Source organism: Corticium candelabrum, chromosome 1 (genome assembly GCF_963422355.1).
Source record: "Corticium candelabrum chromosome 1, ooCorCand1.1, whole genome shotgun sequence".
Taxonomy (NCBI): Eukaryota; Metazoa; Porifera; class Homoscleromorpha; order Homosclerophorida; family Plakinidae; genus Corticium; species Corticium candelabrum.
In genome coordinates, this window is record NC_085085.1 from 5,891,505 (window position 1) to 5,961,237 (window position 69,733).

The 69,733-nt window shown below is 41.8% G+C and overlaps 10 protein-coding genes across 12 annotated transcripts; 5 read left to right on the plus strand and 5 right to left on the minus strand.

Annotated features, from left to right (window-relative positions):
* Positions 1 to 4,989: 4,989 nt before the first annotated feature.
* LOC134187652 (uncharacterized) lies at positions 4,990 to 8,695 on the plus strand. Of its 2 annotated transcripts, XM_062655807.1 has the most exons (9): positions 4,990 to 5,058; positions 5,125 to 5,515; positions 5,600 to 5,757; positions 5,832 to 5,958; positions 6,211 to 6,284; positions 6,364 to 6,639; positions 6,691 to 6,839; positions 7,682 to 7,751; positions 8,116 to 8,695. In XM_062655807.1, exons 3-9 carry the CDS (start codon positions 5,608 to 5,610, stop codon positions 8,506 to 8,508), a joined length of 1,239 nt encoding a protein of 412 aa, XP_062511791.1. In that variant the 5' UTR covers positions 4,990 to 5,058; positions 5,125 to 5,515; positions 5,600 to 5,607; the 3' UTR covers positions 8,509 to 8,695. The 2 variants fall into 2 exon arrangements, with proteins under 2 accessions (XP_062511791.1, XP_062511798.1); XM_062655814.1 differs by lacking the exon at positions 4,990 to 5,058 and having other exon boundaries at positions 5,440 to 5,757; positions 6,364 to 6,649; positions 6,713 to 6,839.
* Positions 8,696 to 11,718: 3,023 nt separating this feature from the next.
* Positions 11,719 to 16,957, plus strand: LOC134190715 (uncharacterized). Of its 2 annotated transcripts, none has more exons than XM_062659211.1 (10): positions 11,719 to 11,875; positions 11,945 to 12,084; positions 12,150 to 13,444; positions 13,509 to 13,645; positions 15,250 to 15,382; positions 15,449 to 15,562; positions 15,632 to 15,784; positions 15,841 to 15,909; positions 15,978 to 16,106; positions 16,640 to 16,957. In XM_062659211.1, coding segments are annotated over exons 5-10 (690 nt in total). In that variant the 5' UTR covers positions 11,719 to 11,875; positions 11,945 to 12,084; positions 12,150 to 13,444; positions 13,509 to 13,645; positions 15,250 to 15,381; the 3' UTR covers positions 16,864 to 16,957. The 2 variants fall into 2 exon arrangements, with proteins under 2 accessions (XP_062515195.1, XP_062515187.1); XM_062659203.1 differs by having other exon boundaries at positions 11,723 to 11,875; positions 15,449 to 15,568.
* A 1,002-nt stretch (positions 16,958 to 17,959) lies between these two features.
* On the minus strand, positions 17,960 to 20,900 carry LOC134193464 (uncharacterized). Its single transcript, XM_062662295.1, has 5 exons — positions 20,826 to 20,900; positions 20,677 to 20,770; positions 19,130 to 19,192; positions 18,450 to 19,068; positions 17,960 to 18,382 (listed from the first exon to the last, which is right to left on the minus strand). The coding sequence occupies exons 1-4, from the start codon at positions 20,882 to 20,884 to the stop codon at positions 18,748 to 18,750; spliced, it is 537 nt and encodes a 178-aa protein (XP_062518279.1). The 5' UTR covers positions 20,885 to 20,900; the 3' UTR covers positions 17,960 to 18,382; positions 18,450 to 18,747.
* Positions 20,901 to 23,565: 2,665 nt separating this feature from the next.
* On the minus strand, positions 23,566 to 24,502 carry LOC134192676 (uncharacterized). The gene has a single exon (XM_062661430.1). The coding sequence runs from the start codon at positions 24,422 to 24,424 to the stop codon at positions 23,876 to 23,878; it is 549 nt and encodes a 182-aa protein (XP_062517414.1). The 5' UTR covers positions 24,425 to 24,502; the 3' UTR covers positions 23,566 to 23,875.
* On the minus strand, positions 24,459 to 26,111 carry LOC134185146 (zinc finger MYM-type protein 1-like). Its single transcript, XM_062652963.1, has 2 exons — positions 24,535 to 26,111; positions 24,459 to 24,478 (listed from the first exon to the last, which is right to left on the minus strand). Exons 1-2 carry the CDS (start codon positions 25,391 to 25,393, stop codon positions 24,459 to 24,461), a joined length of 879 nt encoding a protein of 292 aa, XP_062508947.1. The 5' UTR covers positions 25,394 to 26,111.
* Positions 26,112 to 37,304: 11,193 nt separating this feature from the next.
* On the plus strand, positions 37,305 to 47,047 carry LOC134179359 (beclin-1-like). Its single transcript, XM_062646231.1, has 17 exons — positions 37,305 to 37,432; positions 37,508 to 37,572; positions 37,638 to 37,678; positions 40,659 to 40,743; positions 40,808 to 40,870; positions 41,568 to 41,641; positions 41,720 to 41,914; positions 41,974 to 42,036; positions 44,137 to 44,220; positions 44,526 to 44,586; positions 44,643 to 44,731; positions 44,799 to 44,870; positions 44,931 to 44,969; positions 45,028 to 45,070; positions 46,532 to 46,581; positions 46,645 to 46,695; positions 46,765 to 47,047. The coding sequence occupies exons 1-17, from the start codon at positions 37,306 to 37,308 to the stop codon at positions 46,871 to 46,873; spliced, it is 1,311 nt and encodes a 436-aa protein (XP_062502215.1). The 5' UTR covers position 37,305; the 3' UTR covers positions 46,874 to 47,047.
* Positions 47,048 to 47,051: 4 nt separating this feature from the next.
* Positions 47,052 to 49,371, plus strand: LOC134179374 (elongation factor Ts, mitochondrial-like). The gene is made up of 4 exons (XM_062646255.1): positions 47,052 to 47,089; positions 47,146 to 47,244; positions 47,298 to 47,575; positions 48,781 to 49,371. The coding sequence occupies exons 2-4, from the start codon at positions 47,202 to 47,204 to the stop codon at positions 49,369 to 49,371; spliced, it is 912 nt and encodes a 303-aa protein (XP_062502239.1). The 5' UTR covers positions 47,052 to 47,089; positions 47,146 to 47,201.
* A 17-nt stretch (positions 49,372 to 49,388) lies between these two features.
* Positions 49,389 to 56,459, minus strand: LOC134179368 (zinc finger protein 330 homolog). Its single transcript, XM_062646243.1, has 9 exons — positions 56,315 to 56,459; positions 53,431 to 53,450; positions 53,298 to 53,368; positions 53,151 to 53,230; positions 52,965 to 53,091; positions 51,627 to 51,731; positions 51,520 to 51,566; positions 51,337 to 51,454; positions 49,389 to 49,667 (listed from the first exon to the last, which is right to left on the minus strand). Exons 1-9 carry the CDS (start codon positions 56,432 to 56,434, stop codon positions 49,429 to 49,431), a joined length of 927 nt encoding a protein of 308 aa, XP_062502227.1. The 5' UTR covers positions 56,435 to 56,459; the 3' UTR covers positions 49,389 to 49,428.
* Positions 56,460 to 59,745: 3,286 nt separating this feature from the next.
* On the minus strand, positions 59,746 to 60,531 carry LOC134185253 (uncharacterized protein K02A2.6-like). Its single transcript, XM_062653068.1, has one exon. It carries the CDS (start codon positions 60,529 to 60,531, stop codon positions 59,746 to 59,748), a length of 786 nt encoding a protein of 261 aa, XP_062509052.1.
* Positions 60,532 to 66,832: 6,301 nt separating this feature from the next.
* Positions 66,833 to 67,936, plus strand: LOC134185358 (uncharacterized protein K02A2.6-like). Its single transcript, XM_062653167.1, has one exon. The coding sequence runs from the start codon at positions 66,833 to 66,835 to the stop codon at positions 67,934 to 67,936; it is 1,104 nt and encodes a 367-aa protein (XP_062509151.1).
* Positions 67,937 to 69,733: the final 1,797 nt, after the last annotated feature.

Genomic DNA, 69,733 nt, shown 5'->3' on the forward strand with positions numbered 1-69,733 from the left:
AGCAGATGAGAAATACCAAAGCGACGGCTTTTTGGATGTGTCTGGGAGAAACTAAATGATCCAAATTAGGATCTGTACGTGTACCTATCACTGCCCACATTCTGCGCAAACAGCATGGAGCTAGAGCGCGGCCCCCTTCAACGGACACCATCATATTCCGGACGCGAGTTCTCAGTTATCCGTTTTTGAACGCAGTTCCTACTACATCTTAAATGTAGGTATCCAAGTTGTAATTGAGCACACCAAAAGAGAGCATTGTGCCTCTTCTCTATTTAGAGTGAGATCGAGAACTGTGCGGAGCCTTGCAACCCCGTTCAATGGACAAACGCATCGTTCACGGGAAAGTAGCGTCTAAACTGCACACACGCATCCTTCAGCCTAGTTACTTATACATGTATATCGTTAATCAACAACTCTTTACCTACAAATCATGTTGTTACCCTACATGTCAGCCAAGATCTGTATGAGTTACAGTCAGTCAAACGCCCGTGGTAACGGCCCCAATCGTCGGACACCCATTTTCTTGCCTTCCTACCTTCTCAGCAACATCTCGAGGTTTCAAATAACTGCAGTTGATTAAATTCAGCTATCTGAAACGCAGCAGAACGCAGAACACGTGCCTAGAGTGCTTGATGGCAATTCTGAGTCATTTCTCCTACAACCACGCCCCCACTAGGACGTGTAAAAGATGTCGCTTCAACGAACTAGCCGTTCAACAAAGAAGACGACAACCGAAGCCGATGAGAGGGCACGACTGAAGTGCTAAAACGCTCTTTTACCCTTTGCAAAGAAAGTCGATCGCTGGGTAGCGCGCTTTGACAAGAACTTGACGTTATCTAATTCAACTTTACCTAGGTGAAGCAGGGGTAAAGGTTCTCGCTGCTATGATAGTAAACAAAGTTTCTGCATTCGGTACAGCTGGTTGTACCAACGATGACGTGCTGCACTTCGTGACGGTGCACGGTCAGGCAAAGGTAGATATCAAACTGAGATAGAAACACCTGCACACGTCCTATTCAGAGCCAAGTAACAATTTAGGGGCCTTGAAAGGAAAGCACGGACTGTTCCTGTGGGAGTTGGGAGAATGTGCTCACCGCAAAGCTCGAACATGGATAACGTGAATCGTCTGCTACATCCGGTGCATCAAGCCTGTGCAGTTGTGCTCCAAGACACTCAGGAGTTCAAATTCTTACGCTGGGAATACTAGACAGCACCGGAGGGCTAGTAGATGCCAACAGAGTGAGCTTGTCAGCAGAGAATATTCAGCAGTTTCCGCTACTAGCCGTTGCTGAGTCAAATAAAGGTCAAACGAATTGGGGGCCGTACGATATTTCCTTCCAAAACTCTCCCTCCCTCCCTCCCTCCCTCCCTCCCTCCCTCCCTCCCTCCCTCCCTCCCTCCCTCCCTCCCTCCCTCACTCACTCACTCACTCACTCACTCACTCACTCACTCACTCACTCACTCACTCACTCACTCTCTCTCTCTCTCTCATGACATTATTACCTACAGATTGCTGCTGCAAAGAAAAAACCAGTGTTCGACGAAAGGGGCGTTACCTCGACACACAATGAGCGTGCGCTATCTCTCCTGGAGAGTAGCAAACGGAGACTGTGATAGTGTTGTTGTGTTAGCTAGTCACCTATAAACCTATCTCAGGTGCGAAGTTGCAGAATTGCCTTTGCATTTTCATGGGGAGGTCGTGTCCGGTGAATGATGGTGGTGTCCGATGAACGGAGTCGCAGAGAAGGATCACGTTTACCGTCCTAGCATAACCGTTTCAAGCCTTTGGAAGTCCCGCGTCTGGAATCACAGTCCCTACTAATCCTTCTTACTGTGGGCTTTAACAAAGCTCAGTCTTACTTCGTTTACTTCTTGCACGGCTGTCCAATAATTGATGGTGTCCGATAACAGGGGCGTCGCTCTAGTTCGTTTCTAGTGTTAGTCTAGGAGTGCATACCTAGGCAAGAAAAGGTTATGCACATGCGGTAAAACACAGCATGACCATTCTTGGCGACGGTAACTGTCATTTAGACTAGCTTGGCCATCAAATTTGTATGTGCGTAGGACATATTCTGTCTTCCCCCTCGTGGGGATCTGACTAGCTAGACGTATACCCTCAAGTCCTAGAAAATTTGTCGCAAGCAGCAATTGAAAAAGTAAAATATATCGACGTCGTGCAAACGGTCAATTCAACTCGAGGCTCATTAGAGCGTTTGAGTTTGGAATCAAGCCAAGTAGTCTAGACATGCATGTAAAAATACGAACGAGATATTAGTAGAGCGACGCCCTGTTATCGGACACCATCAATCATCGCATAGCCGTGCAAGAAGTAAACGAAGTAAAACTGAGCTTTGTTAAAGTCCACAGTAAGACGGATTAGTAAAGACTGTGATTCCAGACGCGGGACTTCCAAAGGATTGAAACGGTTATGCTAGGACGGTAAACGTAATCCTTCTCTGCGACCCCGGATATCGGACACCACCATCATTCACCGGACACGACCTCTCCCATTTAGACGCTACTGTCCGGTGAACGATGTGTTTGTCCGATGAACGGGGTATGCAAGGCTCCGCACAGTTTTCAATCTCACTCTAAGCAGAGAAGAGGTACAATGCTCTCTCTTGGTGTGCTCAATTACAACTTGGATACCTACATTTAAGATGTGGTAGGGACTGCGTTCAAAAACGGATAACTGAGAACTCGCGTCCGGAATATCATGGTGTCCGAGGAACGGCGCCGTGCTCTACAGTCTCACAGTTATTGCAAACATCAACTATACACGCATACCTCAAAAAGTGGTAAGATTAGACCAAACATCGATGTTAGACTCAAGTTGATAGAACTCATCTTTGTTTTTGACTCGCCCGATCCTCCAGAGAACTGTATAGCACAAATGTAACCAAACTCTCGTTGCAGAAAGCGTTTACAGCTTCGTTGCAGGCCAGTAAGAAACGCGTTCACTTACGAGTGAGACGTTGAGTTCGTCACGTGACTACGCCTAAACTGTCGTTCCCGGATACTCAGTCCCCAAGGCGGTGACCTACACTAGCCTCGTACCAAACCCTCTCGCGCTGTCGTGCCCGGTTCCCGTATCTCCGGCGTTGTCGTGTTATACGGGAACTGCGCACGACAGCGCGGGAGGGTCTGCTATGAGGCTAACCTACACCTAATTAGCCAGTCCGAATTGGCATATATATACTGATCTGTTTAACTGACACAGAAGTGCCTAATAGTTGGCTCTGCATTTGCAACGCCTTGACACGTACTGCTTACCAAACTTTAGCTAGTGCATGTGTACTACAACAGTGGCGGATCTAGGGTAGGGGTTGTGGGGGTTCCCCCTTTTGCTGGCCTCGGAGTTAAAGCACAAGGTCTTGAAAAGCCACATTGTGCTCATTTTCAGTATTTAATTAAAATAACTAAGCAGATTCTTGACGAAGTGAGACATCTGGCAGCGAAACTCCAGACTCGTGACCAGGATATCTTTATTGCGTAGGGAATGGTTCACTCAGTACGTTACTGAAAGAATGAAGGCAACAAGGCAGGATATATATATATATATATATATATATATATATATATATATATATATATATATATACAACCTCTATGACATTTGGTATCAAGACATTCTGCCACTCGCAGACAGCATTGGATCCCTTGAATCTGTTCCAAGAAAAACGAACTTACAGCGAAACCGAAGCAATACACCTACTAGTGGAGTCCGATTGAGCACTACAAACGATCCGTTGCGATACCTCTCCTAGACTTCATGCTTCTTCAGATGCTTGAACGATCTAAAGTGAGCAAGGCAATGTCCGAGCATTGTTGTGTCTAGTGTTTACCCTTCTGATTCGTTCCGACGTTGACCCAATGGAAAGCCGATCTTCCATTCCCGAAGTCTCTAGGAGGTAAAGTGAGAAGGTGGCAGTCAGCATGGCAAAGCAAATACCAGGAAATGCAAGAAGCAAGGGAAAGAGAGCAAGAGTGCAAGAAGGCCATACCCAACAATTAATTAACCTTCTCCTGGCCTTGGGAGCCATGCAGTGACTCTCGGTCGTACCCGAATGTTCACCGTCTACTATTGATAGCATGTACACTGCCTATCACAAGTGCAGAAGCAGAGAGGTCATTTTTCTACTGAGGAGACTGAGGACTTAATTAAGAAAGGTCTACCATGGCAGAGGAGCGTCTTGCACACCTATCAGTTATCGCCATGCATTACAAAGACCGGGTACCAGCAGACGAAGTTTGTACAAAATCATCCACGAAATTGTTCATAAACAGTCTTTGTTTGAAAGAGACATAGTTGCACAGTAGTTTACTTAACATATATTTAGCAGTAGTCTATGCATGATGCAGTTAGATTCTGTTAGACAGTTTTGATGATGTAGGGAGTTTTATAACATGACACATTGCTAGAGGTATGTTGCCATAGTTGTTGCCATTTACTTTAGCTAAGCTGTAGGAAGCCTGGGCCATTTGCACCTCTAACAATTAATAAAAATGCGTTGACTAAAGTAGGCGTGGTCTATCAAAATTTGCAACCCCTCTTTTCAAAAATCCTGAATCCGCGCCTGTACAACTGGCAAAGTCTAGAGAATGTATGACAGTCCCAGTCATGCACCAGACCTACTTTGCCTGTCCACTAGGATTCAATCTGACCTTGTGACCTAGACTTACAGTAGAAGTTACATTGCGCACGATAATCGCTAATGGGCGTGCCAAAACATTACCACTGTACAATCTTCGCGCTACTCTAGCGACGGCTTGGCGCTATAGCGCCATAGCGCCACCCCTGCATGTGGACTGTCTCGTCGTACATTTCATCTTCCTAGCTCACGTGGTTAATTAAGATTTCAGGGTCTCTCCCAAGATTCTGGCCTACCAAATGGTGCAAGAATTGTTTTTTGTTTCAGTTTTAATTACACGTGTCGCGTTACGCAATAGTATAGTGCGCTATTTTGTGGATGCATGCATGTGGCTGCTATAGCTCAGCATCTAGAGAACTCGCAAGTCGACACGAGTCTTGAGACAGCATGTCCATCGAGTGTACAGGTTGGCAAGCTATATTAGGGACTCGCTGATAGGAGAAACAGGACTAAATGAGCTGTTTTCTTGTAGCTTTGCTCGTACTTCTTCTTTATTGCTCGTTGCCTTGCCATGACAGCTCCATTTCATGTCAGATCCCTATCAATGTAGGCTCTCATGTCCTGTCAATTCAAGATGCTACACTTGAAGTGGACAACATCGATCTAAAGTCGCTAACAACGACTGCCAAATCGCCAAGGATCAGTGGGGAAATCGTTACCGATTTGCCTGGCTTACAAGCCTCGATTAAGGCTTCATTACCTGGAGGGCCAACAGAACTTGCCCTGTTTCAAAAAAAAGACGCTGGACGTTGCATTCCTTACAATTAGCAACGCCAGACTTGTTTTGACAAGAAATGGTGGAGTAAACCAATCTCATTGGAAGCTGTCTGCTGATTTGGTGATTACACCAAACGGAGGAGAGGGTGCTTATGAGTTTGATGTCTATCATTAAATCTTGATTACAAAGTACGATTATTTACCTTGCTGTATCTTTAATTAATTTTTAGGCAAGTGGATGGTTCATGGAAGTACAACAAAACAGACTTCCGGGCTCGTGTTGAATACAAGAATACAACGAGGTGCACGTAATCAGGAAGGGCTGCAATCAGCGCTGTTTGAAACACAAATTACTACATCAAAACTGTTGTTGCAAGGATATGCCAAGGTACGTGCTACTTATGGAAATAATTTAAATTGTTGTAAATCTTTCTAACACTGTTATTTATGGATTTTGTGCAGACAATAGTTCACCACAACACTTTGCATCTCACGAGTGTTGTCGATATAGGCCTAGCAGGTTCTACATTTAGTTTTCGTATGACAGGAATTTGGCCACAACCATTTGGCTTCAAAAATGTTGCAGTTTGTAAGTATGCAAATTTATAGTGTAAAAGTAAGAATATATATTAGTACATTAAGCTATGTGTTTGGTTTTGCCTTTTGTCTGTTAACATATAATTCAACTACTGGGGGCAATATATAAAACATTATGAATGTGAATTGTATAAATGCATTCTATGTAGATAATATAGGTTGTGCAGTCGGCTCTGCATGTGTTCTGTCTTGTCTTTTGCACACCAAATATATTTTTGTAATATTGTTGTCTAATGTTGTACAGCAAATGTTGCTTTGCAACTTGGCTTGACTCCAGCTGGCACACTATCTTCAATCGGTTTTGAAGGAACTCTCAAAGTGCTATAATCAATCTTTTAGTGTCGACCATTTGTCTGGTTTTAATTAACTGACTTTCTGTTGTTCTATTTTGCTGCAGGTAAAAGATCTAACCGGGTCAGCAGCTGTCTACTACAGTGTTGAAAATCCATCGAAATTTCTACTTAGCTCCAGCATGAATCGTCTAACTGTTGGAGATATCATTGGTCATTTCTTGGAGTTGCCCAAAGAGATAGCAGAAATTGGTTTTTCCTCTGGGTTCAGCGCCTATTTTTGTACAGGAGATTTAAAAATCGCAGGAAAACAGTATAGTCGAGGAATCTTCTTCAAAAGCACTTTTGAAGTTCCTTTCTTGGGAATTAGAGCTGAAACTGAAGTACAAGGCGGTCAGTAACAGTTCTTATTTACAATGATGTTTTTTGTATAGTTGTACAAGTTCGAAATGATAGATGTGTCAAGACAGTTATACGCACGGTTGTCGATGGAAAAAAATATTGACTGGGGATTTCTAAAAGTTCAAAGAAGTTTTAGTGATTCTGGAGCAACAACGGGACCCATTCTGTTGACAGACATAAGGTGCTGTATGTAACAGCTGTCTAGGCTGCATGTTTATGGTACTTTGTTTGCCATCCATTAATCACGGTAGTTGGTAAAACTATAGCTCAAAGAAGAACTGTTTGAAGCAATATCAAATAGAATTTTACTTAAATGATTGTACACACACGCACGCACGCACGCACGCACGCACGCACACACACACACACACACACACACACACACACACACACACACACACACACACACACACACACACACACACACACACACACAAGGCATTGTGAGACATTGAATGCAGCATAAATAACAATTTCTGCACTAACAAATCGAGTGCAATAGCATGCAATAAGAATGCAAAGTAACAGATCTGTATGCAATAATTTGATAATTATTCTTAACAAACAGTGAACAGAGTTAGAACCTACGCTGATATTAATATTCTTACAATATTGACAATGGACAAAGAATTAATTACAAATATGAACAAACTACACGCATGTACTGAGAGCATGAGAGTAGATATAAAGTTACATATGCTAATTAAGTTCTGTCCTATTTTTCTTTATTTAATTTATGCATCTAGTTGGATTGCTCATTGAGACACGTACAACCACATCATGTGCAATTGTGTAATAGAAGTAGTGCATGTATGCATTCACTCATGAAACATAATACTGCATTTGCTTAGCACAATCTGTTCTGTCACTGTACGTGTGTTGTTTTCACACAATCAATGGTCATCAAGTCCTTATGTTTAGTAATTTTTTAAAAACCCACATTTGGTCTTTTAAAAGCATGTGTCAAGGCTCCTAAAATGATGCTGTTGATACAAATTGTTTTAAAGATTGTGTTGTGTGTAGGCCATATGAGGGTAAGTTCCTGGTGGACACAGAAGCTGCTGTTGAGATATCGGGATTTCGAGTTTTTGAGGTTTCCCGTTCAATTGTTGTTTGTTGGTATTAACTAGTTGTTTTAATTACATTGTGGTTGAATAAATTCACCTGAATTTGGTGGTAGTGGCTATTTAGCGCTGTTTTTACGTAAATTATGAGCCATACTAAAATTTGCTTTACTACTAAAAGCAACGGATTTGAAAACAGAATTTGGAATCAGTTAAATGGCTATTTGACTGTGTGATGTGTGTGGTGGTGGTCGTGGTTGTGGTGTGTGTGTGTGTGTGTGTGTGTGTGTGTGTGTGTGTGTGTGTGTGTGTGTGTGTGTGTGTGTGTGTGTGTGTGTGTGTGTGTGTGTGTGTATACTTATATACATAGCAGGTACTTGACTAACTTTCTAGGGACATTTGAAAACTGAGGTAGATTGGTCTTCACACAAACCTATTTTTCGAGTGAGCATTTACTACGAGTTTGATCTCTTTGAAAAGATTCTCAAGATTGCAGCACATAGAGTCAAGAGAGCAATGGATGCCGTTAGAAAAATAGATGACGATAGTAAGTATAATCAAGACAGAATCGACTACTGGACGCAGTATTGTTCAGATGCTACATTGACGGGATACTCAAAGCTATGGAACTGTGCGGAAAGTGTGATACACATTGCTCGGCATGTGACTGAAATAGAAGCTATGAAAGTCGCAAAAGTGGTTGCTCTTGTGGGTCTCAACGCTGCCAGTGCAGTTTTGGAGGGATTGGAGTCTAGTTCCAAGGCCAGGATTGGTTGGCATTACTAGCACTACTGCTGTATTGATTTGCAATAGTGTTCAACAAACAGACAAACAAATATGTTATTCCACACCATTTTTTGTTTCTAATGTAGTTTGTCAAAAGTTTTTGTGTGCCTGCATTTTCTCTAATTTGAATAAATCTTGAATACCAAAGCGTGGTCTTTTCATGTAGAAATATAATAAAGAGTGTCAAAACAAGAGATTCAGAAATGATCGTACTCTTATACATGTAATACTAGTATGAACACTAAGAAATGGCTTCCGACACTTCTCTACGTAGGCAAAGTCTCTCACAAGATGCACGAAATGGTAAGTAGTGAACAAAGCGTAGTCAAAGGCAAGACGATCTACAGTTCAGAAACAGGCCCGGAAACGTGGACTTCGTGTACAGCGAGATCAGCGAAAGGTGCGCGTTACCTTCGAGATTGCGCATGCTCTGGAAGCTCCACCCCCAAATATCATTAAGAGTAATAAATCTAGTCATGCGCAAGCGCAATTTGTAGGCCGATTATACGGGACGTCAGTTTATGTGGGAATTTTCCAAATCCACAGCGGTGCTGAGTGACTGCCCACGATTGCAAACAGGTAAGTTTGCGATATCAACTGTAGTTTAGATATCTAAAGGAGAGATCACTATTCCCAGCCGCCCGCAGTCTAAACTGTACGTAAAACCGGCTGCCGATGCTACCGTCCCTACGAATTTGTCTCAACTTGTTTTGGCAACGCCAGCAAGGGTAGATGACCACTATGTCTACACTGCCGATTGGGTGCACCCGCCCGTTTTAATTAACCTCCTCGCCGTAGAGCGATTGGCACAGTATTATATATAGAAGTTGCTGGAGTAGTGCGAGAAGCCGTAGTAGCGTAGTCACAGGACGTCAAGTGCAGAACCAAGTTGGGGACCAGTGCCCAGTCCACTTCCGCGCTATTGCTACACCACGTGCGCTAGCTGTCACGTGTCTATCAGTTCATGTGGTTTCACACGTTTGGTTGTGCTTAACTGGTGGAGGAGTCTAGTTGTTATTACAGAAGGCACCATGACTGTACAATAGCTCAACATTTACATACACATTTCATGTTGTTAATTAATTTAATGTTTATCATATGGTGTTTATGGATTTAAGTTGATTGTACAAGCAAAGTCAAATCAATGACAGCTCATTGATTCATTGTTTTCTTTTTTGATGTTGAGATGGCCAAAGATCATTTTGATGTGCTGATCGTTTGTCGTCGGGAGTCAGAGCTGCAGGCTGCATGACACGTGTTTGAACACGAAACAAACAGCAAGTTTGAAGGAGCTTGCACTGATCTCCCTTACAATCTTTGTTTATGTCGTGGATGGAATGATTTGCATTTGCATGTTGCCATGGTATCTCAGGTGAGTTCGGGTCATATTGAGTCTGCGAAGCTTGTTCCTGATCTGGCAAAACATTTTACGGTTGGTTTGATAGCAATGACGGGCATTTGTTCTTGAGAAGAAGACAAATACGGAGGAATAGAATATGGGACAGTTGTGGTTGGCAACAGAACAACAACAGAATGTGGAGGGTTAGAAGAGGAAGATGGAACGGTTCAGTCTCATGCTTGTTGCAAGAAATTAGACAAACAGTTTTCTTCAGTACTGAAGGAGCTTGTCAAAATGAGAGAAAGTCACAAGTGGTCATCGTATGTTCCTGCTGTAGTATATCGTGCCAGTCCACGATATATGAAGGAGCTGCTGTGAGAGTGTGTGTAATTAGATCGATAATGAAGGTATCGGTAAGAGAAAACTTCATCAAATTGTGGAATCCAGGAGTTTGGGTTTGACCAAAGAGGACGTTGATAAGGTGCTAGAGAAGATGCAGAAGGAGCATAACCCATTGGTATATACTCCAAAAGACAAGCAATGGGAATGCAGAGCAGTGGAAGCATGAGAGTTACAGTAAATGCTAACGTCCAAGTGGAATTTCAACATGAAGACAAAAATTTACTGTTGCATTAATTTGCATCAATAGCGTCAGTTTTCATGGAAACTGAGAGACTTGACATGACAAAAGTGAGACAATGAATGACAGATCATGACATCAAAGCTGTTGATAAAGAAGCTCATTCGTTCATGGAACTAGCGACAGACAGTTTCAGTCTTGGATTATCTGTTGTGATGAAGGGAATATGTGACTACGGCACTGAGGGCAGCAAACTGATGTATTATGAAGCTTATGCTGATAACACTCCAACTCATTTTTTGAGACATTTTATCACCGAAAAGAAGTCTGTGATCAGTATGTGATGTTGAAAACGATAGGCAGCCGGTTATGTGGATATATTTTATTTGCTCTATGGTTTATAGGTTCTGCGTCATTGAACACTCAGCTGTTTGATTTGTCTGACATCGTGGGTGACAAATGGCGTGATTTGGCTGATTGGCTCAACATGATCAGATATGATGTTGAGATGATAGAACTGGAGAATCATACAAAGAAGGAACGACCACATATAATGCTATGCAAATGGAAGTCGATGCTAGGAGACAACACAACTATAGAGAAGATAAAAACTGAGCTAAAAGAGATTGAAGAGCAGAACAAGGTAGAAACCATTGCAAGTAAGACACTATACTGTTGTGGTGTTGCTGTTGTATATTTGTATTGTAAATGCATGTTTTCAGGCAGCTTAAAGCTAAGGCTAGAATAGTCTGATTTTGTTACATTTAGATGGATGGTTATATTGGTTGTAGTTGTGTTACATTATTGTATTTCAGTTTTATGTTTGCTGATTGCTATTGTTGAGCTCAGCGTGTGGTAATTCAGTACAGTAGAACCTCGCTAGTCCGTACAGCCCCGTGCCAAGCTCCGTTTGGATTAGTGAATTGTTTGGATTATCAAAAATGCCAAAACGCGTAAACTTGGAGGTCCAGACTTTGCCTCGGACACCCAGACCACTAGCGCATTTACGTATCTCTACACAAATGTCATGTTTGTGGTAAAGGACGCTGCTGCAATGACTGCATATACTTCTAAATAACGTGATAGTCAGGATTTAAAATAGTTAGATATGCGCATTTGCTGAAAACTAGATAACCGCATGCTTCCCAATAGGATCTGGGTACGCAAGGCAGGGCGCCCAAGGTAATTCGGATTAGCGAGGATTCGGATCAGCGAGGTCGGGATTAGCGAGGTTCTACTGTAGCAGTTGCTGAAGAAAATCGATATCATACAAAGACTTGCACCGCTAATGTTTGATCTCATACTTGTGTGTTAGGTATTGTGTTTCCCAATGAGCTGATGGATGAAAAACAATTTTGTGGACACAAGAAAGAGTTGGCAATTTGTCCAACACATTGTGGCGAGAAAAGGCTCCACAAGTGTCTACGCCATTGAATTTCTGCTGTGTGGTGTGTTTACATGTGACAGTGTAAATGAAACGTTTGGTATTAACTGATTGATTTGTGTATTGCATTTAGGTGATCAAAGGAATGGGCGGAGTGGGGAATCATCTTTGGCAGTCAAATGTGTATTTCAATGGAAACATTTGTGTAGTGATGGAGTGCTGTACTTCAATGCAGAATCATGGGCATCGCTGACAATCTCAGTCATACACAATGTAAACACACTGACTCACATTACTGGTAGCCTCGTGTTAACAATGAGCACATTTCATGTTTGCAGCTCACAGTTTTGTCTCTAAGTTCACCTTCTGTTTTACATACTCAAAGTCAATTTGATGACCCAAACAGCAATTATAATCCATTATGTGTGAACAATGCAGTGCTGCTTAACCACATTTCCAAGCTTTCTAAGATGTTGCTGGTCTATGATGGTGGAGATGATCTCTCTTTTCTGCCTAAAATTCTTCCTCCATCAACTGCTCGTGTCCATGTATTGATCACAACTCGATGTACTGATTGTTCTGTGTTGCAGAAAGCAACAAATCATGTCATCTCTCTTGGTTGTTTGGAAGCTGAAGATGCTGTGGCAGCTGTAGCCATGGTGTCTGGTCGTCAACCGTCAAACAGTCAAGAAACAGCAGCAGTCACCAAATTGTCAGTTGAACCTTCCATAGAAAAGCTACCAATTGCTCTTGTTCATGCAGGCACCATATGAAGGCACGTGTAAGCTATGAGGAATATTACAAACTGTTGAAAACAAATGAAGCTGAACTTGAGGCTTTGGCATTGGACCTTGACAAACTGTTGCATTACTTTAGAGCAAGTCGTCTACGCGAAGTGCTTATGGAAGCTGATATAACTCAGCTTGCTGATTTGAAACGGTTGAGTGACGTGAATATTGATGAGTTGAATTTAATTGAAAGTGACAAAAACGTCATTGGAAATGTGAGAAATTTTATGATGTCGTCTAGTCATGCTCATCTGACATGGCAGGTGGACATTGAGTTGGTTGCAAGAGACAATCCCAAAGCGTTCTCTCTTCTGGAATATGCATCATTTCTGTCTTCAAGGGACATTCCAGAGAAGCTAGTTCGTCCTCTTGTGTTTATTGAATGTGCCAAGTGTGAATACAATTTGTGTGTCTGAACTTTGTCTTCACATAATTTAGTCGAATGGCACGAGACAGCAGAAGGTTACACTTTGAATATTCATCCATTGGTGCAGTCAACAGTGATGGAATGTGTCAAGCAGCAGCCAGATGAGATGGAACATAAACTAACTGATGTTTGCAAAAATATGCTGTCTCATCCACAGGACAGTGAAATGGACTTGATTTGTCTTTCAACTGATGTACTAGTTCAACTTGCTTCTCACTTGTAGTCATTGGCTAAGCATGTTTTGCTAGCTGGTGTAGAAATACGAACTTGCTTGGATTTGGTTAGGTATACTTGTGCTGCTTCTTTAGAGTTTCAGCCTCATGATATGTTTTGCTATTTGTGTGAAAAATGGTACCACAAAGTAGTGCAGTTGCACACAGTTTGCCACATGAGGTCAAATGCAGTTGGGTCATAGAAGGTATAGCTGCAGCTTCACTTGTTGATTCAAATGTGTAGTGTGTTGTTTACTTTGTGTTATTTAGCAAGTAATCTTTCGAGGAGGGCATATGTCAGAAGTTGAAAATAAAGGAATCATTAGATTTGAATCTGAAAAGCAAGAAGATGATTGATGAGTTAAAACCAGATGAGAAGAATGAAATATATCAGCTTCATAAACATGGTAAGATACGACAGTTGATGATGTATTTAAAGACTAGGAGTGCATCTGTATTGTTCAGATGAATTTGTTTGATGATGACAATTTCAGTACAGTACTTTACAGTTGTTTAAAACAATTAATTTAACAAATTGGAAAGTTCATGCAACAGGATATGATGCTGTGTGAAATACGTGACTTAATACAGTGAATATAATAAACATAGTATATGTAGTTCTAAACTGACAGCATTTGATGAAGACTCGTGTTTTTTAAAAATTAATTAATTTAGAGGTAGGAGAAAGAGTAAGTTAAGCAGTTTTGTAAGTTGTTTGGCTTGATGACGTTATATCCATTGTTTTGTCATGGACTGTGTATATGGTTTTTGCAATGATTACCGGTACATGACAACATAAGCAAATATTTACTTAGTGATGGTAATCAGATAATCACTAATTGAATTATTATTTTGGTTTGATCAGCTTGAGGTAAGTAGTTTTGTTCAGACTGGAATTTCATTAGTAAACATTTTGACGCGTTTTTGCTTATTTGATTATGTTAGTCAGATTTATATTGTCGTTGTTACAAGTATTCAATTGTATTGCTAGTATAGGTTATATATTTTCTGAAATTATTACATTTTTATTCATATCTTGTTTTATTTTTTCAGTGTAATTAACCGTTTGTTGTATACCATTGGAGAATATTTGTTATTGCTATCGCATGCTAAAAAAATTTGAAGAAGAAAAGTTTTTAATATCTGAAAGAGGTGATGTTGCTGATGAAAACTTCTGGAGAACAACTTGGAGTTGAATTTGCTTTGGGTATTAAATTAAAGACAGATCTGCTTAGTCTATGTAGTGTTTGCTGCAATGGCAGTTTATTTCTTTGTTAGTTGGATGCAAAATGGTAGAGAACTACTTTGGGGGGATAAACGAGACAAGCAAATGAAATTATATCGACAAGTGATGGAAAAGCTCGATGATATGGAGGAATATGACCAGATAGAAGGCAAAGAATTTGAATCATGAATTTTCTTTATTGTTGAATTTAATGCTGTAGCAAGTCAAAAGTTTATTTAAATTGACCTCATACTGTGATTTGTGTCATCTAGTGATGTCGAGATTACCAAATTGTTTTTAATGCATTGGAGAATTTGAAAAAGCAGATGGCTTAATGGATAGGTTATGGAAATTGCTTTCCAGTGTTGATTATTATAAGTTTCTTAAAAGTGTCTTATGGGTGAGATATTTTGCAATATTTTTAATTTCTCATAAGTTAATTTTGGACTATTTGCTTGTAAGATGGGAGGCATCTAGTGCTTGCCAGTGACAGCAGCAATATTAGCTAAAGAGTGTCATTGTCAGGGTCAACTGCGGAATCTTCCCTTATGGTTTTGTTATCTATCATGTGACATGTTGTATTTGTGTGTTGCTTGTGTGAAATTAAATCTTAAAAGCATGCATTTATGACAGACAGTGTTAGTGGAGACTCAAAGTCATGCATGATGGTTGAATGACACTCTGTATATAATATGATTACAAGGATATGTTGTATTGTACGTAGAATGAAGGTGCAGATAGACAGTAAAGTTATAATTCTGTTTTTGTTCATGTCTTTGTGTATAGTCATGAGGCTCAAGTGTCAGTGGGAGATTGCAAGACCTAATGGATCAACAGACAAGCTTACTGAAGCATTGGAAATAGCAAAAACGACTTTGCCTATTGCTCAGTCTTTGCTATCATCAGAAAATTGCTTATAGTTTGATAACATTCGTGACTCAACATGACATCATATAATTATTAAAGATTGTATGTTTCTGTTCAGTGCTCATGTCAATCGGTACAGTATTATTGATTGTGGGTGACATCGCTGATGCTTTAAAGCGTTTTGAGCAGTATAGACACGAACAGAAGCAGTTACCACCTTGTCGTGAAGCTGGTCTATGTATCGTATTAAATGTTTGTTATATCTGTGTGTTTGCAATCCAATTGGTATACTTTGGTGTAGGTTATGCATTGTATGGAACTTGTCATTTGGTGATGCTAGAAAGAGAGACAATATTTGACAAGTTTCAACGAATCTATCAAGCACGAGAAGCATTTACTAACTCTCTCGGCATACTGTTACTTTATGCGAATTGTAATAAACAAATATCGGACGGTGAGATCATTTTACTTGCTTTTATGTGCAGTACATAATAGCTTTACTGATTACAGTGTTGGAGGACCTTTCTACTACATATGCCATGAGAGTTGCTGAAGACACTACATATGAGAAGGCCACTAGTATGAGCTCTGTGGTTTCTAATTTGATAATATTTCTATTGTTGATGCATTGATGCGTGTATGTGTAGTGATAAAACTAATAGCAAGGAAAGCATATACTTGCGTGCATTATGTCAGAGCTAAAGACTTGGTCTACATGCATATGAAAGCTGAAGCTGCTACAATGGTTTCACAGCCAGCAAAATTAAGAGCTATTGGTAATATACAGTTGTTTGTTTGTAGACATATGATTAGGTATTCAAAGTTTAGAATGTGACTGTGTGTGTGTGTGTGTGTGTGTGTGTGTGTGTGTGTGTGTGTGTGTGTGTGTGTGTGGGTGGGTGGGTGGGTGTGTGTGACGGTGTGTGTGTGTGTGTGTGTGTGTGTGTGTGTGTGTGTGTCGGCGTGTGTGTGTGTGTGTCGGTGTGTGTGTGTGTGTGTGTGTGTGTGTGTCTGTGTGTCTGTGTGTCTGTGTGTGTATATCAATGTCTGTCTGTGTGTGTGTGTGTGTGTGTGTGTGTCTGTGTGTGTGTGTGTGTGTGTGTGTGTGTCTGTGTGTGTGTGTGTGTGTCTGTGTGTGTGTGTCAGTGTGTGTGTGTGTGTGTGTGTTGGTGTGTGTGTGTGTGTGTGTGTGCACGTGAGTGCGTGCATGTGTATATTTATGGAAATACTTCAATTGGAAAATTTTGTTGATATCAATTAGTTGTTATTTTCAAATGTGACCAATAGTAACTTTATCTTTGTGCTTCAGCACTGCATGACATTGGTTTGTGTCAAATACGTCTCTCACAGTTGGCTGAAGCTGAAGATACGTTTACTAAATCACTGAGAATTGTTCAATCTTTAAGACCAGAAGAGCATCAAGGTTTACAGATTTCATCTAGTAAGACATGCCAGCCAGTCAATCTATGTGATGTCATGTTGGTATCAATTGTTTTTGTAAATTTAGTAAAAAAATCTGCTTGGACTAAATAGTTTGGATGCTGAAGTACTTTAGAACGTTAGATTAAGGTACAGACTTAGTATAACAATACAGTCACAAGATTCACAATATGTATTTTACAGTAAGTGCTGCATTGTCATATGTCTCTATGTTTGTTTGCTTTTGTCTGCTCATTGATATTAACCATATTCTAAACTTATAGAAATATTGATTAATATTTTTTAGAATTCTATTACACTACAGTATGACGTTTTTGTTTCATGCAAGACAATCTGCTAATGATGCAAGTCTGTTTAGTGCCAGTGCAGCACTCCTGCCTGACGAAAGCAATCTGGAGTACGGGGAGGGGGCTACACATTATTTGACTGTTTGTGTTTAAAGAACAATTAAGGTCATAGATCAACACCTTGCTTCCTTCACTTCCAACTTTGATTAGATAGAGCTGTTGCTAGTCAGTGTACCCGCAAATATAACTAACTACCTTTATAGGACCTATTTAGTAACCTCGGCCTCCCAGACCCGTCTCGGTACCACTTGCACATAAAATACTTTGAGAAGCAACAACGGTATTGCTCTCCCGGATGTCATTAGTAAGGGTATCTAACAGCTAGACAATTGATGTCTAACGAGTGGCTATGGGCTTGTCATCTGATTACCTGTTCAACATACTAGTTTTGTCAAAATGTGTTGTTGTGCCCCTCCATGATGGGCAAGTGGGGTCTTTACCTTCATCTGGCTGCCCACCACCCCAGAAGGTGAGCCCAGCAGGGTACATGTTTCTGTGTAGTCCACACGGCAATCAATGACTAGCCAATTCGCTATAGATTGCAGGCATTATAGTGACCACAAACTCGGTACAGCACGCCTAGTGGATATCAGTGATCACCAGGAAAGCGCTGAACATCATCATCAACGGTTCGCCAGACCACAGAAACTCCCCACAACTGAAACGAGTCATAGTCTCATGGACAAAGCTAGAGAAACATGAGAAAGACAGACAAGTTTCATAATTTAGTGTCGTCACTGGAGTTTGAACTCCCAAAACCATGGAGTGGTAGACATTGTCGCTAACCACTAAGCCTATAATATGACAATTAATTAATTAGCAAAAACATACAGTTTGACAGATTAGAATATGTTGTGTTCAGATTTCTAAATGTGTTCTAGCTGTCAGCAATACAAATGGTTCATACTGAAGCAGCAATACTGAAGTTATATACGTGATGTACATCATAACATGTGCATTAGCTAGACCCACCATCACTGCTGCATGCCTAAATATGCTGCTACAGTACTAAGAACAGAATGTGTGACGTTTGAAACAGTCATTTGTCAATAATTTCTGGCTATGAATATATCAAGCTTAGGTTCTACAGTCACGTGACTACCAATGAATTCCAAGCTTCTTGTTCACTGCACCATCAATTGGATCTGGATCCTGCTCAATCCTCTCCATGAGTGTTACCGTCGCCACAAATGGATCCTGTTATGAAAAGCAGGAAGCAACTTGGACACGACTGGCTAACAAAGACGAGGATACAGAGGAGCAGACTGTAACATACATGGAGATATATGTATTAGCAAGCAAACAAGTCCAATCAAATTAGTTTTGGTTAACCTCCTGAAGTTGCTGCTTAATGCCACATAACAATTTCTTCAGTTGTTTCATTTCAGGAGATTTGCTCTTCCTGCAGTCAAGAACTGAACAATCTTGAATGATGTTGATCTTGCCTTTGAACAGCTCACGGATATAGTCGACCACACGCTATAATAATCTCCTCGACTGGCCATTATCAACACTGTGGGTATAAACTCTCCATTCAAACTGGATCTGAGAAATGAGAGCCAGTACTGAAGCTCATCTCGCAACTCCTCATCGCTGCACCGTTGTCTCTCCTTTCCTCTCACTATACTCACTAGCAAGATGAAGAACGAGTTGGATGAAGAGATGAAGAGGCCGCGTGTTTTGTGGAACTGCTTTGACCTGCATGGTCCAGTGAGACGAGACCCACTCCTGGAATATAGGCTGTCATCACGTTGATACCAATCACCCGTTCTTCTTCACAATCCGGGTTGTCTGCTTGATTCTCATTTGTAACAATCCACTCTAACCATCCTTGTTTGAGAGCCTCCACGAGTGCCGCCTTTCCTGTTCCTTCTGAAGCGATGAAACACAACTTGATGATTTCTGGTCTCACTTTACCCTCAGCAAACATAACAGCATACTTCTGTTTATCCTGACGATACAACCCATCCATTCTACACATACCACCATATCTCACTACATAAACGTCTCACTAGTGCTTTCCTCAGTTGACTTCTCAGTTCACCATCAGTCAGTTGGTATGGTCTCTTACCATCCTGAACACGAAACACACGTATAAGATGTACAATTTGTACCTATATGTCTGTAAATAGTGCAATGATGAAGAACGCTGCCACACCTACAGTAAACTCTGCACTTAGCACCACGGTTGGCTTTGTCCAAAGTTTAATTGTTGCAAAACAAGTTGGCAAATAGACATGGTGATCAAACCTAAATTATACGTGCTACGATATGTCACATCATTTTGGTGTTTAACTTTTGTGCAAAGGTGCATTTGCTGCCTGTATACTCTAGCGTCATTCACAGAGTATTGTGACCTTGTTGTGTGCACTTGGCACGTGACAACAATCACACCTGTAAAGGTTATTGTGAGCTTGCAATTGCCATATGCAAACCAGACATGACAAGATAAGAATAGTATGCTCTGTTTATCCAATACAGATCACAAAAACACAATTTTCTACTGCTTAGTGAAACAAGTAACTGTTGCAATTTACAGTGAAACACACACGTTTACATTCATGCCTGTGATTTCTCTACATTTCTGTACATTGCAAATTGCAACATCCTTCATGTCAACCACATGCTCATTCTCTCTGCATATTGACTCAAGCATAAAGGGTGTTCTTGCACTCTCGCCAACCTCGTACTAGAAGTACCTTGCTGTACACCAAACCTCCCCACTCTATACCAGCTTGCTTGTTTAGTTTTCAAACAAAGTCAGCAACCTACTTTCTCGTACACCTCAGCTACTGACACGCAGTGAAAAATTAAGTGCACGAATACTGTACTAAACGCTTGATACTGAAATTACTAAAAACAGATGTTTGCCACAATTGGTAAACAATATAATATTTCAAAGTCATAATTGGGGTGAGCCTTGGCGAGACCCCTTCTATGTGCACTATACTGTGTTGAGACAAACGACCAAGAATGACGATGATTTGAGCCAATCACAGACATGATAGTTTGTGATGTCACGATGCAGGTATAGGTGTAATAGCTGCTGGGCCCCCAGGTTGCTGTGTGTCATTCACAGGGACTAATAAGAGAATGTACAAACAGGACTAATAAGAGAATGTACAAACAGGCTCAAGCTCCTAGAGATGGCTTGACAACAGTGGCCAACAATACAACTAACTGTGAGAACATGTCACTTTTACAAAGAAATCTATGTTAGCACTATACCTATAGTTGCATGTCTCCACAATGTCCAAATGTGCATCCACGTCAGGCTGCGAACAAAATGTTCGTAGCTCAATTTGAAACAGCCAAATGTAATTACACAGGTAAATTCCTTTGGTAAAGTATGTACAGTGTGAGCAATCACGTCCATGTATACCACAAACTGATTGCGTTCTGTGCTGCACAGGTGAACAAATCAGTTTGTGTTTAACTACAGATAATTAGACTTCAGTTTGTTCTATGCAAAACCTTTTGACAAATCACTGTTTCGTCTCTGTTCTCACTGAGGATAGCCTCAACAATGTTATCTATCCATTTTAAATGTATTGTTTACCTTTAGCATCTGCATCAGCCTTCTTCTCCGACAGATAGTTGACTGCCTCATGATGACCAAGTTGAGCAGCAAAGTGAAGTAAGGTGCGACCAGACTGGATACACAACAAATCTTTCACACACAACCAACAGTATTGTGACAACTCTCACCTTCTTCTCCACTGATTGACAAAACTTGTCTGCAATCTTTCTTGCAACATCCATTTCATTCTAACATGCCCACTGCAGCAGCTCCCACACATTCTGTTATCAACAATCAAAGAAGAGAATCGATGTAGCAAATCAATGCCATAAAGACAATACAAACAAATAGAATTACTTTCTAAGTGCAGAACAACTGTTACATCAAATACAAGATGTTCACCTGGCTGCATAAATGAAAACAACCGACCAGCAATTGACATGTGACCATTTCTGACAGCCAAATCAAAAGGTTTGACACCATTCTATCACATATAACAATGAGTCAGTAGAAATAATATCACAACATGACTTAACAAGCATTCCTAAATCTGTTCAACTCAAACGAAAGCATTGGATGAACACAAAGAACCTGTTGTGTCAAACGTCCATTTCAAGAATTTAGGAACAATACAAAGAAGGCGAATGCTACAACAGCTTATAGAAATAATGACATCCAAGGAGTCGTCTAAATTATCAACAATTTTACAAGAGTACAAAGTGCACTAGCCCCCTAGCCCTCCTCCCCAAAGAGTAAGTAATATTGATGAAGCACAATCAATAGATTGACCTGGTTCATTGGAGGGTTGACGGGTGTCTTTAATGCTTCTGCATTGATACAGCTCTTCCATTCCAGTTGACCCACTCGAATGATGTCAGCTCGAGGTTTCTGACCATTCAAGTGAAAACATTGAGAAACTCGTAGAGACAGCTGGGTTGATTATGAAAGACTGAAGTTGTTCTAGAACAAAACCGGCATAGGCTGCCACAGTCGTATACATACATGTTGCAAATCCTGGGCATGCGGGTGACTAGCACGAGAATAGCATGATGCAATTCCGGCCATGGACACAGAGAAATTAGCATGACTCATTTGGTACCAATCAACATTTCAAAAAAGCATACAGACGCCATAACCTCTTCCCCTAATATCACTTTGTATGCTCATGAATTGTCAATAATTCAATTTGAACGACCCCTAACACTTACATCTTAATTAAACACACACACATTCACATTGCTCTTCCTTGAGCTGTTCAGTGTTTATCTTATCTACAAGTGACTATACAACAGCAAACAGCATTGTGTGACACTGAACACAAGTTTATATACCAAGTCTGACATTCAAATGTTTCCCTATAGCATATTAACAACCAGATGTACATGTACCTTGCAATAAAGTCACTGTTCTAACTTGCAACTTTTGCTAGCCGTGGCCAGCAGTAATAACGTTACCTGGTAGATAAAATCCCATATCTGTTAATGTCGTACTCTATAGTAGGTCGTAACATTTTGATGTCCTTTAAACATGTAGTTAGGCAATGGGGTTATAAATTCTTGTAGTTATCAGATTGGTTTTGCAAGTATTGAACAACTCAGCTAGGTCAAGGTGCACGGGTAAATAAGTATTTTATGTAATAAATAATGACTTGAATTTCTCTAGAACAAGGAGCAGATCTCCACTGAATCTGAAATGCCCATTTCGCAACCTTGAACGGTACACACAGAGCGTGTCATTTATTACCAGTTACGTGGATAAATACTGGGGTCTCTTGCGAGGTGGGCCATCATCCGAAAGCCAGCATCTCCTAGACAAGATTACCAAACAGGAACACCACCATGTCTTGCAGACTGTCAGCTGTGCATGTGTAGGCACATCCCTCTTCCAGGTACGTTCTTCCAGTGTTGAAAGCATGCAGGTAGAGCTGAATGTGTCTTCCAGAAAACATAAATGAAGAAAAAGAATATGCCCCTTCCAGTCTCAACAACTTCCTACCAACGTTGAAAGAGCCAGATTCCTAAATTTACTGTAAACGTACGAAAAAGTACTTAGCTGAATAAGCTAGTGACCTCCTTTCCCTAAATTATTACTTGACAAACATGCTTGTTAAAAACATCAAAATATTCCAATAATGTCAACTGAGCCTCAAGATCACAAAATGTACATCCTTAATTGTGTCACCCCCAACAAGCCATGTGTAGATGTCATACTCACATATGCTTGGTCACACCCACGTTTATATCGAGACCACATTTGACAATAACAGAACAATGCATTTTCTGGCATGGCCAACACGATTTTAAATAGTTAAGGTAGTGAGTTAGGGTACATTTCTCTTACCTCCACCGGCTAATCTGGATGAGGCGATAGAGTTTCTGCACGTTTCATTTACCCCCACCGAATAAGGCGGTGGAGCTCCAGCTCCATCAACTCAACCACCCTCTCGCTGGTTGAGCCTGTAGAGGTTGGTAGAGGTAGATCACTGCGCAGAAGAGATATCAAGAAGAGAAGAGACATCAGCAAATCTGATTCCTCAGCCAGAGTAACGACAAGAACGGCTCCAAATGCAGTCAAAAGCTGTCCATTTACTCAAACAACACACTGCGCATGCTCACCTTTACAACATACACCTACTGTCCCGCGTTTCTTTTTCTTGCTTCCACCCGGTTTACGTCCGCTCTACCGAAGTACACCTCTACCGCGCCTCATTTTGATTAGCCGGTGGAGGTAAAATGATTCGCCCTTACAATGAATCTGTTCCTGCATGACAACTGTGTGGTTCCACAATGCTCTTAGGATGGCTGCATGCTTTGTTGTTTCAGCTAGTGTTGAAAACATAAAAGATTCAGTGATACGTGCTTCAACTTTGCTGCTAATCCATACTCTTACTTCAGAGGCGGATCCAGCTGCCAGGGGCGTAGCGTGACCTCTAGGATTGGGGGGGCTAGACTTTGCGACGCAACGGGACACGCCCACTTCATCAGTCAAATCAGCCAACCACACACTTCTTGCCTTCGTAGTACGTACCTACATATGGGCAAAAAGCTGTCACATGCGTACTTGAAGACTGAGTGGTGCATACGTGGGAGCTTGGAGAATTGATCATTCTTGTGTGAGCAGAGTACGTTCTACTGGCAGCTAAATAGTTTGCAATTAACCAACGGTTCCAGGGTACTCTAGATAGCGTAGCATAGTTTAAATGCAACAGCTGTTCTAGACGTCACGGAGGTGCGATAAACTAATTTAACAGTAAACGCCTTCGTCCACTAGACCCAAACTCTGCAACAAGGTCTTCCACTCTACACTCCAATTTTCGACATTCTTCGCGCTCGACTGTCAGGAGTGCTAGACTAGTCAGACGTTCTTGTCCCATCGACGTTCTGAGCCACGTTTTCAAACGACGGAGAGTGGAAAATGATCGTTCACATTCCGATGAAGATGCAGGAATGACAAGAAGTGTCTTAAGAAGCTTACAAGTTTCTGGGTAGCAGTCCCTGTTAGTGCCTTTGTTGAAGAACGTCCGGACTTTTACAAGTTCGGGCAAGTCAGTTCCCTCTTCACTCTCTACAGTCCAGTCCGGTTCGCCTTGGTACGCTTGAATATTACCATAAAAAATTTCAAGTTCATGCTCAAGTCGGCCAGAATTGAAGTCGTTGCCATAAAATGTGCACACTGTCTGAAGACTCGACCGGTCTGGTCGGCTCTCTGTCAGTGAGTCTACTAGAAGTTTTTCGACTGCAGCCAGAACTTCATATTCATTCTCACGAAATCTCTCTTTCATTTCCATTCGCACGATATCTACGACCTCATTGTAAACCAGTTTATATTGCTCTTGACAAGACTGAGGGTAATATGGTGTACCACCACCATCCATGGCCAGTCGCTGTGCTACTTTACGTTTGCGCGAAAGTTGTGGAAGTTCCAAGCTTAGTTTTGACGCAATGTCTTCAGTATTTTTCCAGACGTCTTGAAAGTCTTCACGAAGTGCACCCACGGCTTTGATTGTGCTAGAAACTTTCGACTTGACTCCAGACAGCTCGACACGCCGACCTTGTAAGTAGCGTGAAAGAACAGCAGTTTTCCCAAGTACCTCTTCCAACACTGAAATATAGAAGAAGAAGTGGAAAGTCTGAACAGACTTCAGAAGACAGGATGCTTCTGGTCCTAATTCGGCATCTTCAGTTGAAATTGCTTCAAGAGTGTGAATGATCGCATCAAAACTGGACTTGATAGCATGTACAGCTTCATAGCGTGAAGACCATCTAGTTTCACAAAGTCTCTTGAGAGTGACAGAACTGCCTCCTAGCTTCTCCTGGATAGCCTGAAACCGCGAATGTCTCTTTGCCGATCCTTCCAGCAGTTTGTAGAGGCTGTTTACCACTCCAAGAACGTTTCTAATATCCTGGACCGCGGAACAAGCATTCGCTAGAGTAAGGTTCAGCACGTGAGCATGGCAGTGGATGTATAGAGCTCTCTTTTCCACTTCCTGAAAACGAGTACAGACACCTTTGTATCTCCCTCGCATATTGGACGCACCGTCATAGCACTGAGCTCTCATTTGACCTACAGGAATTCCTAACTCATTCAAAGCTTGATTTAGAAGATTGAACAGTGACTTTCCATCGGTACTTTCGGCTGGCCAAAAGCCCAAGAAGCGTTCCTTTACTGTCATTGATTCACTTACGTACCTAACACAAATGGACATCTGCTCTTGTCTCGATACGTCTGTGGTTTCGTCACAAATCAGTCCATACATACCGGACGTTCGGAGTTCGTGGACTATCGACTGCTGAATCTTGTGACCGCAAAGAGCTAGAATTTCATTTTGAATCTGTGGAGAGGTGTACGTAAACGTTCCTTGCAGGTGTTGCTCAAGCTCAGGATTATCTGATGCCCGCAGATGTAACAGTTCGAGAAAATTCCCTCTGTTCGTGCAATCTTCCGTTTCGTCATGTCCACGCAAAGCAATAGACTGTCGCCCAAGATAAAGGATAGTTTCAAACACTTTCCCGAGATTTCGTCTGTTCAAGGTTATTCTTAATTGGTGCGCAGTACTGACAGACTGGGCTACAGACGTGCCCGATTCGGCAACATGTCTTGCCTGATTCCACACAGCTGCCGCCAAGCAGTGCACATGCGAAGACTCGTGCTTTCTGTAGTCATCTAGTGCCGTTTTCCAGTTTCGAAAGCCTCTTTCAGTAAAGCATGCATCGTAGTGGCCATGCTTTCCGCTCTGCTCAGCTAGGCGACACGCAAAACAAAATGCAGAATCCACCTTCTCACTATACTCCAGCCAAGGGAACTGGGAATACCAAGTCTCCTGAAAACTTCTTCGCTGACGCAAAATTTGCCTCCTCGGAAAACTTCCACCAAACAAATCTTTGGATCGAGGTTGATGAGGGCCTACTAGAACGTTAGCGGCTTCTAGAACCAATCCACTGGAAGGCCCAGCAGCGGTAGAAACCTCGCTAGGTGTCACTTGTTCGGTGCCTTGACCATCAGTGAGACTGACTTCTGAATCTAACTCGACTGTTCCTTGAACTTCTTCAGACTTTTGCGAGTTGTCAGAAACTTGACCGCGGGAGAAGAATCCTATCGTATGAAAAACAGCGTGAACTGCCACGCGTATAGAGATCTAGAATACAGTACGTAAACAGCCATGATCAATGAGCTTGTAGTTGACAAACAACCTCAAACTGCTAAGAAAGCGCCACGTGCGTGACTGCGTTTCTTTGGAAAAGGTTGCTCAACAACTGAAAGTCCACTGGGGTCTGGGTAATCGAGGCAGTCACCTCTACCTTCTGAATTAGCTGAAGATGTGAGTAGTGTACGTAACCTATAATAACTAGAACGTCTAACTGTACCTCACATTTGTTGTCAAAATCTGGCAGCATACCTGTCTGCAAAAGGTCACTGGCGCATAGCGGGTTTGTTTGTCACAGTCAATGATACATGACTGACAAGCTATTGTCAATATATTACCTGAAATAGACGCCTGCTTCTTGGAACTTCCTTTCCCTCCTGCACAACTTTTCAGAGTCGCCATTAGATGGGCACGTGACTCACACGTGAAGCCTTGGCAGCCCGACGTCTGATTTGGGCTCCCACAGTGTCAGAGACGGGTTCCAAAGCATACGTATGCGCATTGGAAGATCAAGCACACAAAAATTGATGGACACGCCTACAAACTTTGAGGAGGCTATAGCCCTGTCTAGCCCATGCCACGCTACGCCCCTGAGCTGGGCACTGGGGGCACGTGCCCCTTCAGAAATACGTCTTCTGATTATTTTCCTTACCAGAAAGGCTTTGCTGCAGTTTTACTTGTCTTCTGTAGTTCTAAACGAAGTCAAGATATCTATACATGTTTCTCGGAACAGAATTTAACACATCTGTCATCTTAATTTAATAGACGACTAAAGCAATTTCACATCACTTTTAATGAATGTGACATCATTCTATTCCTGATTGGTTTTTGTGCCCCCCTCGATCGGGGTCTGGATCCGCCTCTGTAATTAACCAATACAACTAGACACTAACTGGAACTACAGTCGATTCCAGACATGCAGTCTTACACAAAATGCAGCTCACATTGTTATTATGGACGTTTTCATGCATACATCTATTTTACAAAACTTTACAGCAATTAAAACCTTAATCATTGGTAACTAGCAGAATACCGAAGACAGCATGCAAATAATGTGCATATTTTGTAATACAAACAAATTGCTCTTCACCTCATTTCTAAGCAGACAAAACAGTTTAGTAAATACTTGATCAGTTTATCTAACTTAACTTAATTAATTGTTGCTACTGTAATGGATGGACTGGCTGAGCATGCGTTAGTAGTATATAAGGATAGTGTGTCTTACTAGAGCGTCAGTCATACTGCACTTGCAGTTGTATAGTTGTACTAGTTGTGTGTCATAGCTAGTGCTGGCAAGTAGCCTAAGTTAGTCCAACTTGAGTGGCAATAGATATAGAGTTCTCTACATAACAGGTACAATTACCTAACATTTGATATGTGATTGTCACTATATACACCTACCTACCTTGTCTGAAGCATCAGCGTCTGCCTTGTTGGCCAAGAAAGTCTCAATCACATCGCGAATGCCATAATCAGCAGCATAGTGAAGTAAAGTTCGTCCAGACTGCATCAACAATACAATGAAGGTTATAGAAATGATTCGCAAATTCGTTTTGACTCACGTCATCCTTCATTTCTGTTCCCAATTTAATAATTGGTTTATAACATCATCTCTCTTGTTCTCACATGCCCATTGCAACACAGAAAGACGATGCTACACACACCACACACTCACACACATTCATTTCATTTTCTTAACACAACTGACTATCACACCTCTATAACTGTAACATCTTCAAGTCTTTGAGTTGCAAACACCAAACGACCAGTTGTTGACAGGTGACCTTCATTCATAGCCCAATCAACTGCAGTGTTACCCCACTGACCATAAAACAATCCATGTTAGCAATGTGTTGTCCAACAAGCAATCAATGCAATACAATCAACTGCATGCCATGCAGCAGACTATCCAAGCATCACTGCTCATAATACAACACCATGTCTACTAGTTAAAACATCATCTACATCTCCTAGACTGCAGGATACACACAATCAACGCTTTCCAATATCAAATATTATTCACAATCACACAAAGCCACCTTAATAAACAGGATTCTTTCTCAATCTCTGCAACATCTATATGGCTAACTGCATGTAACTTTTTTATTTTCTAAAATCTTGCAATGCAAAGTAAGCATTACTAAAAGCACACAACATAACATTCGACTGTGTCTCCTCCATCACACAATGCAGACACGACCATTTTCCTAAACATTTGATTAACAAAATTAAAAGTCTGATGACTAGTCATGCGTGCATGCAATCTTCAGTCAATCAAATACGTTTAGTTACAATTAGTAAATGAGAAGTGTGTGAACACATCATGACCATGCGCTGCCATTAATTTTCACGACCTGCAGCACATGACAATCCAAAATGTACTGTGAAATGTGGATCCTTTGAAGGAATTAAGTGTGGCAAGTGACGATTGTGAACACATTTCACACTACAAGATTAGAAGACAAGAGTGTAATGTGTCTATCAGCTACCAACAATCACAGTTACCCATATATATAGCCTTGAATGCAAACTCATGCCCATCATGTATGCTCATCCAAAACTCCACCTTTAGTGTTTGTCAGAACTAGTAAGTCTAGAGAGCTCCTGTTTATTCACTTCCAATGGTTTGATGGCAATTACTACTTCCTCCCATGCCTAAATCTTTAGATGCGTCAACTTTTGTGTGAATGACAACAACAACAACAAAGAAGACAATAAGAGAACTGATTATACTTTACCTCTATGTGCATGAGCACGAGGTAATATTAAAAAGGACAATTTTGACTTCTCTCAGATAATCTGACCAGAAAACAATTTAGTTAAGTTTAAAATGTAAAGAGGTAAAATGCAACATTGTTACAAAAATGTAATGTTAGAATTATAATAAAAACAGACTGCATAACTTCTAGCAAGTCTGCTATAAACTCAGTTAATTAATACTGTCTCACAACTTTGTAGTATACAGTCTTGCTTGCATTAGGATGTTGTTTAACACAGCCCATAGCTAATGCACACGTGCAGTGCACAGAAACGTAGCCAGATAGTTGGGGGCATGACCGTGTTTAACAGCATGCTCGTTATCCATTTGCCGTGTGTGTGTGTGTGTGTGTGTGTGTGTGTGTGTGTGTGTGTGTGTGTGTGTGTGTGTGTGTGTGTGTGTGTGTGTGTGTGTGTGTGTGTGTGTGTGTGTGTGTTATACACTCTGAAAGTGCTAAAACTGCTAGCTTATAAAATTGGCATAGCTAGAGACTCTGCACACAGACCAAGTTTAGCCTTCAAATAAGAACGGCTTTCATTGAGTTCTCGTTTAATTGGGTTATTGCCATTTGAGTGCAGGTCGCGGTTTTTTCCATCAGAGCATCAGAATGATTGCTTTAACTTAATTAAGATGACAGTTAAATTTGCAGCAAATATGGACAAACAAACGTATGCAGTGCATGATGAAGGTAAAAGAAAATGCAACCTTTTCAAAGACATTACACTAGAGTATGGAAACTTAGTAACTTGCTCAAAAACTAGATACTTACTAATCTTTCCTGGCTGAAAAACAGGCTGCAGAACAGTCTAATCGGCTGTTGGCTGCGTGCTTCATCGAGCCCCTTTTTGAGTCTAATATGGTCAAGTCTAAACAAACACACTACACCTTTATACACATACATCTGTATTACCTGGGGAATGCTGAAGGTCTCTGCTAGTTACCTGAGTTTACGTTGTTAATATTCATTCAATTTAAAACAGCTACTGAGAAATACTCACGTACACATCACCACATCAAACTGCATCACATACTGTAAATCAAGAAATGTCTGTAAGATATTTAATTTTGTAAATTTCGCAAATTCTGAGAATCTAATAACTCAAAAAATCGCTTACTAACTTTTGCAGTTCAAATACATGTATCCATCAATAGTTGGGTTCTATTTATTTTAGAGTCATTGTATTAGTTAAGCGCACAAGAGTAAAGTCTGCTTGGCTGATATATAGGGCTATATGCAAAACAACGACCATATCATAGCACGCAGCAATAGCAGGACTAACAGCTAGCACAACTGGGAATGGAAGTATAAGTCTACCAGAAACGGCTCTTTCGGCTCAGCGCAGCGATTAGTCGAGAAATTGGCTTTTGCAAGCCAAGAAATCAAAGACATTAACTTAAAACACAGTATGGACATCGACGGGTATTTACCAAAAATGTTGAGCCTCACTGTGACTTCCACGCAAATGTTCAAGAGACATAAGGAAAGTTTACGAATATTTATTTCTTACGACGTAGAGTTTGCAGCAGTTTACGAACATTTGTGGTTACCAACGTTTGCTGATTTACATTACACTCACCTTGTAATTACTCTTGTGGCCAGCATCAGCATTTGATAATAAAAGGAAGTCAACCATTTCATCATCACCACGCCCTGCTACAAACACCATAGTGCTGTACCTGCAATGACAATCATTTTGTGTTTAGTTTTTATCGCTACCATACTATCTATCGTATCAAAACATCTCATCACATCATTTAAATCTCATTTTCTTCATTCATTCATTCATTCATTCACTCTCAGCACTTACATAATTAAGAACTGCTTCGATCTGTTCACGTCTGTCCGGCCCTCTCTTCACTAGCAGCTTCCAGACTGGATTAATAGCCTCTAGCACTAGCTCTCACCACTACATGCAGGCTCTCCCTACAGCAACATTAGAGTGAGTGCATGTTGTTCGAAACAACAATAAAACGAGTCACTCAACCATGCAGTAACACCGTATACAGATAATGACCACACGCATTCACTGACGCTCCCAGAGTCAACAATCTGCATGTCCACCTGGATCATCACCTGTGTTATTTGATTCCCACAGCATCAGCCCTAGTTGCATGGTGATTCAATGTTGTGATGTCTGTCTCAATCATTCTAACATATCACTGATTCACAGTAACATATCAATAACAATAAATCCTTCCAATTTCAATAACAAATTTCGCCCTCAGCACGCGTGCTCGCAATCCAATCAGTCCAAAACAATATCAACCTCGCAATACACCCGGCCACACCCCTCTTTGACGTCTCAGAAATCAAGTGCATGCAACCTGCTTAATTTTTTCTTTGTATTTGGCTTCATATGGATGCCAAAGTCATCATGACATTGTCGATTGCATTCTCACAAGTCTGACCTTTCGCTTTGAGGTAAATCTTGGGTGGTCAGGTAACAGCTAGGCGTGTTGAAGTGAGTGGAGTAAGAATACATTGTATTCAATTATCCTCACCATGGGTGGCTGAAACCAAATTAGGTGATGATTTGAGGCGTAAAAGGTGAAACCAAAATGTCATCCAAACCAAATAAGCTCTAGATAATTGCCCAAGGCCAAATAATCCCTGTAAGCTGTACACGTGCACCAGTAATTACACATGGGTGTACAAATAAGAGAAACCGTGATTGTTACCGCGCTCGACTCTTTTCCTAACCTTAATTCTCATACAAGATCAAGCTGTCAGTCTGGTAATGTCTTGTGTGCTCGTGGGGTCGGCCAAAACACGTGGAGCGCGCAAGGAGGAGGACTGGGTACAAGTTTAGTATTTTGATAGCCAATGTTTGCCGATATCAATTTCTATGTCAGTAAATACCATACCAATGTCGTTACAACGGAACTAAGTGCATACCTAGACTGTGCATTTCAACCGTCTTGATCACGATCGCAAAACGACAACTAGGTTAGGCCAGGCCTCTAGACGTAACCTAGACTACTAGGAAGTTTGCATATTTACTTCCATGGCAGCTAGGGTTTCAACAAATACGTATCTAATGTCTAGCTAGGACTAGGCGTTTCAGTAGACGGTCTGACAACTCCGTTGGAGGTGTTACTCACGAACGCGAGGCGCCTACGGATACCGGATACCGTACAACTAGTACTGTTTAAGATGAAATAAGAGGGTGTCATACGACCATCATCAAGTGCATAGGCGTCACCTGCGGTTCTTGTAAAGAAGAGGCAAGATGGTAAGCATCGATTCTGTGTAGATTACAGAAAATTGAATGCAGTCACAAGTCGGGATTCTTATCCTTTGCCCAGAGTCGATGACAACCTTGATGCTCTTGGAGGCGCGAAATACTTTAGCACTCTCGACTTAGCCAGCGGTTATTGGCAAGTTCTTGTCGACGAAAAGGATCGACACAAGACAGCCTTCATATGCCATCGAGGTCTTTTTGGGTTTACTGTAATGCCATTTGGGCTTACCAACGCACCTGAAACTTTCCAACGGCTTATGGACTTAGTTCTTTCTGGCATACAAGGCGTGGCTTGTCTTGTTTACCTCGATGATGTGCTTGTATTCTCAAAGTCCTTGACAATAATCTTGAGCGACTTACCAATGTACTTCAATGCTTGCACAAAGCTGGACTAAAGCTTCGCCCAGAAAAATGCCATTTTGCGATAAGTTCGGTGGAATATTTATGATACGTGGTGTCGAAGGATGGGTTGAAACCGGCAGAGCGGAATCTAATTGCTGTAAGGAACTTCCAGTTCCTCGAGATGTGGCAGCTGTTTGACGCTTTCTAGGTTTGGCAGGGTATTACCGCAGGTTTATTTCAGGATTCTTGGTGATGGCTGCTCCATTGTTTCGATTGCTTGAGCGCAATAGTCGTTTTGAGTGGACAGTCGCATGCAATGAAGCCTTTGAATGTCTGAGATCATGTTTGGTGAGTGATCCTATTGTGGCTTTTCCGGATTTGAGTCCTGAAGCAAAACCTTTTCAATTGGCTATCGATGCGTCTGATTGTGGTATAGGAGCAGTGCTATCTCAATGCCAAAACGGAGTAGAGCGTGTTATTGGGTATGCAAGTCGTACTTTTTGTAACTTGGGTATGCAGTGTCGAAATTTTGAAGGTACGGTCATCAAGGAGGTATGTAACCTCCAAGGCATAACAAGAACAAGGACAACACCCTACCATCCACAAGGAGATGGGTTAGTGGAAAGGCTCAATCGAACATTGATTAATGCCTTGTCGAAGTATGTAGGGCCCGACCAGACTGACTGGAATGATTGGATTTCCCTAGTAGTATTCGCATATAACACTCACACACACACACACACACACACACACACACACACACACACACACACACACACACACACACACACACACACACACACACACACACACACACACACACACACACACACACACACACACACACAGATACACACGCACGCACACACACACACACGCACGCACGCACGCACGCACGCACACACACACACACACACACACACACACATATGACAAATAGATAAGTACCTGCCATTCGTTATGGTTACGCCCCCAGCCAGTTGGCTGAATTCCAGTGCACTAAGCAGGAGCCATGTGCCGTCCTGAGCAATAATGGTTGTTGGTCATTAATCCTGGAAAGTGGTGTTATCTCGTTGACCTCAGGTGTTGTATCGTTGACCTTATTAGGTGTTATATTGCTGATATATTACCAGTTATGGATCAATGAGCGCACCTAAAGGTTACGGGATGATCAGCATTCGCTATGCGCGATGACCCCAGAACGCTAATCATATCATAAGTAGCACCTCCATAATTGAACCTCGCCGCAATTATCTCGGTGATAAGCCCTCACGGTTTCGGGTCTTATAACACGCCAACATCCACACCACCCGTGTTATATATCCAACTATTAAATCCTGAGCCCACCCAATTTCAGTAAGTTATGTAATTGTGTAAGCTGGTTTGCTCGATATAATCGTTCGCACCTGGGCAGCGTATTCATTCTGTGCTGTTGTTACTGTACGGTTGAAGCATGAAGGTTTTCCTCTTTCTTGTCTTGGTCGCTGCTGCCTACTCTCTTGATAACTCGGCCCATTCCAAATTCTCGACAAAGGTGAAAAAGGTTGCGTTCCGATGAATTCCACCTGGAAAGACGACAACTACCTGAAGAAGATCTGCGGCGAAGGTCTAAGGTGTGACGACGGAATCTGCCGTGCAGCCGCAGGAGCAACAGGATGTTGGCCAGCCGGTACTGCTTGTGCCTGCTATCCTGTCTACAGCTGCGGTTCGTGCTGCAAGAGCGCATATTGCAAATGGGCTCCTTGGTCCTATTGCAATGCCTGATCGACGAACACGTCGGAGAACGACCTGCATGGAGACGTCAAACCCGCGAAGTGACTGTGACTCGTAGTTTGAGCAAATGCGCTGTTTGCAACTCGTAGAGTAGCTAGTTTAACCTAGATACCGCTGTCGCATAGATACGACTAGTAAGCTGTCTTTTCGCAAGAAAGAAATAAATGTTTGGCAATTGCAAGAGCATTCTGCGTCAGTACTTCTGAGTTCACACCCCGGTTTGTCGACCCCTCCACGACTTGTTCTCAAAACGAGAAGGTGTGAGAGAATCAGGCGACGCGAGACTAACCCCGACACCGTATAGTTTTCCGTCCAGCAGCCCAAAAGACGCCTAGTTTTTGAGTTTAGATGCAACCTCGTCGGGACTAATTGCCCGCTTGGTAGTTGTTTTCTAGACTCATTTACAACGTAAATTTGCTTCTTGGTCTTTCGAAATGTGCAAAGTGAATCAAACAGCAGCTATTACGTGAAGTGCGCGTCGGGGTACGCGAGGCACAATTTTGTTAGACGTTCCGCCTTCTTATTTTGCAACAATCCCAACATATTTCGAATCGCTTTTTCTGTTTGAGTAAGTATTTACAGTTACAAGACGAAAATTTGCTGTAACTGCAACTATTTCACTTACTAGAAGTAGTATACGGTACCCGGATATGGTCAATCGAAAGCCCGTATATATTATTCTAGGGACGCTGCAAACCTACTTTTGGACATGAAACTTCTCTTGAAAGGTTGTATACACTACTATAACAACGAAAGTGCTTCACTAAATCTGTACGCTCCAGATCTTGATCATCCACAGCAAAACTCTCGTTGTGTTGCAGTATCCACTCTTTCATCTGGTTCGGCGCCACACATCCTCGCAAATTCAAGGCTTCCACTAGGCGTTGTTTTCGCTGTCCATTCTCTTCGCTCACATGACTAAGTTGTTCTTTCTCTAACTGAGAAACATTCTGGAGCTCTCCCTCTGGTTGAGTCTCTTCTTCTCCGTACTCGCCCGGAGTGCACCCTTCAATATTACCAATTATTTCTCCTTCACCAATCCTAATTGCAGATGGTCCCTAGATATATGCAATTACATGGGCCCTCCTCTACTACCTGTCAACAAACACTCTTCTATGGTCACTCTGTTCTTTTGGAGCTGATTCTGGTCAGGGTAAAAGATAATTGACAGCGCTGCCTTGATCAAACTCTCTTTCGAGCTGCACTCGCATTCGAATACCGCGTGTTTACGAGAAACTTTACATGCAGTGATTAGACGTACTACGCCTACGCTGCCTATCTCAGACGTGTTCCCCTTCTAGGCTGCTTTCTTGCTAAGCAAGGCTATCTTCTCGCCTCTCGTCAGCACCACCTCTGATGACAATGTCACCAGTCCCAAAGCTCGGGAAGTACTCAGTCCCAGTAAGCAAGATGTTGCACCTGCAATAACGTAAAACTCTGCATCCTCATCCTTCTGGGCACTCGTCACCCTCACTGCCACTTGAGCCCTTACGTGTAACGTGTTCCCACTAAAATCGTTTAGCCTCAACTCTGGCTCTTTCATTAAACTCCTGCGCGACTTAAACCTTTTCTCACAACGCACGTACTGTATACAGTATTGACCGAGGATCCAGAGTCGATCAGTGCCTTCACAGTCACGCCTTGCACTTGAACCTGTGCAAAAGCTAAGGGTCCTACCGATACTGCATTGACCTGAGATGCACTTTGCCTTGTCGTCCCATCAACAGTTTGCGAAGGACATTCTGTATCATAATGACCTCTTTGTTGACACTCAAAAACATTTGGTATTTGCCTTCTTCTCGACTGTACCTTTGATTTGCATTCTAAAGCATAAAAGCAGGTAGGTAACTGACTTTCCGTGTCCCAATGTCGACTTGCCACCATGAGACGTGTCAGAGGCCTGTGCCTGCTGCAGTAACCTCTAACTATCGGAACTCTCACTGAAGGTTCCACCCACTTCTGTGTGCCTACTCATAAGTTGACCCCCAACTCCTTCTGCCATCCTGGCTTGTTGTAATGCATCCTCAAAGGAATCAATAGGATGCCGCAGAGAAATCTGCCGCTGCAGTTGCACAACTTTCTCGGTCTCCCTAGGGTACATTAGAAGTAGCGTTCCGCCACAGGTTTGGACGGGCCCCCTAATAAGGTTCTCTACCTTTACTATACTGACTCAACATGCTCACTACAGGCTAGTAGACGACACACGCTACGGTCCTAATGCTGGTTCACAATAAGCGACGGAGAGCTGTCTGTCACGATCCGTCAAACCACATCAAAGGTCTACCGCTCAAGACGGACGACGGACGGATTGCTTGACGGACGACTGACGGATTGCTTGACGGAGCGTTAACTGACGGATATAATCGATTCCATTTTGTTCGCTCTGTCGAAAGTTGACGTACCCAGGAAATGACTAGGTACTGTTACCCAATCAGCAAAGAGCAAAACGAGGATGATGTAATCATGCAGTGCGGGAAAGGTAATTAACGGTACGTACACGTATTGTGAACACGACGAAGAGATGTTCGTCACGATCCGTCACACGGTCCGTCACGTCTTTGTCGCATAGTGTGAACCAGCTCTAAACGCAACGCAACGCAACCACTATACAAACACGCACAGGCAGACTCGTACACACAAGTGTAGCTATAGACTACTATAATCTAATTGCCACGTGTCTAGTACAATCCAGATGCCCTAAGAGTTTTTTCAGTAGTCTCCTAGCTGACTAGAAAGTCTTTCCAAGTCCGGTGTCACAATTTCGAACCCTATTGCCACAATTGACACCATCACAATTGCAACCGCAAGCCTGATCGAAATTTTGCAGTGCTACTAACCTGTTCGGCGCTAATTTTAACGGGTACGCGAGGCAATATTGAAATCTACATTATTGCGACTACGACGCAGTGATGGCGAGGGCAGACGGCCAGTCTGATAGAGTAGCTGTCAGTCTTGTTTGCAGCCGTTGCTGCCAACCTCTCGTACTCGAACCGACGTTCTCGACTCTGACATCAGAGAACTTGACAAAACTAACAAGTAGGTCATTCGCTCCAGTTCGAGACGGTAGCCAGAATTCCGAGTTCTCAAGGTAGTTTTGCACGTCCTGTTCAGCTGTTGCTAAGACTGAAGACGTGAGCAGTGATTCTAGTACGTCTGATGTCTCGTCGGAATACAAGGTCAGCCAGCCAATGGTTACGTCACACTGTATAATGACGTTATATTTGTAATTCTTGCTGTCTAGGAGCATGATGTCGTGCACAGAAGAGAAATTACTAGACCCAGGTGTGTTATTTGCCGCACATACGGGTATCTAAGCTACAGTGTTGAGCAATTAGAAGCATGTGAATGCAAGCTAGTAGATTAATTTGATACAAATAATTTAGTAATTGAAGCTGTGTTTACAGCGTCACTTCTACAGGTAAGAGCCTTTTGAAAAGCATGATAGGATCTGACTGTCACAAATAATTACGAATTTAGACGCTATTTTGTTTTTTGTGCTTTGTAAAATCTATCTAAACTGTACAGACTGACTGTCGTTCCATGTGACCACAAACTTCGTAAATAGTTTGTAGTCGTTGAAGTACAGTTACAGAGTCATCATCACATGCGGGACAGAAATGGTGTTCATGGTTATGCAATGGCAATGCTAGATTCCCTCATAACTGTTGTAAACCTAGAAAGCCATTGATTTTGCGGTAGCATTTGCAGACAGGTAAGTTCTGTTGTTTGTTTTTAACAAGTGCTGGCAATTGTGAACATGAATTACACTGTTTTGAGTAAAGACTCTTAGGCCATACAAACTATATATATATATATATATATGTATGTATGTATGTATGTATGTATGTATGTATGTATCATTTCTCATTAGCCTGTTTCTGAATTTAGGTGTGGGCGGTACATATGTACGTGGTATCTGTTTAATATTAACACATTTTTTTACTCAATTTTAATATTGACACATTATTACCTGGTTGACTGACAAGATTGTCCAGGGAATTGCCTGTCTCCCACCAATGCATGTGAACTCACATCAGAACCATGGTGTTGGCAGCTTCCGCGTAGATGCACGAGATGGACACATATGGTGGATGGCGCATGAGCAGTTGTCTAGGGGAGGGGCATGCGGGAGGTTTGCTAGTGATGAGGGCACTGATGTGAAACTATATATGTAGTTTGTATGGCCTTATAAACATTTCACGGATCTGATTGGCAGTTTATCTATTGTTTTTTGTGGCCATGTACAACAAATACTGGTCGGTAATTGGACTACATTAAAGGCATGACACATTCCGGACATGACAGATATAGCCAGCCAGTTAGCTAGCCACGTACATAGCCCACAGACCCAAAGTCAGTTCACCCTCATACGTTTAAATCTCGTGCCTTTACAAAGTCTCAACAGCTTGATTGCAGCTGGATTATTAGATTTCAAAGTTTGTACATAGTCTGTATTTGTCAAAGTACAGTAACGAGAGTTATCACATATGGGACATAGACTTATGGTTATGCAATGTTGCGTTTTCTTATGAATGCTGTAACCCAAGAAATCTATTGATTTCGTGGTAGTAGTTCAGAGACATACATTCTGTTGTTTATTTTTTACAAGGCCTGACAATCGTAAACATGTATTACACTGTTCTGGTTAAAATCCTTTTTGTTGGATGTTTTACGAATCTCATTCGCAGTTCATCGCCTCTGGTTGCCATGTACGATCAATTGGATCGAACTAAGGGCGTGGCACATTCCTGAGCATGACACACCACACATCCACACATACATCTAGACTCTGTGAAGTGGGCGTTACCCAATGCCACGCCCACTTTGTGCAATGCTATTGGCTTCAGTGGCCACTTTTTTCTTTCAACAATGCAGGTGTTCTTACCTTTGACGGCGTTGCTCATGAAGAAAGACTCAATAGTTCTCTGTGACGCCGACATGACACGTGCACTTCGCTGACATGTATACCTACTTGCATGTGAACACCAGCTGCAAAATCGTCGATAAGGGCTGCATGTGCAAGTGTTGGTGCTCCACACAATAATACCCCGTTTACACTGGCATGCTCGAATGGACCGGACCGTGCCAGCTCGGTGCTATCCAGTCTAACGTGCTAGTGTAAACGCGACCAGGCCAATTTGGGAGTGGGCTGACTCAGCCCGTTTGATTTGAGTGAGCTGGTTCGGTGCAGTCTGGTCCAGTCGCGTATTGTAAACGCGAGTAGGTTAGATAGCTCGGTCGAATATCGATAAAGCATGCACAGCAGATGTGTTATTCTCGGATATGGCATAGTCTGACAACGAAAGTCTTTATCTGACTTAGTTGTGGGGAGACGAAGCTGTCCAGAGTCAGCTCATCATATCACAAGCAGTAGCGCTGCTCGTGTTCTAGCGATTCCAAAACATGACTCTTTTGCGCGATAGCTGCAGTCTCTTGCCCCAGTTTACCCGCCACACTCTATCTTTCGGGTTTTTTAAACAAGACCGCACGAAGCAACTCCTAGGATCCATGTTTTATACCTACAGTTAAAAGTCTCGTTTTGTATGGTTCATAGCTGGAATTAATTATCTTTAAGAGTCTTCAAGTGGCTGAGATGTTAATGGTAGCACTAATTATTTGTCTACAGATGCTCATAGATGACAATGACACATTGCTTTTAATGTGGCGTGTAACTTTGCACAAAGAGACACAGCACTCAGTGACTATGAAGCTTTTTTGACACAACGGTGTACAGGCATCAGCACCAATGAGATTGGCAAACATGGGTGGGTGGGTCATTATTGTAATTGGTATCAATTTGGTATCAATTGCTGGTGTGAGGCTGGCCACGGTGCACTAAATTTAGACTGCTCTTTGCATGTGATGGGTGGAGAGTAAGAGGAGACAAGAAAGCAGTCTGGGGACACCCCTAATGTAATTGACTTCAAAAGAGGCAAGAGAGTCACTCAAACGAGAATTGTCTCTTAAAAACAGGTATCCACTCAGCAATACTGTTGACTTGTTGTCAAATTAGTGACGTCAGTAATTATCAACAAGTAATAATCAATCAATAATTATTAATATGTTATTAAGAATTAGCTCTAAATGATTGTAATAACACACAGGGTGGAGATTACTACAGCAATGCGACCTTGTTTGTTATGCTTCTGTCAACATTGATGCCGTATTGTATTGCACTATTAGATGACTGTACCATTAAGTCTACTGCAACTACAACATTGGCTGTTAGGCTAGTGGTATTAGCATAGGTTTCTATGTGCAGGGCATCTGTAGCTCCCGGAAGCGAGTTTTCTCTCATAACTTCTTCCGATCAGGTGAAGATGGAAAATCTGAGCTACAGACTTAAAGTATGTGAACAATTGTATCAATAGTATTCGAATCTTGTATTTATTGTGCCCGCTTGTCATATAGGTGACTGCGCAGGTATTTGATATTTTGTCTGGGATGTCAGATGTCGACCACCCTTTGTGCGAGGTACGGTTTAGTCTAACTGTAAAGTTGATAATCGTGAGAGTAATAGTTATTTGTAAATAGTAATTTATTATTAACTACCATACTTCTGCGCTTTCAACGGCATGCTGGTTAATTATGGGGTTTAGCAAGTGCCAGTATACGCCGAGGTATATGACGATATACCCCAAGGTATACCGGATACCGGCATGCTCGTATATTGTGGGGCAAAAATAGGACATCTCTGACTCAGGAAACCAAGCTGTCCTCTTTGTCTCGTTCGATCCAGCCACCACTGACGCTTTCCTTCTCTTCCTAGACGACACTTGCTTGTCCTTCTTCATCTTTTCAATTTGTTCTTGACTTTTTGTCCAGTCTTGCACGCAGCTTCTCAGAACTTCACATTGTCATCGTCTTGAGATGTTACCTTCCAAAGCTGCCAATCTCATTAAAACTTCACTTTTTTAAAATTATATACGATTTTCTACCCTTTGTAGTCGCGTCAACTTCTGCTATCGTCAAGCACACGCAGATAAGCGTTATGAGGTTGTGCATGTCTGGAATTTCTAGGATCCGTATACCTCAGTCTATACTGGCATGCCGGTATAGGGTATAGATTGGTTTTACGCTAATTTTGGTAAACCCCATTTTACCAGCATGCTAATTTACCAGTGCAGAAATATGGTATATAATATTAATTATTAATAATTATTTATATTAGGAATGTGCCGATTTGATATACAAAGAACTAGAAAAAGAGATCGAATTAGCTGAGAAAGAGAAAGAATGCTACAGGTAGGTATACACATATTAGTATACTCAATTATTATAATCATTTCTGGTTTTTGTATTTTATGTTGTGTTTGTTTCCAGTGCTTTTTTGGATAAGCTAAACAAAGAAGAGGAGTCAAGCGACGGAGCCGTGTGTGAAGAACTCGAGACCTTGCTGAAAGAAGAAGAAGAATGGAAGAGACGATTGGAGTCCGTGGAGGGAAAACGGGCTGAGCTTGCGAAAGCGATGGAAAAGGAACGAGAAGTGTTGAAGAAATTAGAGCAGGAAGAACAAAAGTATCAATGAATAGCAGAACGTGAAAAGACAGTAGTTATAGCGATTGGGTTACATGTAGGTACTTGAAGGATTTGAATTCGTTTCAGCGGCAGCAGATGGAGCTAGACGATGAAAAACGCAGGTAAGTATGTGTGTATAGTGTAACAGATGATTAACGTAGTGAGTGATGGAGTGTTCCAGCTAGGTTATTTGATTGGGGCTCAACACCCTGCTTAGATATGGAATGGGTAAGGAGTTGAGGCAATTGTCTGTGAGTTTCTTTCCCAAGGAAATTATGCCATAGCTCGCCATCACCGTGACAGTCAGACTTGCAACCTTGCAAGGCCCCGGATCTAGGCATATATCTAGGCGTCTTCATAACGAGATACTGTGAAGAATGCACAGCGAGCCAGTGACTATGTATTCTAGAGGGTCAGTAGTTGCATGGTATGAATCTGGTACACGTTACGTTTTGTGCAGATGTCATCCTGGAGTTTCGACCGCTAAGGTAGAGACATGTGACAAGGACAAACAAAGTTACTCCTAGGGCTCTACAGGGTGAGTATTTACTCGCAATTGCAACTTGCCATACGCCAATGGAGAGGACCATTTCTCACCACAGCTATACACTCAAATATCGCTAATCCGGACAGTATGGGACCGGCCGCTGTCTGGATTCTAGGAATGTCCGGAAGATAGAGATAGCTAATTGCGCGCTATATCCTTGGAATTCCAGGCCACTGTAATAAGGTCTGGTGAATGTCACAGTATGCGTGTACAGTACACACTTGTACTACACTGTAATGTACATGTGTACTTTGTACTACAGTTACATACGTTACATACGCGTTCTCATACGCACTGGCACGTGATAGTCAAGACGGCTTGAGAATTGAGTGTTTATACAGGGAGTTTCTTGCTAAAGTGCTTACCCTCGGAGCCCCAAGACCTGATATGCACTGGGATAATGTGTCCGGTCTAGGGTTGTGTCCGGATCTTGGAGGTCCAGATTAGGGAGGTTGGAGTGTATCTACTCGCCTACAGTATCCACTGTCTGCTGCCACTGTCTACTGAGCAGAGGTCAGCTGTCTTTGTCACTCTACTCAGGTTATAACATGCAACAAACACATAGTAGCATGCAATAAGCCACAGCTGATTGGGCAACAGTAATACAAAGGGTCAATTGTATGTTGTGTTTCTCAGTTGACTGAGTTCTAAGGAGTTCGAACAGAATGGGACAAACACTGAAATGATTACTCTTCAAACAAACCTGTTTCTTTAGTGAAAGAGGTATTTGTGCAAGATAAAATTGTTTTCTGTTTCTTTCTGAGTATGATATTTTAATTAAGCAGACCTGGTGTGCTACACAAGTGCAATTAGCGTAGAGTAGACTAAATTAATAATGTAACAATCAAAATACCTTAATGCTTAGCATCTGATCATGATTGTTCTAAAATTTTAATATTGCCCTTACCGCAAAATTTGTGGGCGAGAAAATGTAGGTTGGCTACTCACCCATGGCAAGGAAAGTAGAGTAGCCCTGTTTTCCATTGAATAAAGGAAAACAGCAGGAGTTTTCAAGCAGGGAAGAGCACCAAATTTTACTAGCATGTCTAGGGTATGTATGCTGGTGTTTCTGCACAAATTTGCCAGAAACTGGTATTCATCTCTTCGTAGGTCAAGTACGCCACAGACTGCCACGTGCAGTTGAGATTCCTGCTCTAATGACAAGAGACACGCTCAAGCCAAGCTCAGCAATACATCGGACAAAAACAGCTGGAAGAAACCACCATTTGCGGCCACACATGGTTTTAGTGAGAAATGGAAGACTGGAAGACTGTAGCTGTTGACGAGCACTGAACAAGACGAACACAGACACAAGACTGTCATGTTTTGTAAATTGTGTGTCGAGACTTCAGAGATCCATCAACTAACAGCCAACTGACGTGGTACGATGTAGGGTGCGAGTGTTTGAGGAAAGACAATCAAAGTCATCACAGTAGTCCAGTAGTAAAGATGCTGCCTGCTAGTGAGTTTGATGCTGATGCCAACTATGATTACAATATAAGTCAATTTCACATAAGTTAGTAAAAACAATTTGCACGACTCAGTAGAGCGTTCCCCACTTTTGATACAAAGTGCTCTCCTTGGTAAATTCTTTTCTCGCCCAATTCAAATCCTAGCTGGAACATTGATGGAATGCCAACTTATTAATGTTTTGATTTGATTTTTTGTTGCATAGTGTTGACTTACGATTGAAGCAGGCGCAAGTCCAACTCAAGAAGCTGAAAGAGACGAACGTGTTTAACTGCACTTTTCATATTTGGTACCAACAGTTTGTTAACACCGGACCGATTGAATTTCTTGATGCTCGGATGCGTCGCTCCAGTTATGAGCTCAACAAAGATAAAATATAATATGATGTGTGCATGCGTAATGATATTATGCTTTGGTGTGAAAAGATTTGGTACATAACCATCCTACTAATACGTATATCAATGACTATCTTTACTTTTTATTTTCTATTTCGTTTGGTCGGTTTGGTTTAACTGTCCGAGCATCAACAAGTTCAGTTGGTCTGGCCTATCAGTGATGGCCCGATTCTGTTGTTGACGTTTGTGCTGAATGTAGGCATAGTGGTCACTTTGGCACTATCAATGGTTTTAGACTCGGTCGACTGCCTGGCGTTCCTGTACGATTATACTTTGTGCGTCATCATTCCGTTGTTGATTTGTGTCGCATTTGTAGGTTGAGTGGAACGAGATCAATGCCGCTTGGGGTCAGTCCGTTCTCCTGTTGCAATCGCTTGCGACCAAAATGAAGTTGAAGTTTGAAAGGTGTGTGATGCCTTGACGACGTTCGGTTCTGACTTGTAACAGTATACTGTCATACTCGATAAACCAGGTACCGGCTTGTACCATTTGGCAACCAGTCATACATTGAGGCTGTGGGAGAGAAAAAGAGCAAGCTGCCTCTGTGCGTACTTTCACATATTTGAGTAATTACGTGATTGTTACTGTTGAGGTTACACTGCAGGTATGGCACTGGAGGGCTACGATTCTTGTGGAACTCGAAGTTAGTGTACTAAATGGAGTCGGAGGATTTATACTTGTAATGTGTCGTTTTGTGTTAGGTTTGACCAAGCGATGGTTGCTTTCCTAGATTGTTTACAACAGGTAATTGGGAGTCTAGTCTGTATTTCATCACTTTAACTTGAATTTGGATGATAGTGATGGGTTTGGATGGAATTGGTCACACACACACACACACACACACACACACACACACACACACACACACACACACACACACACACACACACACACACACACACACACACACACACACACACACACACCACACCACACACACACACCAGATATCTTCTTTGATCGAGACAGTCAGTTGCATGAGGGCAGACAGAAAGATGGGGCAGAGATATCTTCTGTGATCGAGACAGTCAGTTGCATGAGGGATCAAACAAGGTTAACATCCATAAAGGACAAGGGAGCAGGAGCATGGCCGAATGTTATATCCAGCTCAAGTAAGCTCTCACTAGTTTCTTGCTATTTTTCTTTGACCACTTGCTTGAGAGACTGGGTTTATCTATGCCATTTAATGGCTGTATCAACCAGTGCAATGGTGGCTCTTACCTGGACGGCTTGGGGTACCATATTATGACATGCAAATGGGGTGGGGGTCCAGTTTGGACCCACGTATTTCAAATGTATGGTCTGACTGCCTGAGAAGTTTTCAGGTGCATCACAGACAAGAGCCACGACATCACTACAACATCTCATAATTGCCCAGACATCAGAGTTTTTGATTTTGGTTCAGGGTCAAACACACAGATCTGGATGTGTCCTTGGCTCATCCATGGAGCAGCGAAGTCATATTCTCTTCAGTGTCAACAGAAGGTGCGGCAGCATTGCAAAGAGAACAAACGAAAGCAGAGAAGTACAGTAATGAACGTCTCTCGGGTGAAGAAGCAGTCAAATTAGTGCCTTTGGTCTTTGAACATTTTGGACGTTGGGAGCAACAGGCAGAGAAATACAAGGCCTACAGATGAGTTTGGAAACAGCAACAGCTGACACTTTAAAACATACTGGAGAGAACGTGTGTCGGTTCAGCTACAGAAATGTAACTCGCGAGTGATACTACGGTATAGAAAAATAGGGCTTCAAAATATATGTAATGAGTAAGTTTCCAGGCCTCGTGGCGTCGAAGTAGATAATGATGAAAGTAGAACAATTGTAGAGATTTGTAATAGCCATCATGGACTGTAAATTGTGATTATCAAGTATATGAGATAGACAGCTAGACAGACAGACAGACAGACAGACAGACACACACACACACACACACACACACACACACACACACACACACACACACACACACACACACACACACACATTCATTCATTCGTTGTCCGCTACTCGTGTACGAGTTCACGACTTCTCTACTGATTAGAATTCAACCATCGCTTGTGTGCTTGTTCATGTGCATACAGACCAATATGAGAATGACAATCGCGATGACAGATGGCGCACACACACACACACACACACACACACACACACACACACAACCTTATACAATCCAGTAACAATAGAAATTTTTATTTGCATATTTAGTTCAAGTTGCTGATCGAGAGAATGGAAACAGGCTTTAATCTGCCATACAGGTACATATAAAGCATCTCATCAGTCGAAGACTGCAATATCAATAACCCAATGTGTGTGCATAGAATCGATAAAGAGAAAATCGGTGACACGGCCAGTGGATTGTTTTCAATCAAGTAAGCTGCGAACCCAAACTTGTCACACTGTTATTGTCTGCATCTTGTGTTTGCTGTGTTCGTAATCAGAATCACACTCAACTCCGAAGAACACTGGACAAAGGCACTGAAGTTTATGTTGACTGATCTGAAATGGGGATTAGCTTTTGTAGCCGCTCAGTCAGACAAAGACCAGTAGGGATGCAGTCGGGATAGTGAACATGAGAATGTTGTATAATTATGTGTACATGATGTAATATGGCTATGCCATATATGTCTTATGACATTGGCTCATGCCTACTGACGTTAATTGATTTTTAATTTGATTAATTTATTAGTACATCTCAGGGAAATACATTGACGTTTAAAAGTGCGAGAAGGCCTAGAGTTAGTGTGCCGTGTGGTATAATTGCAGGCAGGTTCATACACAAACGAACGACTGTACTGGATTATTGTGACTGCCATCTGTAGGCTACACGTGTTGCGCATGCTTCAAGTTCAGTTGCTCTGCAATTGCAAGTGGAGGAATGCTGTATCGTTGTAGTTTGTCGATATTTTGTTCACGTACAGGCGAGTCATATTCATATTTCGATTACGGACTTTGGTCGTAATATAAAGTTTAGCTTTTTCAGCACGTCGAATTCGATCCAATTTGAGTACACATGCGCAGAAAGTCTCTACAGAATTGTTAGCCCGACTACGTAAATCGACTGGTTATCCTATTCTGAAATGCCGTCGGGCTTTGTTGGAGACTGGAAACGATTTGCAGAAGGCAGAAGCGTGGCTTGCCGACGAAGCACAGCGAGAAGGTTGGACACGCGTAGAGCAGCTGCAGTCGAGGAAAACGTCGCACGGTCTTGTGGCTGTGAAGACTGAGAAAACGTATGGCGTAATGGTCGAGGTAAGCGATGTGTGTGTGTGTGTGTGTGTGTGTGTGTGTGTGTGTGTGTGACGATGTTTCATGCGCACGCGCCAAAATCCAAAAGCCTGGGCAACCGACAATTTTTCGAGACCCAAAAATATTTTTTGTTAATTCTATTATTTCTTGAAAGCAAAATTTTCGAAAAGTTTACTGGAAAAACATCAGGAGCAGTAGGGTGTAAGAACAAGTCAGTCACTAATTGAAGTTACTTGGACATGTATGAAATTTATAGGCAGTCTGTGGTCAATATAGTAGCCTCGTCCCCAGAATATCTCGCGCTAGTCTCATGCCGTATGACAATTCGAAGCGCATACGGGCACCGGGCGAGACCAGCGCAGGAGAGTCTGGGGATGAGGCTACAATATAGTACATTCGTGACTCATTCATAAACTATTGGTATTGTCTGGTAAACTCTTACCTTGTGTTGCACCCACTCTGTGTGAGGTGAGGACTGCAATGTGCACGTGTACTGCTATAACAATGGATATGAAGATTTTATGAGAATGCTATCGAAATGTAGTGTGTATAATGCAGAGACATTTAGAGCATGAAAGATTGATTGTTAGAAATGTGATGATATCATAAAAAGCACGACCTAAGCTTTACCAGGGGCCTAGACAGCAAATAGTAATTGATCCGGCCTTGCATGCACTAGTAAGAGTTGCCCGTCTAGCGTGTGCTAGTTGGCGTGGCCTGCTTAGCGCATGAGTGGGTGTGACCCCTTTAGTCTCTGCCGACAGTTGGGTGGGTGTAATGAAAGCCAGTGCAATGTCTCTTAATTAATGAAACAAACAAGAGTGCACAACCTAAACTTTATACAACATGTATGAAAGCATGTGGTAATACTTGTTGCATATAAATTGCTTATTTAATCAGCTACCCTATCTCGGGAGTTGATGCCATTTAGCGTCCTAGCCTTGGGCTACCAGACCCGTGTAGCACCAATCAAGTAAATCGGCCTCCACGGGTCTGGGAGGTCAAGGCTAGCGTCTTGTGGGGAAAGTGGAATTTTTAATATTGGTCTGGTAACGGCTGGACTGGCTAGAGTGATGCCTGTGCCTCGGTTAACTGTCAAGATCGAATGATAAAATAGCTATGTAGTTGCAGGTTATGGTTACAATGTACACACTGTAGGGAACCTTTCAATAAAGAAAGATGGCAGCCAATATTTGATGTTATTGTAGGTGAATTGTGAGACCGACTTTGTATCTCGAAACGAGACATTCCAAGGTTTTGTCGGAATGGTGACACAATCGTTCTTTACTCATTACGAGCATATGAGTCACTCATGCTCCACCCCGGTTAGCATGTTTGAGGCTGACGGCGACATTCTGTCGTCTCTGTCGACGCCAGAATCGTCAAGTATAGGCGATCAACTGGCAAAGACGGTCGGCAGGCTCTCAGAGAAAGTATCGCTCCGTCGAGGTGTAGCTCTATCTACTGCTCAAGGTGTGGTCGTAGGGTATAGTCATGGAAGTGTTCCACGTGTTGTCGATCTCCCGTGTTCTGTGGGCAGTTATGGTGCTCTGGTCGCCCTACAGGGATCGGAGAGCGAGGATGCTGTGAGGAAACTCGGATCTCGTATTGGCATGCAAGTAGTGGGAACGAATCCAAAGGGAATGGAGCCGCCGCACGAAAGCAAAACGATGGACAAGCAAGACTGGCTATTGAGTCAACAGTTTCTGTTTGACAATAGTGTTATGATACAGGAAATGTTAGAATCACACGGAGCTACCATTTTTGGATTCCTTCGATATTCATGCGGTGACGACTAGAATGTTACATTTCTTACCTCATACATGTCACTAGATTGCACATAAGTTGAGCATGTGTCACGTCGTTAATTCATTATTTCTGTCCTCATTGGGAATTTTGTCCTCGTCGGGAATTTCGTCCTCTCTGTCGTCGTCAGGTTCAGAGTCACTGTCGTCCTCTGTGTCTGAGTCGGCATATTCAAAATGTGATTGTTGGTAAGACCAACTTCCGGCACCATAGTCTCTTTGATCATCTTTGTCATCATCATCGTCATCAGCATAGGAAGCTCCGTGACGACCATATTCATGTGACCGTGCTGTAATAATAGAAACACAACGCAAGCCCTAAAATGATGCAGACAGCTGGCAGGCAGGTTCACACACACACACACACACACACACACACACACACACACACACACACACACACACACACACACACACACACACACACACACACACACACACACACACACACACACACACACACACACACACACACACACACACACACACACACAGCCACACAGACACCATACCCACTATGGCGCAGGCGATGCAACATTTCTCTCCATGCTCTGCGATCTTGAGCAAGGGCTAAATTGTCAATTCGCAACTGTTTTAGATCATACATTACAGTGCCTATCCAGCATTGTTTGACACCATGTGCTGGTCTTTTGATGGCAAATACTACTGTAGTAGTTTGCTTCTCTATAACATCTTCTGATGTCTTTGAGAAGGCATCCTATCAAAGTGACCCAGCCATTGTATGTGCCTTCTACATATTTGTAATTCTATACACTCCTCATCTACTGCTCTCAAGTTGTGTCTACATTTCTGATCTTATCCCATCTTGTAACATTCAAAATAGACCGAATGCATCTCAAATGAAATGTGTTGAGGCGTTGAATATCTGGCTTTGTCAATGGCCAGGTCTCTGATCCGTACAACAACTTTGGCATAAGTAAGGTTTTAACACTCTGACCCTCATCTCCTTGCTAAAGATTCTGTTTGTAAAAACCTTTTTCTTCCAGGCTGTAAATAATCGAGTAGCATGCTCAATTCTTGCAGCTATTTCCTGTGCACACCCCTCCTGCATGAATAAAACCAAACTACCTAAATACTTGAATGACGAGACATTTTGAAGATATTGCCCTCTCAAAGGATTACAAGCTGGTGTACTTCGCTACACTCAGAACCTCAAGTCTTATTTGCATTTATAGCCACTCCCCATTTTGTAGTAACCTCATCAAACACAACTACCACTTTCTGTAATTCTAACCCAGACTGTGCACACAAACAAAGTCATCAGCATATCCAGGAGCCATGAGCTTCTCTACTCCTATCCCTATATCCAATGTACATTTTCCCATCTAATCTATATGCAAACTTTACACCTCCACTTCCCTTCTCTAGACATTGTCGTATGATGTTATCCATATAAATGTTGAACAGCACAGGAGATAGAACACATCCCTGCCTAACACCTGTCGCTACTTCCAGTTGTTCCGAAAGGCCAGCCCTAGTTTTGACTGCACACTTGATTCTTTCATGTATGTTCATGATTATTCGCACCACTTCCTTCTGAACACTACATTTACTCAGGACTTTAGCTAGGACTGGCACTGAATCATAAGCTTTATCAGATCAACAATGCAAAAATGCATTTCAGTGTCATGTTCCCTTGCCTTCTCAACCAATTGTCTGACAACCCATATCTGGTCAACCCATATCTGGTCAACCGTCCCCTTCCACACGTGAAACCACGTTGTGACTCCAGCAATTGTGAATCCACGGCTTTGTGAACTCATTCCAAAAGAACATTAGCTAAAACTTTCCCTGGTACACTTTGTACACACACACACACACACACACACACACACACACACACACACACACACACACACACACACACACACACACACACACACACACACACACACACACACACACAGGACGATGAATTTGGGCACACAATGAACATACTGGACATAGCAAAGTCTTTTGTCTCCTTTGTCTCGTAGCCACACTTCGGGCAGGGAAGAGCCTGACCACGAACGTACTTCACTCCCTTCCTCCTTACATGATCTTCACAGTAGCATGCCTACAGTGGACATAACTTACAGTTGAAGTAGACTACAAATGTCTTGTGTTACAGTAACATGTAACCTTGCATCGCAGACATGAGTATTGACCCAAACGATTACATGATACACCTACAATTACAATCACACAATATGCCGGAAAGTAATACATCATTAGATCAATATAGCTACATTTGAGATCCTCGCTTTCTAGTCTCTGGCAACTCGCTTGATGCTCGAATTGGTCGTCCTCACACAGAAAACAATCGCAGAATGCACATCTAAATATTCGTCCACCTAACACGACAACAAAAACACAAATAATTGAGAATTAACTTATTCGATGTAATAGTTTTATCATAACACATAATATATTTCTAAAGTCTATTACAGTGTTTGCAAATTTATGGCAGATGTAGTCGTAATATTGGCAACCTTATAAATTTTTAGTCGTCAAGGAGTTTAAGACGTTTCATATATTTCGTAAATATCAAACAATTATACTAATTGTTCTGGCAATAATGAAATCCCAGGACTTCAGATGTGTCACTCTCAATCTGACCTGTTTTACTCTCACACACACAGCATAAAAACAATAATCTCTTGGGTCCAGCACAATTTGAGTGACTTTAGTTGTCAAGATGGCAACCTTGCTGGTATAATTGGTCGTCACATGAACTCAGTTAGTCATCAAATGACAACTTGACGACCACCTTTTCGAACACTGCTATTAAGAGATTGCATATCACGTGATAGTGATTGAAGGTTGCCTTGTGCTGTGCACGTGGGAACAATGTACCTTAGTATATGAAGAAGAAATGACTACCGAGATAGCAAAATAGCAATAAACATGAATAAACTGTGGCTGATACACATGCACAGTTATAACGACCAACTTGACTAGTACGTACATATTGCTACAACAATCATTATTAAATACGGATTAATAGTACCTAATAGAAATATTATCAAACAGTAACACTAATATTTTTACGCCGTGCTTGACTAGATCAGTCTGGTTCTAGGGTCTTCTGTAAGCACCACAGGCAAACCCTGCCTCAGAGGTGCTTAGACCACCATGGCTGTCTATACAGAAGACATGACTTGACGGAGGATCCAACTGGATCCAAGAAGCATTTTTCTGTAAGTGCTGCAGGTTGTAATGACCTGGTATAATGTCCAGTCACAGTGCAATACTTGCATGCACTGTGCCCAACACTCCCAACACCACCCGTGTCCAACACTGATTAAATTTATGTTTATTTTATAATAATTATTGAAATTATTATTACTATTATTAGAAAATAAAATGGTTAAACACACACACAAACACACACACACACACACACACACACACACACGTGCACACACACACACACACACACGTGCACACACACACACACACACACACACACGTGCACACACACACAAACACGCACAGACACATGCATGCAAACATTACTAGTATGTACTTACTACGGAAACACATTATGATTTTGTAAATGTTGACTGACGAGTAAATCTTCCTACCGTGATCCCACACACTCCGTTCGCACTCCATACAGACAGCATCCATGAGTGCACACTGACACGCATGAGTCGTCAAGCATTTCCGACTGTGACACACCCATGCTTCACAAAAGTCACAGATTGCACCCTCAATCAACAAACAAACTCAATAAATAAATAATCAAAATGACAACAGTTGCTACTAACAACGAGAGCCATTCCTGATGCAAATCCTGCTGGATGCTTCACACAGCAGTCTCCAGTCTTTGCCATGCACTTGTTTTTGCCTAACAGTATCATACAAGCTCATACATACTACAGTCTCGTTTTACTCTGTGCGAAGAACTATCTGACCACATTCAGCACACGTTGGGACCCTCTGAACTGACGCACAGAAATAACAGAAAGCACGATTCTTTTGTGCTCTGACATAATCGAGAGTAAATTTGACGTATAGATAGTGTAGAAATTGGACTGCAAGTCTTACCTCTTGCACTTGTCGCATTCCTACAAAAACGTACTTCATCAATCACACACAAGACATACAAACTGCATTAGCACAGATTTAGTTATGGTCGAGGGTCTGGTTGGCCTTCGATCCCCGTATGAGGCGAACGATCAGTAACCAAATATCTGTTGCACACGTATGGTGCACAAGTGCATGAGATTAGTTTCTCTGCATGTGCATCTGTGCATTGTTGAGTCGTGGTTTGTGAATGTGTGTGTACATATTAAATACAAATCAAACTACTGCACAGCAAATATGCTCGTCAAGTGTGATAATTGTACATGTGCTAATAATTTTTCATTTTTTAATTAAACATTCAAATTTTTTCATCTCTTCTTCAAACACAGCAGGAGGGGAACATGAAGACAACAGGTTGGTCAACAATTGGATCAAGTCTAAGTGCATTTCCTGTGAGAAACAAGTAGAACTACTCAAAGTGGCACACATCATGTGCTTATAGTTCAACACATTGTACTGGAATATACTCAACTGTTGAAATGAAAAGATTGACAGAAATCTATAAACGGTTGGTTCAATTTGTATTTTCAAAGATGACAAAACAAATTCACATGGAAATTTTTTTCTAAATTATTGAATCACCACAAGAATTCAACATTAGCATATGTGTAATACCTACATCACAGTTTCCAAACAGTATGTGCACGATACTCAGCAACTAATCAGATCACATGGCAGCCGTGCCTAAGCATTATCTGCTGCTGATCGATTCAGTTATTCCACACTGTCATCAGTGTTGATCTCAATGGCATGCATAGCCAGCAGGGTAGTAAGGGTGTTTTGAGCATCCTGCTGCTGCTTGCCTTTAGTTTCTGGCAGAAACAGTATTTTAACTGGAAAGCAAGAGCTCTGTACAGCTGCTGCTCATAGTGCATGTACTTCATGGTAATGCTTGTATCCATGATTTCCTAGGCATTGTTTGAAGAGAAACAATCAAATAGTTCTTGTAATTTCAACATCAAACATTCTATTTTAGACTGGTAGCAAATCGTGTCAATTAAAAGCAGGACTAATGTTTCATAAAAAAATAGACAGCACTACCATCGTCGTCGCCGTTTGCAGTAGACATGGGATATGTCACATACGTAACAGCGTGTGTGTGTGTGTGTGCACATGTGTGCACGTCTGTGTGTGTGTGTGTGTGTGTGTGTGTGTGTGTGTGTGTGTGTGTGTGTGTGTGTGTGTGTGTGTGTGTGTGTGTACGCTAGGTCACATGTAGTTGTCGTTTGTTTGACATTGCTTAACTTCAACACTTCCATATTTGGGGAACATCTCCCTCATGTACCATAAAGTCTTGTATAAAAGCCAACCTTAAATAGAAGCCACCCTCTAATAGAGGCCACATTTTTTGTGACAGACTCGGGGTTCACGTGCCTTTGTACATGTGGCATATACATGGTGTGTACTGTGTAAACTACCTTGTATACATGAACGATTGCTTGGATATGAAGCTCAGGGACAATGATAAAGTGATCTGACATTATACTTGCGCCGTTCTGCTTCCACATTTTATTCCCTTTATTGTATTGTTTAGGCATGTCTGAAAAAGGTACTCAACTGTGCACTCTCATCAGTGTCATGAAACAAACTTTGAAGTGAGTAACAAACACTAAGCATTATAACAAAGCTTGAAACTTTGTGAATACCATAATTTTGTGCCTGCATATAAGCCTATCTCACAGATTGTGGTGATTGTGTATACATAAGTCTGTCTTAAATAGAACCCTGTCTTAATAAGACAGAAGTCGGCAAACAAATTGCCTGAAAGTGCATATAAACTGTGGCTTTTATACAAGACTTTACGGCATGTCGAACAAACAGCGTATATCATGTAACACTCTGTTCCTTGAAATCTTTACAGCACACAATACATACAGAATAAAACCTCATTTAAAGATATACCATGATTATAGCTATCTAAAGGGTAGACTCAACTGAAATATTAATTTCTAAGCAATGATTTACCGTATTATCTCTGATATAAACACAGGTCTCCAATACAACTACGTCTCCCCAATAAGAGCACACTATGGGACCTCATCCACAGAATAACAGTCACATTCTCCAATAAAGACACACATCACAGTAATAAGCAATAGCTTAATTGTAAAATCACACGTCCTGTTAATAAATAAACGATAGCTTAATTGTATTGTTAATGTAAGCATAGTTGAGTTATCAACTTTGAAATTTTTATAAGACACTGTCTGATAAGACACGTAGTCTCGCGTGCCAGACCCTCAGCATGAGCGCTCGGGAGAACAGGTCTGGGTCCCCATCTTCTCGCATCCAGATCTGTCTCCCCACGTATGCTGAAGGTCTGTCATGCAAGACTTTAAAACATGTACGTCTCTAGTAAAGACACGCCTATCAGACCCTTTAAAAAAATAGAAAGACGTGTTTATATTAGAGATAATACGGTAGTCTAATTAAGTTCATTATACACAACCTCACTTACACTACTAATATTACTTAACGTAGAATTAGAAACATTTTTAAAATAAAAAACCTTAGGAGAAACGTACGGATTTTGCATATATAAAACAACAGAAACAAGTCTGACATAAGTTATCCAATTTTTCCAATCTACACACCCTACATCATTGTCTATTCGGGTTGGAAAAACCGGATGACGTTATTGTTACTATGTCAGACTTGTAATTTCTAAGCAATCCTACATTTCTCTTCATTTTTAGAGAAAAAATGTGTCTATACATACGTATTTCCCTTTATTCTGAGAGTTCGCGACTAGACACATCTATATAGTTATATATCTGCCCAATACGTTGTGTGCAAACTAGAGAAGGTTGGGCAGCTTTACTCGTGTGCTTGTGTCGCTGCTTACCATTTGCTGGTTACAAGGTTGCTCTGCCAAGTTTCTGGTTAAGTGTGCAGTTCGAATGCCTTTCTGACGTAGTCGCTGTTTGTCAGCCTTCTTTCTAGCTCCAGTCTTCTTTTTCGGCATTGTTACTAACGCGCGCACTGTCTTCGGAAACCTGCACAGTGCTTAGCGCGAGTTTCTGATATACGTACGTTTTATATTTTCGTTTTTACAAGACCTGGCAATCGCAAACATGAATTACACCGTTCTGGTAAAAGACTTATGAATGAGATTTTTGCGGATGTGATTGTGCAGTGTTGCCTAGAAAGGGCCACCTAGCCGTCAGTTAATTGCTGCATGGCGATACTGAGTGTACGGTGCGTTACCTGTCTGAGTCAGCAACTGTTGTACGGTCAGTCATTAGGTTAGATATTGCAGGGAACGTATTTACGTCTTCATTGTGTCACGATCTGTGGAATCTAGACTGTACGTGACAGTCTGAATTTCGACGAAATCATGCACCAAGCGTATAATTTCTGCAGTGATGATTATTGATATTACCACATTCATAAATTAATGTCAAACTTGCACAATGTCGATTACGATGATTTGTCATATAAAGAAGTTCTATTTTACAGAGTGGACAATCAGTAGTTAATTAATTAACACGCCTTCTCTTGAAGTGTTCAATATCTGAGACCAGACGAGCATCAACGTCTAGCTACAGAATTCACCCATAAAATATCTACTGAGACTATAGTTTGGAAGCTGAAGCACTTTAGAACGTTTGATTGATGTACAGACTTATTAGAACACACTACAGTCACTAGACACATGAAGTGTATTTGACAGTAAGTACTGATTCATTGTCATAGGTCTAGATGTTTATTGTCTTTTGTCTGCTTATTGACATTAAAAATATTTTAAATTTACAATAAAACACTAGTTCTCGCTGGTCGGGACTTCTAAGTCACGTGACGTGCTTCTCAGAGCATGCGCATTTCCGGGTTTGACACATACACGTCTTACTGTCTATATTCCCCGTAAGTTAGTGTGAACTCGGAAGTGAGTAATGAAGTAGAGGTCACACCAGGTGTGCTCATTACAGCACTAGGTGCTGCTCCAGTTGAACCATGTTACACCAATTATCTTAATTAAATGGCTCCAGTTGCTGATCCGTTGGTCTTACAAGATAATTGGATAACAACCATTGCTGCAGTCGTTTGTCTTTGATATGCAAAAGTATTATCTTTCCGTTTCGTTTGTAGGAACGACTTAGATAATTTGATAAACAGAAATGCCAGACCTAGCGGTTTCTAACGATACCGAGATCATCGCGAAAGTCCCAAAAACAGCGGATCGAAATATTGATGATTTTCAAAGTTTACACTTATGGGGAACAGGAAGTAGTGCCTAAAAACCTTGCTGACTCGTGTCAATGCACACTCATTATAATCATGTTAGGTCAAACGTTAATTAAATAAATCAAGTTAGGTCAAGTTTCGTGACGTGAACATGCCGCTGTATGTCATCATCTGATGTACGGATTTGCAATCTAGCCTTCCCTCCGTGCGAGCTGTTCTGGCTCAAGCACCTCCTCTCACGTGCGAGCAGGCGAACAGCACGTGAGGTAGCGCAGTGAGCATGGAGGAAGGCTTAGCTCGCGAGGCTAGCTTAGTGGTTAGCGACAATAGCTACCACTCTATGGTTTGGAGGTTCAAACTCCAGTGACGACAGTAAATTATGAAACTTTCATGTCTTTCTTTCTCATGTTTCTCTAGCTTTAATTGTCCATGAGACTATGACTCGGTTCAGTCGTTGGGGAGTTTAAGTGGTCTGGCGAATGGTCCGTTGACGATGACGTTCAGCACTGTCGTGGTGGTCATTGATATCCACCGGGCATGGAGTTTGCGGTCACTGTAATGCCTGCAATCTATATCGAATTGGCTAGTCATTGATCGCCGAGTGGACTACACAGAAACATGACCCTGGTAGGCTCACATGTCGGGTTGGTGGGCGCCCAGATGGGGCTAAAGACCCCACATGCCCATAATGTATGGGCATAATGACACATTGAGCAGATTCTGGGGTTGCCATTTGGAGATACTGCACATTGATTGCTATTAGAATTTTAATGCTGTTCTTGATTAAAACGTTGGCTTTTTAAATATATATTACGCTGCATAATGCATTTGTCAGTGTTGCGTTTATGTAAACGTTATCAAAATCCTATCTACAGTATCGGTTTTTGCTAAAGGAGATTTTCGACTTGACACTGACGATCTCAAGCAAATGGCTGCTCTTCATTGTAAAGACGGGTTGTTTTGGTTGTTCTGTCTTTGCTTTTGTCTTTTACTCTTATAGTGTTTCTTGTAGGAATATAAAGACGTTTAGGAATGTCTATCTAGACACAACATTTTGTCATCCTAAGGTGATGATGAGCCCTCTAGGGAAAGTGTAGTGTATCCGTATATGCATGGTATAGTAGGCGGAGACTTGTCTATATAGTGGCTAGTGGTATGCGTTAGAGTCTGTTCTACCGTAGAGTACGTTGTTGAATAAACCAGGTGTATAGAGTACCTTCCCAGTGTCTACGCGGATATTATCAAGGTTGTCGATACACGACAAAGTGGCGACGATGATCGGATTGGATCATGGCTGAAGCGACCGGTTTCTGTCCGAGCGACCGGTTTCTGTCCGCTGGGAAGAGTAGAGGAGTTTGACCCTACAAAGGGGAATTGGACATCATATGCGGAAAGACTGGAGCAGTATTTCCTGACCAATGGCATCAAGGGTGTAGGAGACGGAGGTGAGGAAGGCCTGACCGACACAAGAAAGGATACAATCTTTCTCATGCTCATTGGACCTAGAACTTGCTGTAGTGTATACAATCGCTAGCCGTGTATTGTCAACTACCAACTCGAACTACCACAACTAGAGTCCTGTGCAAACTCTAATGCTAACCGCAAACATGCAACTAATTAATCTACTACACTCCTCTTTCCTTAAGTTGAACGATACCTAACTGGTATCTGTCTGTTCTGTCTCTTGGGATATCGTCTACCTGGTGTTTCTTCTGTAACATCAGCTGCTTCCTTCGCAGTAGTTACTTCTGCTGGCTGGTTGGAAGGTAGTGGATCTTGCACTGGTTGAATTGAAACTTCCAGAGATTTACTTGTTTGTTCTGCTATTGATAATGGTATCTCCATATCAGGTATGTTCACTTCAACAGCATCAGTAGATGTAGGCTCAGCAACTGGTATCGGTATACTTCTGGTGTCTCGAACTCTCAGATGTTCTATGTGTACATATCTGGGTTGTCCATCTACTTCCACCAAATAGTTCACTCGTCCCGATCTTTAAAGTATTAACCCATGAAGTCATTTTCGTCGACCGTCTCTCCTGCGATTCAAAATACTAACTGTTTGCCCAGGGTTCAAACTCCGTGTTAATTACTACTGAGGCTTGCTGGTATTGATCATATGAGTATCTCTCACTTCTCCTCCCGCATCAGGACGTAAGAGTGTCAACTTTGTCTTCAGCTCTCTCTTTATTAACATCTCGGCGGGTGTCCTTCCGGCAGTACAGTTAGGTGTAGTTCTGTACTTCGGTAAGAACAAAGAGATTTGGTGACTAATATATCGTCCTACTGGCTTGGTCTTAAAGCTCTTTTTCAGTTCCTGCACCAATCTCTCCACTTGACCGTTTGACGCCGGATGGTAGGGAGGTGTACGTTGGTGTCTAATACCATTGGCCCTGATGAACTCTTCAAACTGGTGAGCAACGAACTGAGGTCCGTTATCCGTGACCGGCTTGTGAGGAATACCACGGAAACTGAATGTTCTCCTTATGGCTTCCACAGTCTGCGTAGCAGTAGCATGTGTTCCCAGTTCGTGAATTTCTGGCCATTTGGAATAGGCATCAATCAACAGTAGATATTGTTTCCCTTTCCACTCTGCGAAATCTGCATGTATCCTCCTCCAACGTCCTTCTGGAAAAATCCAAGGATGTGGAACTGTGTGGCCTGGAAGATTTCTACAACTCTGACATTCGGGACAGGATCTGATTCTGACCAAATCTTCAATATCTTTATCCAGTCTCGGCCACCATATAAAGCTGCGTGCGAGTGCTTTCATCCGACTGATCCCGAGATTCCCTTCATGTAGCTCTCCTAGAACAGTGGATTGCAATTTTAGAGGAATAATCACTCTGTTTCCCCACAACAAACACCCTTTCTCCATAGTTAGTTCCTCAGCCCGCTTGTTGTAAAGTTGTAACTCTGGAGGTACTTGTGCCTTGAAATTCCAACCAAAACGAGTTTGTTCGTATACTATTCTTAGTAGACGGTATCGTGACTAGTCTCGGTGGCTACTTCTTTTGCAGTGACAGGTAACTGCTCACAATAATGTAAGCCATAAATCTCCTCATTCGGATCGATGACATTCACAGGAACAGGCAATCTTGACAGCATGTCAGCTTTTTTATTGTTGTTTCCTGCGATGTATTCCAGATCATAGTTATATAAACGCACTAACGATTAGTGCCCATCGTTGTAGTCGTGCAGCAACCAATGATGGAACTCCTTCCTTTGGACCCAGAATTTTCAACAGTTGTCTGTGGTCCGTGACTAAAGTGAATGAACGTCCCACCAAGTATTTGTGAAATTATTTTACTCCGAAAATTAGATTCAGTCTGGCGTTGAAAGAACAATGTATAATAGTGTCCTCAATCACTTGGGTACGTCTAGACTTTTTAACACGTGTACCATTCGCCCCGACTGTTTTAACAATGTACACTGATAATTAAATTCAGTCAGATAGCGCGCGTTAGACCGTGAACGCGGCAGGATAGGAAACTTAGAGATACTTGCGTGTAGGGGCTATAAGAACCTGAACATGATTAGGTTGATGGATAGCACGAAGTCCTTGAACTAAAAAACTGCCACTAGCGTAGCGTAGTGCATGTTCTTGGAATGATTGCAGTTTCCACGTCTAGAGGTATGGCGCATATGCGGGCGAAGATGACGGTCCAAAACTCACTGGGTAGCTACGACACGCCAATGGAACTCAAAAGGGTGGCTTTGTGAGACAGGGCATGCAGAAATTTACGCGGATGGGTTTGTAGCCATGCAGGGCAGAGTCGAGGAAGCGATGAAAGTCTGTCTCTCTCTTTATTGCTATCTCAAACAATGGCCACGTTTTAGTCAGACTTTTTTAGTAATTTGTCAGGTGGGTTATTCTAATTGCATGCATATGACTCTTTTATCAAAAGCATGCAACATCAAAGTGTCATCTACGCACTTGGTCAGGCATCCTCGAGCTAGCTGCGGTGGCAAGTGTCCTTTATCAACCTGTTCCTGCAGTGTATTCCAAGAGATTTGGTTTGGCAACACAAATACATGAATACGTGTACCAACCTCGAATTACTGCGGCAACCCATGATAATTGTCATCAATTGATCCACTACAGTAACTATCAACTAGATCTGAATGGGGAAACATATGCCTCCACCCAGACCACTTTGTTCCTTGTGCTTGTATATCCAGTGTGGTGGACTCAGATGTTGGAAAAAGATGTGGTGGGATCAGTGTGTGTACACGTTCGCTTGAACGTGTCATTATTGCACTCCTCTAGGTTTTGCAAGGCCTTTACTCCCAAGCAGGTGTCCATTGGACCCGGCAAGAATGTATGTAACCCTTGTGATTGAAATTTTCGGTCTTTGGTCGTCTCACAGCCTCAATGTTTCGAAATCAATTGCACGGAGATCAGCACTGCATAACCGCCTGACTGTTAGCCAAGCCACCTCACACCTCCATCAACAGTTGGTCCATCAAACTTGGCTTTATAATTCTAAGATGGTTTTAGAGAGACTAGCATTTGACAGTGGAGAAGATATTTTTGGGTTAATTTGAGATAGTTGTGTTGGGGTTGGGGTTGTGAAACTATAGTAGAATAAAGAAAATATATTGATAAATATATATATGATGATGAATTGTAAGTGATGAGTAGTATTTGCCATGATTGGAATGTCCGACCGTAGGTCTCTAATGTACGCATCGCAAGGGACGAAATCAATGCTCTGCATATGGATAGAAGTGCCAGTTATGCAAAAAGTACAATCTCTTTGCCAGTGTCTGCAAATCCCGAGCGGACAAGGTTTATTCTGTAACCAAGGATCAAGATAGTGATAAAGACTCTTTATTGACTGTGTCAGTCTTATCAAATCAAGCTGAGTCAAGTCCAATTTTGAATGTCAGCGAACAAATTCCGTCTAAACTGTATGCAACAATGTCTGTTGAGAGACAAGAAGTAAGATTCCAACTAGACACGGGAGTCTCATGTTTAATGTGATTAGCTAGTCAGATTTGCCTTCTCACGTCCCAATACAAGTCACGTGTCAATGTTATTCGGTGCTTCTAAAGTGCAACCGGTATGTACTGCTCGTCTTCTCAATCCTAAGAATGGTCATAAATACAGGGGAGAGTTCGTTGTGGTAGAGAGAGGTTTAACCTCTCTGATAAGAGCAAATATATACAGAAGATGAAACTCATGACCATTCGACGTGAAAACATCCTTCAGGCATCTGTGGAGATTGGTCACCCACCAGGTAGACAATGTGCAGCTCAACCGCTGACGTTGGATCAGATCGTGCAGCAATATAGTGACGTTTTTATGGGAAGTTGGGACAACTGGAAGGACGACTGCATCTGGATATTGATCCTGCGGGGACTCCTGTGCAACTACCGGTCAGGCGTATCCCTGTGTCTGTTAGAGATGAGCTGATTACGGAACTTGACCGGCTGGAGCGAGACGGACTTATTGAAAGAATAGATGGACCGACGGATTGAGTCCCCGCTCTGGTAGTTGTGAGAAAGCTGAAAGGAGGACTTCGAATTTGCATTGATCCGAAACCGCTAAACCGGGCCCTAAACGCTGCCATTACCCGATTGCCACAATTGATGATTTATTACCACGATGGAAAAATACGAAAGTTTTTAGCGTGTACGATGTTCGAAATGGAATTTGGCACGTGGTCCTGGATGAAGAAACAAGCAATCTCACAACCTCCAATAGGTCGATATATAAGTGGAAACGAATGCCGTTTGGGATATCTCCGGCACCGGAGGTATTCCAAAGAAGATTATATCAAGCACTGGAAGGACTGAATGATATCTATGTTAGTGCTGACGACATACTAGTTACCGGCGGAGGTTCCACTCTTGAAGAGGCGAGAACAAGTCACGACCGGAATTTACTCGCTTTACTGAAGCGTTGTAGAGATAAAGGTATTAATTTAACTATATAAAGAGAAATTTTGATTGAGAGAACCGCAAATGATATCTATGGGCCATATTCTTACACAAAACAGACTGAAACCTGACCCAGAAAAAGTTAATGCAATTCTGAAAATGCCCAAACCAGAAAATGTTGAAAGTGTTCGGCGGCTTCTTGGCATGGCTAACTATTTATCAAGATATTTGCCGAAGCTTGCTGATACTAGTGAGCCAGTGAGAGAATAGACCTTTTCACAGGGCGTGGCAATAACGACGTCATCGTCTACTGCGCGCCGATTTGGTTCGCTTTTGATGCATTGGCGTTTGTTAACCGCGTGAATCTAGAGTCAAAGCAACAATTTTTCTTTTCTAACTTCAACCGGTGCGTATAGCGATGCATCGAATCAGGTGAGGCCTCATTAGAACTCGGCTTTTGTGTGTTTTGCGTGTTCTGCAGTGATGAACAACCTCTTTCTGATCTCTTTCGCGACTCTGCCTCGCCATTTTGAGTGATGATTTAACATTGAGACTTGACAGACGTCAAATGCGGGTACAAATGTGCGTACGTAATCTATGATGCGTGTTTTGTGTGGTACGCACTTACCAAATGGTTTGGTTTGTACCTCCTGAATACTTCCTAGAAAGTGCGGCGTTTAGGGAATGAAAGGACCCTATGTAGCAAGTAGATAAAGTTCTGTTAATTAATACAATTAATTAATGTTGTAATAATATAATTGAGTATTACTATTAAAAATGGTGTACACAATGAAAATGATGAAATTGAACAGCAAGTGGTAGTGTATCCTGGAGCATTACACACAAGAGTACAGGAGGTGGATGCAAATTTGTTAGATATGAACAAACAGTATACCTTATATAAAAGATCCATGCTTGAACTAAGTGCTATTTATACCTTGCAAAATGCTATAGTTTGTTATCCGTCTGATCACCCCTCTATGTCGATTCTAAGAGAAGCCACTTGTCAGCATTTAATGACTTGCTCCTCAGTAAAGTGACCTCCTCCTTTTAGAAAAGGAGGTAGCACAAGAGATGCCCAACGTCCATGAGAATGTCAGCAATAACAAACCCTTTGTTTGCCATGACTTGATCTCCAGGCACAAATTTATTGAGAAAACTAGACTGCTTGGTAAGTCTCTGTTATGGCATCAGTAAATAGTCGTGACACAAACATAACATGACCACATGGCGATATTGCAACTAATGCTTTCACAGTGTGGTGGTGTTTGTATCTGGAGAAGAAAGCTGATTGCAAACCCCTAACTGAATGACTGTAAATAGTTCTGTTGCATCAATGATGCAGGTCTTTCTTGTGAAAGTCTCTCTAAATGACTGTGGTAGACTTCGATGTAGAGTATCCCTTGGCAACCGCCAGTCAACGTCATTCAAATGGCAATAAAAAGTTTATCCATGTGACAAAAATTGCCATGTGAAACTTCAAATATTTCCCCTTTGCAGATACATTGGGACATCCAGGAACACAGCAAATAACCATGATGGCACGGCAACTATACACTCCAAAAGATATAATGTCCTCAGCTGTACGTGGCTGTCATATAAATGAACCAGTCACTCGGTGTTGCTGTACTGTGTTTTTATATCAAGATGAAATATAAATCAAGCATTCTCTTCTTACCTCTCCGTACCACCAGACTTGTCTAAAGACTTCCTCTTCACGTCAGTAATTCCCTAAACGCCGCACGTTCTAGGAAGTATTCAGGAGACACAAACCATTTGGTAAGAGCGAACCACACAGAACACGCATCATAGATTACGTACGCACGTTTGTACCCGCATTTGACGTCGGTCAAGTCTCAATGTTAAATCATCACTCAAAATGACATGGTAGAGTCGCGAAAGAGATCAGAAAGAGGCTGTTCATTACTGCAAAACACAAGAGCCTAGTCCTAATAAGGCCTCGCCTGATTCGATGCATCGCTATACGCACCGGTTAAAGTTCGAAAAGAAAAATAGTTGCTTTGGCTCTAGACTCATGCGGTTAACAAACGCCAATGCATCAAAAGCGAACCAAATCGGCGCGCGGTAGGCGATGACGTCGTTAGTGCCACGCCCTGTGAAAAGGTCTACTGACACGTCCGAATGATGCGTGGGAGTGGTTAAACAAACAAGAACGGGCTCTAAGAGAAATCAAACAAGCTATAACTACAGCACGACACGACAAAACCCAAATTAATGCAGTGTGACGCATCTAGTTTGGGGTTGGGGGCCGTGCTTCTCCAAGACGGACAACCAATCTCGTACGCTAGTATAGAGCGTTGACTGAGCATGAAAGAGGATACGCTCAAATAGAAAGGAATTACTAGCGATAGTCTATGGAATGGAACGATTCGACCAATATACGTATGGACGACCAATGGAAGTACAATCTGATCATAAGCCTTTAGAAATCAATGTGCGCAAGTCACTTCAAACAGCGTCAAGAAGATAACAAAGAATGCTACGGCGGCTGCAAAGATATGATCTCAGAGTAGTGTAAAGAGAAGGAAAAGAAATGGTTTTCGCCGACACTCTGTCAAGAGCATATTTAACGACAGAGAGCAGAAGCAGTACAGTGGAGAATGGCCTTGAAATTCTGAACACGCAGTCGACATTTGAAAGAAATTAGAACAAATTGCAGCTGTAGATTGTTACTTCATTACAACAAGCAAGTTACAAGAGATTCGGCGAAAAACAGCAGTTGATGATACCTTACAAGAATTGCAAGAAGAAGAACGCATGGCCAGAGGCTAAGGAGAGCCTGAACCCTTGTTTTCACCCGTATTTTCCCTATATAGACCAGCTTGTCGTTGAAGATGGTGTGGTGTACCGAGAAAATCGCTATATAATACCTATATAATACCTATATAATACCTATATAATACCTATATAATACCTATATAATACCTATATAATACCTATATAATACCTATATAATACCTATATAATACCTATATAATACCTATATAATACCTATATAATACCTATATAATACCTATATAATACCTATATAATACCTATATAATACCTATATAATACCTATATAATACCTATATAATACCTATATAATACCTATATAATACCTATATAATACCTATATAATACCTATATAATACCTATATAATACCTATATAATACCTATATAATACCTATATAATACCTATATAATACCTATATAATACCTATATAATACCTCACTCTGTTAGACCATTTACATTAGGACGAATACATCAAACACATATCGGAATTGGAGGATGTGTCAGAAGAGCCGGAGACTCAGTCCTTTTTGGACGGGAATTAATGCAGCGATTGCGGATTATGTCGACATATGTGAAGTCTGCAGAACATACGAAAGACGGCAACTAAAAGAAACACTTCTCTATCATGAGATAACGAAACTGCCATGGGCTAAGGTAGGCATAGACCTAATGAGTTTCCACGAGAGAAACTATCTTATTGTAGTAGATTACTTTAGCAGCTTCATAGAAGTGGATCCGCTAATTGACACTACGTCAAAGACGGTTATATCAAAATTAAAGGCTCAGTTTGCCCGTCACGGAATTTCCCAGACGGTGGTGACAGATAACGGTCCACAGTTCGTCGCTAGTGAATTTTTACAATTCGCTGAAAAGTGGGAATTCGATCATATAACAACCATTCCGTATCATTCTCAAAATCAACGGCAAAGTGGAAAGTGCAGTGAAATATGTAAGCATCTGATGGTGGAAGCCCTAGAGGCACGGGAAGACCCGTGGATAGCTTTGTTGGATCAACGAAATACACCACCGCAAGGGACAACACCGAGTCCAGCTCAACGTCTTTTTAGTAGAAGAACTAACGGGCTGTTGCCTATGAAGCTCGATCTACTTAAACCTCAAGTGGTCGATGGGATCTCCCAACAATTAGCCAAACAGAAAGAAACTCAAGCAAAATATTACAATCAAGGTACTAGAGACCTCCCTCTTATCGTACCGGGAACTGTCGTTCGCATGGAACCATTGAAAGGAAAGAAACAGAGTTGGAAGAAAGCTGTGGTAATAGAGCAAACTACAGAACGATCGTACAAAGCGCGAACAGAGGATGGTGGAATATATAGGCGGAATCGACGACAATTGAAGATTACGAATGAAGCAATACTGAATAAACCGACTACTCTAGTGAATAATGACGACGCTGGCTTAGAACAAGTAGCAGCGGAATCCAGTGTCAACCTGCCACCGCAAGACTGCCAACTACAGGCAGAGTCTCAGGTCACTTTGAAGAGTTATACAACTATCTACCAACAAGAAGAGGAGAAGCAGGATCTATCAGAACAGACAAGTTCTCAACCTAGCAGAGAAACAGAGGGCAGTACTTAGAGACTACAGAGAACAACTAGAAATGGCCGAGTGGTGAAGAAACCAAATTATCTGCGAGACTATATTTGCGGCAATGGCTACGACGGGTAGATAGATGGATGTAAGTGTTGTTGGGTACTAATATTTGTCAACTTTAAGAAGGGGGATGTTAGGAGTATGACGTAGTATATACCGGACTACTCGGTTCATTCTGACTGAGTGCCGGTAGCGTGTAGTCCACTTTGTCTTGGGTTCTGGGGTTCTGTACATTGCGTTCTAAGGTTGTGCTAGGATTTCATTTACTTGATACAGTGTGCACGTGCAAGCTAAATTTAGTAGAACAGTTTATGACTTCTGCTACATCAACAGTTGCTGGTTTGTGGCACAAAAGTCATGACACGTATTGCAAGGAAATATGTGGCCATTTACTGTCTAAAAATTTGTTATTTAATTTAAATTAAAACAAAACAAAAAGTTATTGAAAGGATAACATGGTTACAGCTTTAGTTTACTTACTGTTTTAGAAAAATTTGGTGTTCTGATGTATATATGATAGACACTTGACTTTAACTTACATGTACGATTGATGAAACCTTTGTTTGTGGTGAATGGCTTGTCTACCTAAGCATATGCTGATTGGTACATGGGATTGAAACAGTGTTCAAGAGTTAGTTATTAACAATTAGTAATGATATGATTGAATTATGACAAACTATGCAAATGACAATTCAATTATAGTGGTGTAAGTATCTTGTCAGCTTATATCATGATTCCATTCTTTTTGTAGTGCAGATACTCCCTGCTGTCTGTGGCGAGTGGCACACTTGTCCTCACTAAGTTGGGTGGCACACCCAACTGAAAACAGAGTTGTGTGGGTTGATAATATGAATTATTTTAGTGTAAATAACCTTACTCTCTGCTGTCTGTGGCGAGTAGTCAGTGGCGGATCTAGGGTAGGGGTTGTGGGGGTTGAAACCCCCCTTTTGTTGGCGTCGGAGTTAAAGCACAAGGTCTTGAAAAGTCACATTGTGCTCATTATCAGTATTTAATTAAAATAACTAAGCAGATTCTTGACGAAGTGAGACATCTGGCAGCGAAACTCCAGACTCGTGACCAGGATATCTTTGTTGCGTAGGAAATGGTTCACTCAGTACGTAACTGAAAGAATGAAGACAACAAGGCAGGATATATATATATACAACCTCTATGACATTTGGTATCAAGACATTCTGCCACTCGCAAACAGGATTGGATCCCTTGAATCTGTTCCAAGAAAAACGAACTTACAGCGAAATCGGAGCAATACACCTACTAGTAGTCGGAGTTCGATTGAGCACAACAAACGATCCGTTCCGCTACCCCTCCTAGACTTCCTGCTTCTTAAGATGCGCGAACGATCTAATGGTGAGCAAGACAATGTCCGAGCATTTGTTGTGTCTAGTGTTTACCCTTCTGGTTCGTTCCGACGTTGACCCAATGGAAAACCGATCTTTCATTCCCGAAGTCTCTAGGAGGTAAAGTGAGAAGGTGGCAGTCAGCATGGCAAAGCAAATACCAGGAAATGCAAGAAGCAAGGAAAAGAGAGCAAGAGTGCAAGAAGGCCATACCCAACAATTAATTAACCTTCTCCTGGCCTTGGGAGCCATGCAGTGACTCTCGGTTGTACCCCAATGTTCACCGTCTACTATTGATAGCATGTACACTGTCCATCACAAGTGCAGAAGCAGAGAGGTCATTTTTCTACTGAGGAGACTGAAGACTTAATTAAGAAAGGTCTACGGTGGCAGAGGAGCGTCTTGCACACCTATCAGTTATCGC

Coding starts and splice junctions, on each gene's coding strand:
- LOC134192676 (XM_062661430.1), bottom strand. CDS start 24,424: ATGGAAATGAAAGAGAGATTTCGTGAGAATGAATATGAAGTTCTGGCT.
- LOC134193464 (XM_062662295.1), bottom strand. CDS start 20,884: ATGAAATGGATGTTGCAAGAAAGATTGCAGACAAGTTTTGTCAATCAG. Junction 19,193..20,676: donor GGCTGATGCAGATGCTAAAG/GTAAACAATACA, acceptor TTTCGTGTTCAG/GATGGTAAGAGACCATACCA. Junction 19,069..19,129: donor GTCAACTGAGGAAAGCACTA/GTGAGACGTTTA, acceptor TTGTATCGTCAG/GATAAACAGAAGTATGCTGT.
- LOC134185358 (XM_062653167.1), top strand. CDS start 66,833: ATGTGTCAGAAGAGCCGGAGACTCAGTCCTTTTTGGACGGGAATTAAT.
- LOC134179359 (XM_062646231.1), top strand. CDS start 37,306: ATGGCGAGGGCAGACGGCCAGTCTGATAGAGTAGCTGTCAGTCTTGTT. Junction 44,221..44,525: donor AACTGCACTTTTCATATTTG/GTACCAACAGTT, acceptor TGCTGAATGTAG/GCATAGTGGTCACTTTGGCA. Junction 46,696..46,764: donor AGTGGATTGTTTTCAATCAA/GTAAGCTGCGAA, acceptor GTTCGTAATCAG/AATCACACTCAACTCCGAAG.
- LOC134190715 (XM_062659203.1), top strand. Junction 15,569..15,631: donor TTGTCGTGAAGCTGGTCTAT/GTATCGTATTAA, acceptor ACTTTGGTGTAG/GTTATGCATTGTATGGAACT. Junction 16,107..16,639: donor AGCAAAATTAAGAGCTATTG/GTAATATACAGT, acceptor TTTGTGCTTCAG/CACTGCATGACATTGGTTTG.
- LOC134185146 (XM_062652963.1), bottom strand. CDS start 25,393: ATGTATGGACTGATTTGTGACGAAACCACAGACGTATCGAGACAAGAG. Junction 24,479..24,534: donor TCCACAACTTTCGCGCAAAC/GTAAAGTAGCAC, acceptor TATTACCCTCAG/TCTTGTCAAGAGCAATATAA.
- LOC134185253 (XM_062653068.1), bottom strand. CDS start 60,531: ATGGAGAAAGGGTGTTTGTTGTGGGGAAACAGAGTGATTATTCCTCTA.
- LOC134179374 (XM_062646255.1), top strand. CDS start 47,202: ATGCTGTATCGTTGTAGTTTGTCGATATTTTGTTCACGTACAG. Junction 47,245..47,297: donor GATATTTTGTTCACGTACAG/GCGAGTCATATT, acceptor TATAAAGTTTAG/CTTTTTCAGCACGTCGAATT. Junction 47,576..48,780: donor CGTATGGCGTAATGGTCGAG/GTAAGCGATGTG, acceptor ATGTTATTGTAG/GTGAATTGTGAGACCGACTT.
- LOC134187652 (XM_062655807.1), top strand. CDS start 5,608: ATGGTTCATGGAAGTACAACAAAACAGACTTCCGGGCTCGTGTTGAAT. Junction 5,758..5,831: donor TGTTGCAAGGATATGCCAAG/GTACGTGCTACT, acceptor GATTTTGTGCAG/ACAATAGTTCACCACAACAC. Junction 5,959..6,210: donor CTTCAAAAATGTTGCAGTTT/GTAAGTATGCAA, acceptor AATGTTGTACAG/CAAATGTTGCTTTGCAACTT.
- LOC134179368 (XM_062646243.1), bottom strand. CDS start 56,434: ATGCCGAAAAAGAAGACTGGAGCTAGAAAGAAGGCTGACAAACAGCGA. Junction 51,732..52,964: donor ACGGAGTGTGTGGGATCACG/GTAGGAAGATTT, acceptor TTGTCGTGTTAG/GTGGACGAATATTTAGATGT. Junction 51,455..51,519: donor ACTCATGTCTGCGATGCAAG/GTTACATGTTAC, acceptor TGTCCACTGTAG/GCATGCTACTGTGAAGATCA.